The 71,170-nt window shown below is 43.8% G+C and overlaps 3 protein-coding genes across 7 annotated transcripts in view; all 3 read right to left on the bottom strand.

The window, feature by feature from the left end:
* Positions 1-27,744: 27,744 nt before the first annotated feature.
* C1QTNF2 (C1q and TNF related 2) lies at positions 27,745-45,238 on the bottom strand. Its single transcript, XM_069484270.1, has 3 exons — positions 45,233-45,238; positions 32,452-32,704; positions 27,745-28,412 (listed from the first exon to the last, which is right to left on the bottom strand). The coding sequence occupies exons 2-3, from the start codon at positions 32,693-32,695 to the stop codon at positions 27,799-27,801; spliced, it is 858 nt and encodes a 285-aa protein (XP_069340371.1). The 5' UTR covers positions 32,696-32,704; positions 45,233-45,238; the 3' UTR covers positions 27,745-27,798.
* An 11,093-nt stretch (positions 45,239-56,331) lies between these two features.
* On the bottom strand, positions 56,332-62,999 carry FAM200C (family with sequence similarity 200 member C). 3 transcript variants are annotated; one of them, XM_069484269.1, is made up of 2 exons: positions 62,602-62,999; positions 56,332-58,742 (listed from the first exon to the last, which is right to left on the bottom strand). In XM_069484269.1, the coding sequence occupies exon 2, from the start codon at positions 58,691-58,693 to the stop codon at positions 56,909-56,911; it is 1,785 nt and encodes a 594-aa protein (XP_069340370.1). In that variant the 5' UTR covers positions 58,694-58,742; positions 62,602-62,999; the 3' UTR covers positions 56,332-56,908. The 3 variants fall into 3 exon arrangements, 2 of the variants coding, with proteins under 2 accessions (XP_069340370.1, XP_069340369.1); XM_069484268.1 differs by lacking the exon at positions 62,602-62,999 and adding an exon at positions 61,699-61,748 and having other exon boundaries at positions 56,909-58,742; XR_011235112.1 differs by lacking the exon at positions 56,332-58,742 and adding an exon at positions 61,732-61,776 and having other exon boundaries at positions 62,602-62,732.
* A 3,018-nt stretch (positions 63,000-66,017) lies between these two features.
* The window catches only part of SLU7 (SLU7 homolog, splicing factor), a 13,428-nt gene continuing 8,275 nt past the window's right edge, over positions 66,018-71,170 (bottom strand). For all 3 annotated transcript variants that reach the window (XM_069484266.1, XM_069484267.1, XM_069484265.1), the window contains exons 8-16: positions 70,914-71,045; positions 70,574-70,671; positions 70,347-70,414; positions 70,074-70,213; positions 68,977-69,138; positions 67,532-67,636; positions 67,308-67,379; positions 67,079-67,195; positions 66,018-66,425 (exon numbers count right to left, since the gene is read on the bottom strand). In XM_069484266.1, the coding sequence (XP_069340367.1) occupies positions 66,246-66,425; positions 67,079-67,195; positions 67,308-67,379; positions 67,532-67,636; positions 68,977-69,138; positions 70,074-70,213; positions 70,347-70,414; positions 70,574-70,671; positions 70,914-71,045 (1,074 nt within the window). In that variant the 3' untranslated portion in view covers positions 66,018-66,245. The remainder of the gene's footprint in view (positions 66,426-67,078; positions 67,196-67,307; positions 67,380-67,531; positions 67,637-68,976; positions 69,139-70,073; positions 70,214-70,346; positions 70,415-70,573; positions 70,672-70,913; positions 71,046-71,170) is intronic.

Genomic DNA, 71,170 nt, shown 5'->3' with positions numbered 1-71,170 from the left:
AAAGAGTGGCAAACAAACAAATCACAAGAAAATTAGAGAAAAATATAGATGAATTATACAGAGGAGAAGGCCTAGATAGTAGGACACAGGAAGAAACCAAAGGCAAGTATGAGTAGGTATATTTGAATAAATATACAAGACTTAGATACATCAAATGTCATTACCAAAACAGCAAATAACAGATTGGAGAAAATGTTTTTAACAGATGTGACCAAAGGTTGATCTTACAATATAGACCTCTTTTAAATCAATATGTAAAATACTAACATCCTACATGCAGAAATGGACGAAGGACATGAACAGGCATGCCATCAAAGAAGAAATTCATATGGGTAAATATCATTTTTAAAATGCTCATACTCCCTAGCAAACCCATTAAATTTTTTTTAAAATAGTGGGTTACATCTTTGTCAAGAATTTAAAAAAACATAATACACAGGGTTGGCAAATATACAGTGTTGTCGAGTATTAATACCATCTTTCTGAAAGACAACATAAATCAAAAAGTTTAAAAATCTATTATTTGATCCAACTATTCTACCTCTGGAAATTTATTCTAAACAAAATAAGATGATGAGTATAAAGATTTATTTACAAGGGGCTTCATCAAAATGCTTTTTCATTATAGGGAACTATTAGAACAGAGAACTGGTTAAATAATGATTTGGCTCTTAAAAAACATTTTTTAAAAGGCTGCATAATGAACTAATTAAACTACATCCCAATTAAACTACATCTATACACACATAGGAAACAAATTGAACATCGATAAAAATATTAACTATGTAATCAGAGCAGTAGGATTATGAGAAATTTTAATTCACTTTTTTCCTTAGTATATCTGTATTTTCTAAATTTTCTACAAGAAGCATGCATTACTTTCATAGCCAGGAAAAAAAGAGTGAATTTTATTTAAAAATAATCACCTGATATATTTACTAGAGGGGCCTTCCAGCGAACAACTCACAGTGTTGTTGTGTTGTTTTGTTTTTCACAGCAGTCTTATTTCTTTCTCAGTAATATTTCTACCTGGGCACACTGAAAGAAGAAAGGCTTTTATCATTCCCAAGTTTGTAATGACCTTTTCCTAGACTGCTGCTATCAGTTATCAAGTTCTGATATCTGATAAGGGAAGCAGAAACTTTGGGCTTTTCTCCAGGAGCTGTTTTAACGGGATTCTAAACCTGCCCATTCTGCATGCCTTTGTGTATCATTCTCAGGAATTGCTCATTTTCTCAGTATCTCTGAAGAGTAAAAATATATTGCATCAATAAACTGATGGTTTTGGTGAGCAGTCACTGTCCACAGGTACCCTTAACAGAGGAAGGCTTTCTGTGCTAGGCACCAGGAAATACCAAAGCAGCTGGAGTTACTTCTTCCATCAGCGCTATCCCCAGCCAAGCCAAGAAGTATTCATTCATTCATTCAAACACTAAACTTTGAAAGTGGACTTTCTGAAGGTGAAAAATAAACCCAAACTAAACGTGTATTAGGTGCTTACTATGAGTAAATTACCATCCCTCCACCCTCAGCTTCTGAAGCTCACAGGTTGGGAACCACAGATTTAGAGCAAGTGCAATCTACCTATCTTCAACTTCCCCATGTCCAAATGAGGAAAAAAAAAAAAAAAAAAAAAATCCTCTGCCGTTTTCGATCTTCCTTTGAGGACAAATCAGTCTAATATTTCCACCGTAGTATTACTTCATTGACTACTCATCGTACACTAAACTTTCACTCTGTTTTTCATATGATACAAGCTCTCTTATTTGGCAAAATGCACATGTTCTCTTCCTGGTCCCAGGCCTCATTCTCCTCCCCACAGATAACCAGAGTCTTATGTTTGCTTTAGAGATGATCTATACAGTCACCAACGTAGGCATTCACGCCCTTTTTCCTTTTGTACAAGTGGTAGCATACTGTGCACATCTTCCTGTGCCTTGTTTTTTTTCCGCTTGGTTATTTCATGACTTATGTCACCAGCCTTTTGCTGCCATAACCACACTGCAGCAAATATCCTGGGCAGGAGAGTCAGGGATAGAAATTCCTCCAACACACGGCTTTTCAAGGGCGGCTGAGGCGTATACTTTCACTAGAGTTTCCTCGGTCTTAATGGTTTGCATTGCTTCATTTAGGACCAAAAGCATGAAGTCTGGCTCAGTTTATAGGGACAGAAGGAAGGCATCTGTCTTATCAGCACTTTGATCTTTAACCAAAAACCAAGCCAACACCTTTAAACTGTTTCTAGTCATGTGCTCTACTTAGTCAAGAGAACACTTGCCAAATCCTTTATGATCCTTGACTAGAAATTCTTGAGATATAATTCTGCAGATTAGGTCTGAGGATCAGGCAGGAAGAATAAAAAAGGAGCATTTTGCAAACACAACTCAAAACCTAGGACATTTATAAAGCTGGCCCATATTACTTTTTTAAATTAAAAAAAAGGTACAAAAGGAATAAGTGAAAAATAAATCTCCCTCCCACTTGGGGCCAGCTTCGGGCACCGGTGTGAGACCTATGCAGTTACGTAGCACCCTGGGCTCAGAAGGGCCCTGTGTTTGGTTTAATGCTTTGCTGTCACTGTCTTGGAATTCTTAGGAATTTTATCTTTGAACCTGTGTTTTTTAAATGAAGTCCATGGGACGAATAGGTGTCTGCTCTTCCTGTTGCCCCGTTGCATATAGAGTTCCTCATGCCTCATGAGCACAGACTTCCAGTGGACCTACTATGCATGGAATTCAGTGAGAATCAAGAGAGTGAAGGTAAGTGGCGTATGTCTACACGTGGGTATGGGGGGCGGGGGGACACCCACAATCCTGAGAGGCCATGCTTCCCATTTGAACCAGAACTTGCTTTGCACATGGAAAGAAGGTGTTGTCAGTTTCCTAGGGCTGCTGTAACAAAATGCCACAACAGGGTGGCTTGAAACAACAGAAATTCATCCTCTCACAGTCTGGATGCTAGAAGTCTGAAATCAGGGCGTCAGCAAGGCCATGCTCTATCTGAAAACCCTAAGGAAGAATTCTTTTTTGCCTCTTCCTAGTTTCTGGTGATGGCCAGGAATCCTTGTTTTTCCTGGGCTTGTAGCTTCATCACTCCAAGCTCTGCTTCCATCTTCACAAGGCCTTCTTCCCTCTTATCTTCACATAGTCTTCTTATAAGGACACTGTTCATATGGGACTAAGGGCCCACCCTACTCCAGTATGGCCTCATTGCAACTAATGACATCAGCAATGACCCCATTTCTAAAGAAGATCACATTCCAAATAATGTACCGAAGGTTAGGACTTCAACATATCTTTTGGGGTGACACAATTCAACTAATAACAGAAGGCAATAGTATTCTACCAGACGTGAACAACCAAAGAACTCTATCATATAATTTCTTTTTTTTTTTTTTTTTTTTGAGACAGAGTCTCACTCTGTTGCCCAGGCTAGAGTGAGTGCCGTGGCGTCAGCCTAGCTCACAGCAACCTCAAACTCCTGAGCTCAAGCGATCCTCCTGTCTCAGCCTCCCGAGTAGCTGGGACTACAGGCATACGCCACCATGCCCGGCTAATTTTTTCTATATATATTTTTAGCTGTCCATATAATTTCTTTCTATTTTCAGTAGAGATGGGGTCTCGCTCTTGCTCAGGCTGGTCTCGAACTCCTGAGCTCAAACGATCCGCCCACCTCGGCCTCCCAGAGTGCTAGGATTACAGGCGTGAGCCACCGCGCCCGGCCTCTATCATATACTTTCTTACGGGTGCTACTGCCCTGTATCAGACAACCACGTCTCATGCATGACACAGAAGGTAAGGGAAAAATGAGGCAACCCATAGTTCCTTTTCCTTCAGCTCTTCCTTGCTCATCAGTGAGCCAAAGGTAGAGAGCATTGATGGGATGTGCATGAGGATGAAATAAAAGCAAAGTTAGTTTTGTGCAATGTTTTTGCCGTTATGGCAAGAACAAAATATATATGCATGTACAAGCTACAAAATACAAATTGTGCAATTTCACTGATTCTGCATGTGAGTTAAATGTTATTTTTGCATTTAAACGTGGCATTACACAATATAGATGAATGATAACTCAAGCTAATACTTTAAATGTTGAATTTTTTTACTCAGAATATTAAATAGCATAATTTAAAAAAGAAAGAGAAAAAAATCCATGACAAGTTGAGACAGATAGAAAGGAAAGAGAGGGCAAAAAGAAAAAAACTTTATATTTTAGTACCTTTAATAGCATTTTTGCCTGCTTTTTGAAAAAAGGGCCTAGTCTTTTAATTTTGCAGTGGGCTCCATACACTGCATAGCCATCCTTGCTCCCACCCCATCCCAGTTAACTTCCATCCCAGTAGAAGTCCATTTATGTTTCCTTCCAAAGATACTCTATGTGTGCGGTCTGCAACCCTCAGGCTGAGAGGCCCAGTACCGGTCCGTGGCCTGTTAGGAACCAGGCTGTGCATCACCGCCTGAGCTCCACCTCCCCGCTTCCCAATCCATGGAAAAATTGTCTTCCATGAAAGCAGTCCCTGGTGCCAAAAAAGTTGGGGACCACTGTTCTATGCCATATTACTCTGAGCCTGAACGCATCCATGGGAAATTCTTGGAGCAAAATATTTCCCCTTGCTAGTGATATATTTTTGTCAATAAATATGAGAAAATCTACCATTTGTGGAGTATTTAGCATACACCAGGCACTGTGCCACATGTCCAAGCAGTCTCTGGGAGCAGGCTTCCCTAATTCCCAAAGAGTTACCCATCCGCTTTCCTCCGGTTCTCCCACACCCACGTGTGTTTACCTTCACACAGCGTAGGCTCCTTGAAGACAGGGCTGTATCTTTTCGGTCTCAGTATTTCCAGCCCCTAGCACATGGCTGCAGTGAGGGAGGCGGGCGATACAGGCTTGCTGAATGAATAAACAACATACACATGGACAGCAGAGCTAACGAGGCCTGCAGGGATCACCTGGCCTGGACTTCAGCCTCGTTATTGTCCTCATGTTTCAAATGAGACCCGGAAAATTGTGTGACCCTTAGGCCACCTATGGGCCTTGTTGTTTGTATTAGTAAAATGAAGGAACTGCCCTTTCCTTAAAGGACTATTGTGACTATCAAAACAAGAACCATGAGTGGAAGTATAAACTGCTCTCTCCTATTTTTTTGTCTTTCATAATTATAACAAAACATGCTAGAACCTTCCTGCGACATTGCTCTTTAGAGCCACAAGCTCTCTGGAAACTCACTGTGGGACTTGAGTGAGTGGCCTTCCTTCCACGGGCCTCAGTTTCTCCTTCTGTGAAAGGAGGGCATGGGATTAGATCCTGGGGGCTGGGTGAGGACACAAACCCAGGGAAATAAGAGAATCAGGAAGACGTTGTAATCGAAAAGAAAACGTCTCCCAGCCCTCCTGGCCTAACTCCCCCTCCCCTGCCACCTTTGACAGAGACCTGGAGACAGACAAGTGTTTCTCTCTGTGAGGAAAAAGCTGCACAGGTGTGACGGTCAGTGGCCACACCAGCCCAGTGCCCCAGAACGCCGGGGACTAAGGCGAGCCAGAGAGGTCATGCTGCACCCAAGATGGGGGCCCCTTTGCTCCCCCTCAGCTTATTCCAGCTCGGGAATTTGGGCCCTCTATTGCCAGATTGTTTGACTTTTCAAAAGAAAGAAGAAATCAAGATATCTCCTGATTTTTAAATTCTGGCTGTTTTTTGTTTGTTTGTTTGTTTGTTTTTTAAATGCTGTGTGGGCCACACAGCATCGGCCCTCCTGTGGGAGCCGGGAATAGGTGTGCCGCGGAGCCGTCCGGCCTGGCTGACATCCCGTGGGGACAATGGAGCAGGAGGCTAAGAGCCCCCCAGACCGCAGGAGGAGGAAATCAAAGGCAACATTAACTTCAAAGCCCCTGAGCCTGCCAGCCCCATCCTCTGACAGACAATGAACAGGAAGGAGACCGAGACTGGATGGTGAAAGGTGACCAGACAAGCCTGCGGGGGACCCTCACGCCCGGGAGGTCCTAACTGCCAGCAGCAGGGCGCTGCTTTCCTTGGGCCACCTGGACGCTGCAAAGTACCTTCTATGAGGGGCTTCCAGGTGGGCAGAGACCCGAGGATTAGTGTAGCAGCCCCTCAGCTGAGGGCACTGAGGCAGGGGGTGGAGGAGGGTGCTGAGAAATCTATCTTATTAATAAAACTTTTTGATTCCACAAGTACACTCTCCTTGTAACACTACTAAAGGCACGATTGAAATATAATTAAGATTTTGAATAGCCCACCCCTAGCCCAGCAGGTGACCCCCATGATATCGATGTGAAGGTGTCCCTGGCGGGGCACACGGGCAGAGGAGGTTGCAGGCTGCTGCAATAATCCAGCCCAGGGATGGCGGTGGCTCGGGCCAGGGGGATGTGGTGGGGGGAGGGAAGAGGGCTCAGATCCTTGAGCATAGTTTGAAATAAGAGCCTGTAGGATCTGCTGATGGACCAGATGTCGGGTATGACAGGACGAAGGGAATCGGGATGACCCCAAGTTTGAGTTCTGAGCACCTGAAGGGTCAAGTTCCCACCTGCTGAGATGGGGAACCAAATCCTGCCTCCCAGCTGCCCTCCCCACTCTACCCCTCCCTGCCAGCGTCTACCCTGCCTCCCACCAGCTCCGAGTACGACTGCCCCAGCTTCAGTCTTGGCCTTGATTCTTTCTAGTTGATGATCTCAGATAAGTTAGTTAACTCCAGGTTCCTCATTTGCAAAATGGGGATAATAATAGTATTACCTTAATTGGGTTATATGAAGATCATGCCTGGTATGTAGAAGGTGCTGAATAAGTACCAGCCAAAATGACTATTCAATCATTAAGTTGTAATCATATGTTATACATACCTTTGTATCCTGCTACTTCTAAGCTCAAAATGATCTCATGAGTATTTTTCATGAATACCTTAAGGATATCTTTCAAAAATGGCTGCATAATATTCTATCATATAAATAATTCATTTATTTAGTCTTTTATTGTTGAATATTTTAAATTATGACTAAGAGCTATTGGTAAATCTTACATTTCTGGCTTTTCTATGTGTGTTATAAATAACACGGAGATGAAAATCCTAAAAACATACTTTCTTTATGCTTCTCTAATACCCTGAGGATACACTCCTAGAAGTGAAATTGCTGTGATGAAAGGTTTGATGGTTAATTTTGTGTGTCCACTTGACTGGACCATGGGGTGCCCACATATTTGGCCAAACACTGTTCTGGGTGTGTCTGTGATGGTGCTTCTGGAAGAGAGTAACATTTGAATCGGCAGAGTGAAGCCTATTGCCCTCCCTAATGTGGGTGGGCCTCATCCAATCAGTTGAAGGTCTGAAGAGAACAAAAAGGCCAAGGGAATTCTTTTTCTGTCTGATTGCCTTTGAGTTGGGACATTGGTTTTTCCTACTTTTGGACTCAAATTGAAACATCGGCTCTTCCTGGGTCTCGAGCTCCCCAGCATTCAGACTGGAACTATACCACCAGCTCTCCTGGCTCTCAGGCATTAGGACTTGGCTGGAGCTACACCATCATACACCATCCGATCTCCTGGGCCTCCAGCTGGCCAGCTGCAGATCTTGGGACTTGTCAGCCTCCATAACATGTGAACCTATTCCTTATCATCAATCAATCAATCAATCAATCCTCTATTTGTTCTGATTTTCTGGAGAACCCTGACTACTACAAAGGGTACGAAAGACTTCTGAGGCTGGGCATGGTGGCTCATGCCTATAATCCTCTGGGAGGCTGAGGCGGGAGGACTATTTGAGCTCAGGAGTTCAAAACCAGCCTGAGCAAGAGTGAGACCCCATCTCTACAAAAAATAGAAAAATTAGCCAGGCATAGCATAGTGACGTGCACTTGTAGTCCCAGCCATTTGAGTGCCTGAGGCAGGAGAACCTCTTGAGCCAAGGAGTTTGAGGTTGCAGTGAGCTATGATGATGCCACTGCACTCTAGCCTGGAGGGGCAGAGTGAGACTCTGTCTCAAAAAAGAAAAAAAGAAAGAAAAAGACTCCTGAAACAGATTATAAATTGACGTCTAGGAAGCTTGCACCAAAACACATCCCGGTAAAAAACGATGGAATAATAGAAAGAGGACCCTTGCCAAGATTAAGTCAGCATTAAAAAAGAAAAAATACATATTCAATTTTTTCTCAAACTGATTATGAAACTGAATATATTGTTTTAGTTCACATTTATTTGCTCTCCAGCAAGACCAGAGTTTTCTAAATGTGAATATGTGTCATTCGTATTTCTTTTACAAACTGTCCTTTACAGATCTTTCTGTTGGCATATTAGAGTTTTGCTTAAGGGTTAATTAGACATTAAAACTAACAAGCCTTGGTCTGTTGAATTTGTTACACACCATTTTTCCTGCTGTCTTTAAATTTTATGTTGGATTTTTATGACCTACAGGACATGTGTAGTCAAACCTCTTTTTTTCCTTTGTGAGAGTACACACTTCCAAAGAGCTCTGGCATGTGTGCGCATGGGAACCCGGGTTCCAGGCCTGCCTCTGCCCTCGCTTGCTGTGTGGCCCTGGGCCCAGGACGTCTCTCCGATCACAGTTTCCCGGCTGTCAATGGGGGCGGAGTTGGTTAGACCTCTGAGCTTCATCCCAGCTCTGGCAATCTGTGAACTAGAAATCAGGCATGTTGGCTGTGGGCTAAGAGCTTATTTCAAGAAACTGTTGCTGCCTGATACTGCAGCCTCTTCACTGGGCTCCCTGTATTCGATCGCTCCATGCCCCAATCTTCAATGGGCACTGCTCACACCAACCTTCCTGAAAGGCAGTTCTGAGCATCCTGCTCAGGGTCTCCAGTGCAGACCCCAGCCCCCTTATTGCCTGCTGCTCCCTGTGAAAACGAACGTTTGTGGCTCCCCAGATACTTTTGCTCATAGCACTGCCTTTGCTGGGAATGTTCCCATGCCCTAAATTTTACATAAAAAACAAAAACAAAAAACTTACCTAACTTTTAAATCCCAGCTAAGTACCATCTCCTCCATATAGTCGTTAGTAACTATTTCCTGGTCCGGAGGAATTTTTCTCTCTTTTGACATACAGTATTATTCACGTGCCATGTGTCCTATGGTTGTTGATATTTACATCCTGTTTACTGAACAGAAGTGTACAAATCTCTGAGGCCATATGGCAGGGCACTAAATTAGGGCGTGCACGCTGGCAGCCCATACTGTATTTTCAGAATGGGGAAATTTTACATGAAAATCCCTCTTTCCAACTTCTCTTGAAAGATCAGAAGATCTGGCTTATGTTCTTAAAAACAGGGGTCAGCAAATTATAGCCTGTGGGCCAAATATGGCCTGGCCTCTGTTTTTGTAAATAAAGTTTTATTGGAACATAGCCATGCCCATTTGTTTATATATTCTCAGTGACTGCTTTCCTGCTGCAGTAGCAGGGATGAGTAGTTGTGACAGATATGCATAGCCTGGAAAGTCTACTTACTATCTGGCCCTTTACCAAAGAGCTTTATTGATCCTTGCTATCAATATAAGGCACCAACTGTGGAGCATGAGAAGGCTCCCTTTAAATGGAGCATGTGCTCCAAGACCTCCTCCTACCCCAAACCCAGCCAGATGCAAGTATTCATCCTGCCCTCCAAGACCTTTGAACTGCTTGAGTTTTTCATCCCTATTAATCCTCCAAATCACACCCTAATGCAACTTGAAAGCCATTATGCCATATAAGCAAGGCAATCTCTTAAAAAAATATCCAAAAACATCATACTACTAATATTAAATGTGATGGTCAAGTCTGATAATACTCCTCAGTAACTATAGCTACTAATGAAGTAGGTTTTTTAACATTAAAAGCTTTAGGTCTAAGGTCAGATGGGACCAGTCTTGTGCCTACAGTTCCAGAATTTTGGGAGGCCAAAGTGGGAAGATTGCTGGAGGCCAGGAGTTTGAGACCAGCCCAGGCAACACAGCAAGACCTGGTCTTTGTAAACAAAAATAAAAAATATTAGCTGGGCGTGGTTGTACATGCCTGTAGTCCCAGCTACTTGGGTGGCTGAGGATTGCTTGAGCCCAGGAGTTTGAGGCTATAGTGAGCTAGCTATGATGGTGCCACTACGCTCCAGCCTGGGTGACAGAGTGAGACCCCTGTCTCTTAAAAAAAAAATAAATGAAATCAGATGGCCTGGATTCATATTCCAGCTGTGCCATCTATGTGAGCTGGGTGACCCCAGTAAGCAAGACTCTTAGTTTCCTCACCTAGAAATGAGGAGAACAACAATACCTACCCTGGATTGGTGGAAGGATTAAATTCATCCAGCTAATATTTATTGATACCTATTATGTGTCAGGGACCATGCCGGGCTCTTGGGATGTATCAGCGAACAGAAACAACCATGTCTCCACTTATGAAGAGCTTACACTCCAGTGGGGGGATCAGGCAGCACACACCACTGGTGCCTCTTGTGCGGACGCTTGGCCACAGCTGTGGGGGGAAGTTCTGACACCCCTCTGGCTCCAGAGCCTTCTCCAAGGCAGCAATGCAGCTGACACTAGCTGGGCCTTCAGGCAGGCACCACCTGCAAGTGAGGGGATTAATTCCCTAGAGGCAGCCCTCAACCAATGCGGATGGGAGTCAGCAGATAAAGGCTTTGGCCTCCCATCTTTCGGAAGAACAACTCTGGGAGGTACTATGTATACTTCTGTACGTCCTGGTGGGAGAACGCTCCAGAGTACAGGTGAGGCTGGTCACACCCTCACATTGACCTTGCATCTTTCCTGTCTCACTTTCCTTGCTTTTTGGCAACACCTTCCAAATAAACTATCTGCATCCAAATCTTTGTCTCAGTTTCTGCTTTGGGGAAAATCCAAAGTAGAACAAATCACAAACAAACAAACAAACAAAAAACCCCAATAAAATACAAAAGAGTAAATAGCATGCAGAGAATTAAAATGAGCGTGAACAAAGTGAGTGATCAGAGGCCACCTGACAATGGGGCCATGGGAGGCCTCTGCTGAGACCTGAGAGACGGGAAGAACGAACCACGTGCAGAAGAGGGGGCAGAACGCGTAGGGCAGGGGGAACAGCTGGTGCGGAGGTGCAGAGCAGGACTGCGCTTGCCATGTGGAAGAAGAGAAAGGCCAGCAAGCCGCGAATTTAGTGGGTGAGGAAATGGGGTAAAGAGGCCAGATTGGGAGGGCCTTTGCAGTACCCAGGTTTATTGAGTTGGGACTTTATTTCATGCATGAGAAGTCACTGGGAGATTTTAAGCAAAGGAGTAATAGGTATTAATCTGCAGTTTCACCCTGGCTGCAGCACGAGAGTGGGGTAGAGAAGGCAGAGGGATGGAAACAGGACTCCTGGGAAGTGGTGATGGTGTCTTGGATGGAGGGTGTAATAGTGGGGATGAGAGAAGTAGATTTGGAATATGTTTTGTGAAAAATGGCAAACACAATAGTGCCCACTATAGGTCAGCCATTCCTCTAGCATGGAGATATAGTAAATCATTTAATGCTCATGAAATCCCTCAGAGATATGTGCTATTATTAGCCCCATTTTACAGGTGGGAAAACAGAGGCATAGAAAGATTGAGTAACTTACCTAAGGTCAACCAGAGCAGAGATTTGAACCCAGAGAACTCATCTGGCTCCACAGTCAGTGCTGTAACCACTGCACACTCCTGCCTCCCTAGAACCACCCGTCAGACGTGAGGGGAGGAGGAAGCTAGGAGCCAAGCTGGAGTCCCAGAGTACCAGGTGTTAAGATTCACAGCACCCAACCAAAGGGGCCCGGCCAGCCTGAGCTGGCATGATAAGGAGGCCCCCTCTGCTTTAGTCCTACATGGAAAGTCACTTTGAAATGACCAATCCACTCTTAGTTCCCTGTTTCTGCTTTCTTCAGCCTCTTTCTGCCCATGAAACCCACCTCCTCTGCTCAGCTTATGGGAGCCCCTTTCTATTTTGTAGATGGAAAGCTGCCCAATTCGTGAATTGCTAATAAAAGCCAACTTGATCTTTGAAACTTAATTTGTTGATAGTTTGTTCTTTGACATAGGTGTTGCTGTTAGGACCACCCCTCATGCATCCTCACGCCACCACCCTCTGTGCTGTGGCTGAGACCCCATCCCTGCCTCTCCCCAACTGCCACAGCCTCGCCACCGCCGAGAGGCCACATGCCCTCTTCACGCCTGTTACTGTGAGCAGCTCAGGCCCCCCCAGTGCTCCCCCAGACTTGAATCCTCATGCCCTCCACCTTCCTCTCTCCTGAGCCCGTCTCCTGAAACCCACCCTCTGTGTTCTGGACCCTGGGCCTGTCCTCTCGGGGTCCCCTTCATCTTCTCGCTCTCATTCCCAGGCTGCACATTTGAATCACCTCCAGGGCTTAGAGACATCCTGAAGCCCAGGCTCCTCACAAGCCCAGTGAAATAAAATTCCAGATGGTGGGGGCCAGGCACTGGTGTGGTGTTGAAATCCCCCAGGTGTTTCTAATTTGCAACCGGGCTGAGGCACACGGACAGAACAGATCTTGGCTGTCCCCTCCCCGGGCAGCTGGCTGGAGTGGTGGCTGCTCCCTCCCTGCACCCTGGACCTCACCATGTCAACTTCAATGACGAGGGTGATGATGGTCCTAAAAAAGATACATCTACGACAGACCCCTGGAACCTGTGAATGTGACCTTATTTGGAAAAAGGGTCTTTGCAGACATAATCAAAAATCTTGAGATGAGAGGATCACTAAGGTGGGCCCAAAGTTAAATACAAGTGTCCTTATAAGAGACACACAGAGGAGAAACACATAGAAAAGGAGGAGGCAACGTGACCAAGGAGGTGCCAATCGGAGTGTGACAGCCACCAGAAGCTGGAAGGCACAAGGAACAGATTCTCCTCTAGAGCCTTCATGGTGAGCACAGCCCTGCTGGCACTTGGATTTCAGACTTCTGGCTTCCAGAACTGTGAGGGAATCAGTATCTATTGTGTTAAATCATCAAGTTTGTGATAATTTGTTATGGCGCCCCAGAAAACTAATACAGACGTTTAATAGACATCTCCAATTTAACATGGCCCAAAACAAGTTCTTCCTTGACTCCCTTCCTGCTCCCACCCACGGAACCTGTTCCTCCCAGGAGCATCTTTCCCATCTCAGTAAAGGGCAGTTCCAGGCCAGGGGTGGTGGCTCACGCCTGCAGTTCTAGCACTTTGGGAGGCTCAGGTGGGAGGATCGCTTGAGGTCAAGAGTTGGAGACTAGCCTGAGCAAGAGCAAGACCCTGTTTTTACAAAAAATAGAAAAATTAGCCAGGCATTGTGGTGCACCTGTAGTCCCAGCTACTCGGGAGGCTGAGGCAGGAGGATCGCTGGAGCCCAGGAGTTCAAGGTTGCAGTGATGACACCACTGCACTCTAGCCCCAGGCAGTAGAGTGAGACCCTGTCTCAAAAAAAAAAAAAAAAGTTGTGTGTGGGGAATTCCAGCCTTTAAGTTGCTCAAGCCAAAGCCTTGATGTCATCGTTTACCTTCCCCTTTCCATCACACCTCACATCAGCAAGCCCTGTGGGCTCTATCTTCAAAGACAGCCAAGGCTAGACCACTCTGCCCCTCCTACCTGCAACCACCTGGGTCCAAGCCCACATCGTCTCTTGCTTGGATTATTACAGTCTCCCCTCTCCCTGCTTTGTCCTGGCCCCTCACAGTCTGGCCTCAGATAGCAGCTGGGGTGATGCTGTTATAATCTAAGTCAGGCATCATCACACATCTGCTCAAAACCCTCCAGTGTTTCCTGTCCCACCCAGTGTCAGAGCCATGTCCCTACAATGTCCTGTAGGGGCCTACAGGAGCTGGGTGCTCAGAACTTCTCCGATGTCATCGTCTGCTACTCTCCTCCTCCATCACTCAGCACTCGGCCCCCTGAACCGACTATGCTGGTTCCCACCTCAGGGACTTTTCATTGAGAATATTGGGGGTCTGGGGGGGAGCTGGTAGAATTACCGGGCTACATTTTGTGTCATTTGAGAGTTGTAGGCACGAATGTAAAGTGAGACCCAATCAGCACAGTTGTGTTCTCTTTACCATTCAGTTGGGAATAAGTGAGTGGAGAAAGAGGAGGATTGGGTTTGGCTGGACTAAGATCTTGCTAGGGAAGAACGATGAAAGGAGAAGGACAAGGGTATTAAGGCCATTTGTATAAGGGAGTGATTATAATGTTGGACCATGAAATCTCAGCTGAGTAAGAAGGAATTAAGTTGGGTAACGCATGTAAAGCACTTACTACTTACTACTGGCACGTTGTAAAGGCTCAATAGCACGAGCTGTTATTACCACAAGCATTCATTCTAAGTGTACTAGAAGTACTCCTAAACCTAAAAAAGTCCTGGCAAAATCAACTGCTGTACCACACTCTAGCCTAGCACTTGTAATTAAAGCTCAATCCATATAAACAAGAGATGGTTTTGAAGATAGAGCAATAAAATCCAAGACAAGGATAATACTTAAGAAATACACACACACACACACACACACACACACACATATCTTAGGTATAAATAAATAAAAAGTATAATTTTAACTTCATCCCTGCCAGGATGGAATGTCATCATTGCTTTTCAACTATAAGAATCTGTAATGAGCAACATGCAAAAAACATATCCAAACGCATTCTTCAATTTAAATACATAAATATTTACTTACTCCTCCAAATATTGCAGCCTGATAGTACTGTGGCTTTCCCTTAGATGTATGCCTCATTGTGCAAATCTTCACCGACTTGCTTTCCATTATCCATTAATGCTGACACAGAAAGTGTTTTTTCATCTGTTACCCATATCTGCCAAGTCGCAAGCTGTGGTTGACTAATTGGAAACACACAACCAAATGGATCAACTTTATCAGTGTGTTCCAGGTACCCAAGGCCATGGCCCATTTTCCTCAAGCTTCAGTATTATTCAAAGATTTGGCTAAGAAAAAACATTTCATTTTTTAGGTTCATATAAATAGAGATGTTAATAAGGAGAATGTCAAAATCACATGTATTTTAACGATTAAAACGTATCAGCAAAATTCAGGAGCTGGGCCATGGATCAAGAAATCAACAGATGGGAGTTACGGTAGCAGCGCCATCTGCCAAGTCAAGGTCCCGCTAATTTAGGACTGAGACAAACCCTCTGAGACAACACTGCGGTGGAGGGAATTATCGCTACATTTTTGCGCTGAGCACCTGGGTGGACGGAGTTGCCAGTTATTAAAACGAGGGAGCGGGGGCTGGAACAAATGGCCGTGGGTTCAAATCCCTGATTGTTTACTTGTAACTCCAGGAACCTCCGCTGGTTTCATTATCTGTGAGATGGATGTGATAACTCTGAATTTCCTCAATCCTATCATTCCCCCCCATTTTTTTTTTTTTTTTTAACATTTCTGCCATTGAGAATGTGTCCTAAAATTAATCTATTTGAAGGGGCAGTGCTTGTCTTTTAATGGAAAAATTCTCAAATTGAAAGCATTTCTTGGCCGGGCGCGGTGGCTCACGCCTGTAATCCTAGCACTCTGGGAGGCCGAGGCGGGTGGATTGCTCAAGGTCAGGAGTTCGAGACCAGCCTGAGCGAGACCCCGTCTCTACTAAAAATAGAAAGACATTATATGGACAACTAAAAATCTATATAGAAAAAATTAGCCGGGCATAGTGGCGCATGCCTGTAGTCCCAGCTACTCGGGAGGCTGAGGCAGTAGGATCGCTTAAGCCGAGGAGTCTGAGGTTGCTGTGAGCTAAGCTGACGCCACGGCACTCACTCTAGCCCGGGCAACAAAGTGAGACTCTGTCTCAACAAAAAAAAAAAAAAAAAAAAGAAAGCATTTCTTTTACATGGCGTTGATTAAAAATGTAACAAAGCAGATAGGACCCAGCTCATAAGTTTGCTGCAGAGGATTAAGTTGGTTTGAACGAGATGTTGTTTGTAAAGCTTTTAGGAGAGTGTCTGTCTGGCCCCCCCGGGTGAGGGGAGGCAGAAGGAGGGCAGAGGCTGCTGCCTGAGGTTGTCCTACTTCCCAGTCCCGAGTGCTGCTGAGATTTCCATCATCACCTCATCGGAGCTTGGCAGAGAAAGCAGAGGGAAAAACTCCCCCACCCTGCTCTGCACGACTATTTCTTACCTATAATTTATTGTAGCTAGGTTCGGGGATGTGCGTTTCTCTTGAGCTTTTTCCTACCCCACCTCCCTCTTTTGTTAGTCACTGTGAAACCCACGGGAGGACACTGTCGGATCCTGGCCCACCCCGTCAGCATCTCTGCAAGAGGATCTGGAGTTCACACTTATTTCCTGTTGACATATGAGTAATTTATTTAAAACCGTTGTTCAGAACACTCCAGGGGCCTCTGTCAGGTCAGTGGTCCAGAACGCCAGCCATGATGTGCCCCCCCATTATCTCTCTGACCACAGACTCCAGTTATGGTGGCCTCTTGGTTATTCTTGCAGCACACCAGGCACGCTTCCGCTTCCGTCCCAGCGTTGTGCGTTTGACGTTCCCTCTGCCTGAAATGCTCCCTGCCGTCCCCCACACCCTCAGCTATTCTCATCTCACCTTCTAATAGGTCTTTAGTCAAATGTCACCTTTGCATAGCACCTTCCCTCCCCACCCCCTGGAGTTGCAATCCACCCTTAACCAGCCCCCTGTTCTCTCCCCTACTTTGTTTTCTCTCTCTAGCACTTTGACCATTTAACACACTGTTTCGTCTGTTTACCTGGTTTGTTGCCATTCTCTGTATTGGAAAGTAAGTTCCATGAAGGAATCTTTGTCTGTTTTGTTCACTGCTCTGTCTTCGGTGCCCTGAACAGAGCCTGGCACATACAGGTGCTCAGTAAATATTGTTAGATAACATTCGTAGGCGGCTTGAGCCCCTGCGCTAGGCCCAAATGACCAAACCAAAATGAAGTCACTCGTGCTGAGGTTCCATGGCACCAAGCCAAAACTAAGTTGCTTATCTGAGAAATCAGGAGAGAGAAGGAGAGAGAGAATAGCCAAATCCCCAAACAAACCAGTTTGAACCCGCTTGATAAGGAAATCCCCTCTGCTTTAACCTTTACAAGGAAAGCAACTTTGAAACCACCAATCCACTTTTTGTTCCCTGTTTCTGCTTTCCTCAGCCCTTTTCTGCCTAGGAAACAAACTCCTGCTCGGCTCCTTCAAACATTCATTCTATTTTATAGAATATGAGATGTTGTCTCATTCTACAATGGCAAATAAAAGCCAACTGAGATCTTTAAACCAAATTTGTTATCATTTTTGTCCTTTGACTGTATTTCCATAACTAGTCTTTATATATTTAGCATTTCCCTTCAAGTTGGGACTTTGGGCCAAAAGGGATGAATATTTTTTATAGTTCTTCATCTGGGTTGTTGAGTAGATCAACAGTTTGTTCCTTTTTATTGCTTAGTAATATTTCTCAACCATTCCCCCACTGACGGGCATCTGGGTTGTTCCAATTTGGGGCAATTATAAACAAAGCTGCTACAAATAATTGTGTACAGGTTTTTGTGTGAATGAAAGTGTTCATTTTTCTGGGATAAATGCCCAGGAGTATAATTGTGGGTTGTTTGGTAGTTGTGTGTTTAGTTTTTTTAAGAAAGTGCCGAACTGTTTTCCAGAGGGGCTAAACAATTTTATCTCTCCACCAGCAATGTATGAGTGAATCAGTTTCTCTGCATCTTTGCCAGCATTTGGTATTGTCACTATTTTTTATTTTAGCCATTTTGATAGATGTGTAATGATATCATGGATTTAATTTGTATTTCTTTAATGGCTAATGATCTTGAATATCCTTTTATATGTTTTTTATTTGCCATAAGATAGTTGCCATCTATGTATCTTCTTCAGTGAAATGTCTCTTCATATCTTTGTTTAATTGGATTGCTTATTTTTTTACTATGGAGCTTTGAAAGTTCTTTATATGTTCTAGATATTAGTTCTTTATTGGATATGTAGCTTGCAAATATTTTTTCCCACTCTATAGAAGCCTTCTACAGGATGAGATTATCTTCTTATCCTTTTAACAGGATCTTTCACAGATCAAAAGTTTTTAATTTAGATGAAATCCAATTTATCAATTTTTCTTTGTATAGGTCATATTTTGGTGTCAAGTCTAAGAACTCTTTGCCATGTCCTGAATATTTTCTTCTGTTTTTTTTTTTCTGAAAGTTTTATAGTTTAATGTTCTACATGTTAGTCTGTGATACGTTTTGAGCTAATTTTTGTATAAGGTATGAGGTTAACTTGAGGTTAATTTTTTTTTTTTTGGGTTTTGCCTATGGATGTCCACATTGAAGCTTGCATTTTAATAAACTCCTCAGGAACGTCAAGGCCTGAGAACTGCCGGGGAGAGATTCATGGCATTTAGACAGTGATGGTAAATCACCTGGCTCTTGGTGGGGGAAGGGGCAATTTCCATGGTATAAATACAACCCCCATAGCTGATTTCAAGCTACCAATAGGATTCTACTGAACACAGGGCTGGGAAGAGATGTGCAGAGCACAGCATTACATAGTATTTCTATACTTACAGTAGATGTAAATAACCTCAAAAGCACAAATAATACCTGTAATAAAATGAAGTAGGACGTGATGAGTTTTGAGTATTTGTTACCTTTGTTTTTAACAGAATTTAGTTAATTTTAAGTTTGTGTCAAAAATGTTGAAGGTTCTAAGAGTTTCCCTGACTTGAGAGCTAACAAATGAGTCTGTCAGTTTCACGGATGGTGCAGAAGACATGAGACTCCCGGGTCAGAGACAAAGGGCTTTACTACTCATAGCAACAGCAGTAACCAGAGGTCAGCATCGTCTTGCACCGGATCTCTAAGCCCCAGTTCCCATGAGGCGATGCAAAGTGAGCCAGTTGGTACAAGCACATGCAGGGGGAGAATACAGAAGAGAAATAGGAGGAGGATCCTGAACTTTGGGACCCAAATCTGTTCTATACAATTTTTTATAATGCTCCAGAGGTAGACAGTATTTTTCTTATTCTGGACAATAAGCAAACCTGCCCTTTTTTTTTCTAGAGGAAAACACTGCATAAACAAGTCTGGAAAGATAGCCTGGAACAAAGACAGTCAGAGCCTCTCCTCATGAGACCAGCTGAACTGTCAGAGACCCGTGGAGAATTGTCTCCCAGCAGTTTACAGAGTTTAATTTTTATGAATAATAATGGCTATGTTTAACAACCAGCTCATGAAATTCCTGAAAATGTAACAATAGATTCTCAGAAGCTGGTACAAGCTGGTTTGGAGGGGAAAAAAAGGAAGGACAAACAGAGAGAAATCCCTCTGTTGATTTTACCAGCTGGGAGCCCAGAAGGTGGAAAATGATGCCCTGTGGTTGGAGGGAGCTTTTTGATTGTTTCTCAGAATGGTTATGATTATAATGAAAATTATAATAATGACAGTTAAAATTAAAATGACAGCTATTCTTTATTACCTGGCAAGCACAGTTCATGCATTTTTGGACTTTAAATTTAATTTTCACAATGACCTTATGATTAAGGACCCTTAATATCCTCCTTTAATAAATGAGAAAACTTAGGCCACAGAGGTCAAGGGAAAAAGCTGGGGTGGAGAGAACGTTGTCTGGCAAATTGTAGTTCTGAGGAGTTAAGAACTCACAGTCCTGAAAGCAACTTTTCCACTCAAAACTGGTATCAGCTGGCGTTATTTGCATCCCACCTGCCTTCTCTCTGCCTCTCTCTAAAGCAGGGCCCTGTGGTGCAATGGTGGGAAGGGCAGAGGGTGGAGGCTTCTGGTCACTGATGTCCCATGTCACCTTGGGCAGATCAATCCATCTCTGCATCTCTGTTCCCTCATCTGTAAAATGGGCTGACAGTGCTGCTTTGCCAGTCTTGCACAGCTGTCCTGAGAATCAAAGGTGCATCAAAATCATCTAGGATCATTTTGTATGAGTCATAAAATCTCTGGCCCCCCAAATTTGTTCACATTATGAGGTGGGCCACTTGAGGTCACCATGAGCCCTGTCAGATTCTGTGAGTCTATAAATGAGACAATCGCCCCAAAATGGCCTGGAAAAGGCGCAAGCAGCCCAAGAGGTGAGGTATTGTTTTCCGCTCTCCTCTGCCCATCTCTTCCCACAGTTGCGCAGCCACTGGGCTAAGAGAGGGTCAGGTAAGCACTGAGACTTGAGTCTTTGGACTGTAGGAGCGATGGCAGTTCGGGTGGGGCTGGTCTCCCAGGAGGCAGACGAAACATCACCCAGATACCAGAGAGGAGACGTCCAGAAGCAAAGGGCTCAGGCACAGCCTGGCTTCGAGGCCTGCCACTCAGCCTCTTCTCAGAACTGTCTGGGCCCCACCTGCCAAGGGGCCAGGCCTGCGTTCCGGGGCCAGAGGTGCCCCTGGGCCAGCTGGTGCCCACTAGCAGGCTGCTTCATCCTCCAGAGCCGCCGTCTCTTCCCCTAAGAAATGGGGACGGAAGCCCCTCAGAAGGGTTGTGAGTGAGGCTCACATGAAGAGTATTTCTCAACAGAAATTCAGCACCTATCATTAATAATTGTAGCCAGTGTGATTAGCGGCAGAGCTGGGAATAAGGCATTTGACTTTCAAAGCAATACCCTTGTGTGGCCGGGCATGGCGACTCATGTCTGTAATCCTAGGACTCTGGGAGGCCGAGGTGGGAGGATCGTTTGAGGTCAGGGATTTGAGGTTGCAGTGAGCTAGGATGATGCTACTGCATTCTAGCCGGGGCTGACAGAATGAGACTCTTGTCTTCAAAAAAAAAAAAAAAAAAAGCAATCCCCCTCTTCATGATAATAATGTACAGCAACCTCAGCAGCTGGGTATTATTTCACTCCCATGTTACAGATTGGAAAAGTGTAAAATTGAGAGATTGGGTCACTTGCGTAGCGTCACACAGTTGATGTGTGTGGAGCCTGGATTTAAACCTGGCCTACCTGACTGCAGAGTTCTAGCTCATCCTTAACCACGAGTTGTACTGTCTCCTGTGGCACCCACGCTACCCAGGGGGGCAGCAAGCAGGTGGACAAGCATTTGGTGCATTCCTACTGTGCACCAGGCCCCCTGCTAGACTCCAAAGTAGTAAAGGCCCTGCCTCTAGGGGCCTGTATGCATTCTAAAAGGAGGAGATAATATATACACATAAACAAACACACATTTTAAGATGTATTTAATAGAAAGTGCTATAAAGATAATTAAACAGGCTCTGTGCTGAGGAATGAAGGCAGCAAGGAGAGGCAGTGGCTTAGAGGAAGCCACTGAAGGCCACTTGAGGAGGTGGCGTCTGAGCTGAGAACTGCAGGAGGAGGGAGAGGCAGCCACGCAAACGGCTGGAGGAGGGTGTTCCAAGCCCGGGACCAGCAAATGCAAGGGTCTCGAGGGGGCAATGAGCTTGAAAAGTTCAAGCCTGGTGGCTGGAGAGAGGAAGAGGAAGAGGGCATATGTCACAACAGCCCTGAGCAGCAGAACCCCCTAAGAAGCCAACGAGCCACACGGGGCAGGTGTGGGATGTTCTCTCAGGTTTTTTTCACCACTCAGCCCTCAGGCTTGGTCACCTCTGACCTCTGGGGGAACTTCCACAGCTCCTGACACTCTCAAAGGAGTGGATCAGCCCCTGGCCAACAGCTGGCAGCATCCAGCTGTGGCAGCGCCCACTGTGGACCTGCTGGCTTCATTTCTTCTCCTCCCAGCTTGTCTGCAGGCTGGGTCTGGGCCAGACGGAGGATGGCTGGCAGAGCTCGGAGAAGCAGCCTTGAGCACTTGGCTCTCCCAGCCCAGCCATCAGAGCGGACACGTGTTACCGAAGTCCCTCAGGCTCCATCTGTCAGTTCTAGAAATCCAATCACTTTGCGGGAAAGGCTTCAGGCAGCAGAACCGGTGAATCATAAAAGCACAGACTATCTGAGCTGGAAGGGAACTCGGAGATCACCAAGTCCAGCCAGAGAGACAGCTCTCTGCCACAACTGCCCTCCCAAAGGTTCTCCATACTGTAGCCTGTGAGTCTCAGCCTGGCTGTATCACAGCTTCTGTTGGAGTTTCCAAAAATTCCCAATGCCCAGCTGCACCCCAGGCTAATTGCATCAGAATCACTTGGGAGGGGTGGGGGGTGGGAGTAGCAGAATTCAGACTTTTAACACTCCAGCCAGGTGACTCCAATGTGCACCCAAGGTGAGGACCAGGGCTGCGGTCCCTTGCAGCCCCCTGGCTGTCAGGGTGCTGCAGCAATTAGGATGGTGACCTCCGAGGTCAGTAAGACTTGGATTTGAGCTCCTGCTCTGCAACTTCTCCAACCGGGTGACCGCAATCAACTTTCTGAGCCTCTATTTCTTCATCTGGAAAAAGCATGTCATGGTAATATACCTCCCTTATATGTTGTTCTCAAGGCCAAATGTATTAATGCATGAAAAGTACATGGCACAGTGCTTCCTTCCTACCTGGCAAGAACTCAACACATGTCAGCTTTCACTGTTGTTACAGTCCCAAGGTCTAGCATTCTGTTAGAAAGCTCTTCTTTAGGGTAAGTTGAAATGTTCTCCTTACAGCTGTAAGAGTGATCTTCTCAAAACCTACGGCTGCTTATCTCACCCGCCCACTTAAGATCATTGTGTGGTTTTCTGTTATTCTTAAGGTCAAGACAGAAGCCTTTGGTTTGACCTACCAGACTTCATCGTCTGGGCTCTGCCCCTCATGTTCCCATCTTGTACCCTTTCCCCCCATGGCCTCGGGGAGGGGCTTCTTTGATTCCCCCACAAGCCACGCTTTGTCCCAACACAGGGCCTTTGCCTATCACGTGCCTCCCTGGAAGGCCTTCTTCACCCGGCTTCCTCCAGTTGACTCCCACTCACCCTTCAGCTCTCAGCTCTGTTGTCACTCCATCAGGACAAATGCTCACATTGCCATTCCCTGGGCATCATGCCGCAGCTGGCATTTTACATTTATTTGTGCAGTCATTTGTCCAATGTCTGTCGCCTGTGCCAGACTCTATACTCCAGGACAGAGACCACGTCTGTGTGTTGCTGATCCCAGGATCCCTAAAGCCTAACTCAGTGCTTGGCATGTAGTTAAGTTTCAATAAATATTTGTAGAATAAACAAACTGGCCTCAATTGGCCTCTTTTTTTTTTTTTTTAAAGACGGAGTCTCACTGTCACCCCAGGTGACAGTGTAGTGGTGTCATCATAGCTCACAGTAACCTCAAACTCCTGGGCGCAAGTGATCCATCTGCCTCAGCATCCTGAGTAGCTGGGACTACAGGTGCGCACCGCCATGCCTGGCTAATTTTTCTATTTTTAGTAGAGATGGGTTCTCGCTCTTGCTCAGGGCTCAGGCTGGTCTCAAACTCCTGATCCTCCTGATCGCCTCAAGCGATCCTCCGCCTCAGCATCCCAGAGTGCTAGGATTATAGGCATGAGCCACCTCACCTGGCCCCCAATTGACCTCTTGATCAAGTCCACCAGTTGTTTAAGTTCTGCCCTCTATAGCTCCTCAGAGCAGTCGTGCCTTCTAGCCCAGGACCACCCTGCAGGGGTGGGTGGGCACCCTCCAGACTCCCACTCTGCTCTCCCCAAGGCTGAACTGCCATTGCTCCTATGGCAGGTGGCTCTTCCAGACCCTCCACACCCTCCTCTGGACAGATTCAGGTTGTCCGGAGTCGACACTAGGGAAGGAGCAGCTTTTCAAAAGCAGTTTGCCCACACAGTTCTGCCCAGTGGCGGTGTGGCCATGGGGTTGTGCAGGATTAATGCCCTCGTTAGCCGTTCAGCTCCGAGGCCCTTGATCTCCAGGTCGTTAAGCTCACGCATTAAACGGACATCTCACACTGGGAAGTATCCGCTTGAAAACCACTTCGGGTGGGGAGGCACAGGTGCCACAAGTTTACAAGGGCATCAGCAAAGATAAATACTAGATGAAGCTGAGCTTTTCCCTCTTGTTGTGAAATCAGGGCCAATCTGAAGCAAAATTAGGAAGTAGATGAAGAATGTCTAAAAGAAGATAAAAAGCCACTTGCCCAGAGCAAATGGGGCCATTTCTGAGAAATTCTTTTTGGGAATTCACAGAGAGGTTGTCGGGAGCACCCTCAGACCTGCAAGGTCACCTTCAAACTCACCCTCAAAGCTCCATTGTCAGTGCCACATGGGCCTGAGAACAGCTGTGGAAGTGACGCCAGGACACACAAAGTGTCCCACCCCCCACTAAAGGGCAGAATTGGAGTCTTTTCTGTTTTAGTTTTCCCATCAGCGTGGCCCAGGGACTGGCAAATGTGAGGAGCTTGTCCAAAGGCCAGACTCGCAGGCCCCAGGGTGGCAGTTGTCCCCTGGGGAGATTCTGCATTTGAGCGTCTGCACAGGTTGAAGTGGCAGATAGATTCTGACTCCTCACCTGGCTTGGGGACCCGGCTGCATTCCCTGGCCGTGCCATGGCAAGCGCTTAGGAGACGTCTACTGGATTGAAATGAAACCTTCAATGGTCTGGACGAGAGCCTGCTTTGTGGGAGGGATCTAGAAAACAGCGGGCGGAAAGACCAGGGTAGCAGACCTTCCAGCCTCCCTGCCGCAGGACGGAGCTTTGTGTGGTAGACGAGCTCCCTCTAGTGGCAGAAGTGAGGATCACAGGCAGGAGTGAAGAAAAAAGTTTCTACCTACAAGGCGTGGCTGCCGCCTCGTGGTGCAACCTGTACTTGCAGGACTCGCCCTCCCTTGCCTCACTCTACTCCCAGCCCTGCCAGATCTTAACTTTACTTAAAATTTTATATTTTGTTTATCATGATTTTTAGAATTAATTTAAATTTATTTACATATTGTATTAAAATATTATTTATATTGATTACTGAGTTTTTTCGCATCCTCTTAAATTGTGCGTGTGAGGTGAGTGCTTCAATTGCCTCTCGCCCACCTGTGCTCCCAGTCATAGTTCTCATCTAGAAGTCAGCCCAGAAGGTCCCCCCGGATATATGCAGAACATCCCCGTCATTTGCCACGTGAGCCAGGAGGGCCCACGAGGGGCAGGGGCTGGCCTGTTGGGGCCCCGTGGGGCCCTGTTGGGGAACATCTGTGGGGTGCTCCTTGCAATGTAATAATGGGAGCTGCAGACTCCCCAGCTTTCTCCAGACTGGGACGCCTGCCTTTCAAAGTACATCCCGAATGAGAAAAGACTGTTGAATCAAGGGTGGTTTTATTGCACAAAGATGTACCGGGTTCTGCGGTGTTTACAAGTGTGCAGAACTGAAGGCAGGCCCTGGCTGCCGAGGCCCCCTGCAATCAGCCCGCGCTCAGAAGAGGGGCCAGGGCCCCAGTGCATCTGGGAAGGCCCCTGCCTTGGAACACCTTCCTCATTTGGGCCGCCATCCTGCATCCTCCACCTGGAACCTCCAAGTGGCTCCCCGAGAAGGCAGTCACCCTCGGAAGTGTCAGGGGATAAAGTAGCACTCCTCCTTGCCATCAGCTGGCTACCAGGGACCCCTCAACTGCATCATCTGCTTCTGCCCCACCTGCCACAAACCCACCATCTCCAGCAACAGCAACCTTGGACCCCAACCAAGGAAGACAAGACTCCAGCCCTGAGACCTGGAAGATCTCTGCCTCCATCTGCTCCACCCTCCACAAGGGTGCCACGTCTGCCCCCATCATCCCCACTGCCTTCCCTAAGGAGCCCTCGGTAGGTGCCAAGGGGACATGGGTTCAGTCCAGGCCCAGAGTGGCAACCACAGAGCTTTGGGGGCCTGCCCCGCTTGCTCCGGCTGGATTATTACCCAGGCTACAAAGGGTTAAGTTGACTATCTTCAAATACCTATATCCCTGGGAGAAAGAGGAGGAAGTGGCTAAAGGCTCACCTAAAAAAAGAAAAAAAAAAAAAAAAAAAAAAAACAACAAAAAAAAAAAAGAAAGGAAAATAAAAAGGAACTGTATACAGACAAAGGTGCCCCTCAAGCTCGGAAGCTGGCCTCTTCCCACAGGGTGCCTCACAGAGCCCTGACCCCTGCATGGATCCGCTTGGGCCACAAAGCCCATCCTGGGCTTTTTATTTTTAAAATTTTATTTTTGTAGAGGCGGGGTCTTGCTATGTTGCCCAGGCTGGTGTCGAACTCCCAGGCTCAAGCCATCTTCCCCCCTTGGCCTCCCAAGTCTCTGGGATTACAGGTGAGCCACCGGTGCCTGGCTCCTTCCTGAGTTTTTTAGACCCACTTCAATCCCATACCCTTTTGTGGCCCAGTGAGAATAAAGTTACTTTAAATAACCATCATTTTATTTATGGAGGGGGCCACTCCTTCCAGGACCACCCCGTGCAGCACTGCCTGTCCCTGTGGACCACACTGGGGTCAGTCAGAGCAAGCTGAGAGAGAGCTGTGGCTCCAACAGCAAGTGCTCTCAGACAACCGACCTGTGGGGCTCTTAGCACCAGCCACTTTGTACTGTGGTTTCTTCTTCTTCTTTTTTTTTTTTTTAGACAGAGTCTCACTCTGTTCCCCGGCTGGAGTGCTGTGGCATCAGCCTAGCTCACAGCAACCTCAAACTCCTGGGCTTAAGCAATCCTTCTGCCTCAGCCTCCCGAGTTGCTGGGACTACAGGCATGTGCCACTATGCCCAGCTAATTTTTTTCTATATAAATATAATTTTAGCTGTCCAGATCATTTCTTTCTATTTTTAGTAGAGACAGGGTCTCGCTCTTACTCAGACTGGTCTCAAACTCCTGACCTCGAGTGATCCTCCTGCCTCGGCCTCCCAGAGTGCTAGGATTACAGGCGTGAGCCACCATGCCCGGCCTGTACTGTGGCTTCTTATGCCCTCGGATCCCTGCACACTGGAAACACCTGGGCCAGGGGCGAGGTCATGTGTGTGGGATCCATTCCTGCCATCGTAGAGCAACAGTTCTCAGTATCATGCTGCGTCGCATTCACTGAGAAGCAGGCCTGCAAGAGATTTGTAACCAATAAGAAGGTGCTCGAGCCTGTGACCGACTGGACTCGTGCATCGGGCAGATTTGAGATCATCCCTGTATCAAGGCCACGCTCACTCTTGCATTCTGATAAGGCTTCTTGAGTGGAATGAACTCTGCCATGGCCTGTGAGGTTCTGTATTATCTTGCAGCCTCAAGCCTTGTGCCTCCGTTCTCCTTTCTTACCTGGGCCTCTCCCTCTGGCCAAGCTCCTACCTGTGTCAAGGCCTTCGTACATGCAGCTCCCTTGGCCAGGAGACCCCTTCCCCCAGACCTTTCCACCCCCACTTCCAGGCTCAGCTTAAAAAGGAACCTCTTCCTGGTTCCAAATGTCTTAAGGGAGGCTTTGTGGTGGGAGGAGGGGGGGGTGGAAGTAGTTTGTTCTCGATCGATGTGATGATTACAAGGTGTGCACGTAAGTAAAAATTCACTGAGCTGTCCACTTAAAATTTGTAGACTCACGCCCAGAAAGGTGAAATCTAAGAAAAATTTCAACCTCTTTCCTGTCTCCTGTTATTCCTATTACTGTCAACCACGCCATGTTCATTTCCTTCCTGGCATAATAATTACATTCTTTGCTTATTTGTAAATTGTACCTCCCACTAGAATGTAAACCCCATGAGGACAGACATTCTGTCTTGTCCCTTGCTGTATCTTCCAGAGGGTAGCACAGTCCCTGCTAAACAGTAGATACTAAAAATACTTAGTGAATGAAGAGATGGATGGATGGATCAAAAAGCTTGGATTTAATGATGGAGAAAAGAAGAGGCAGAGGAGGTCAGTCTGAGGCTAGAAGTTCCCTCTACCCGCAACCCCCTTACAGTTTAGGGGTCTTGCACCATATGTCCAAGTCCAGAATTTATTCCCTGCTGTGAGGCCCAGCCCCGGCCTGTCTATACCTCATTGGGGTCGTCCTGGTCGGCGTAGATGAGGAACCCCGTGAAGAGGCTGTCGGTCCAGTAAGGGTCATAGAAGAGCCCATTCTGCTCCGAGTAGAAGATCTGTAGCCAGACCTCGTCACCCTGCTTTAGAGCCAGGATGGTGGAGCCCGAGGCCACATCATGGTTGCCGGTGTTGGCATCGAAGGTCCGAATGCGGTACTGGCCGTTGTGCACCAGGCCGATGGCCAAGTGCTTGTTGGCCAGCGTGATGTCGTAGGTGAAGTAGTAGATCCCCGGCACGCTGCAGACGAACTTGCCGCTGGAGGCGTTGTAGTGGCCACCCTCGTTCATCAAGATCTTGTCAAACTTGATGGGCAGCCGCTCCCGCGGGTAGCTCTTGGTCACCGCCACAGAGAAGGCTGACTTGGCGCGACCACTGCCGCAGCTGCAGGGGCCCGGGAGGCCCGGCTCTCCCTTCTTGCCCTTGGGCCCCTTCTTGCCTGGCGTGCCATGCTTCCCGGGGGTACCACTGACCCCCTTGGGGCCTCGGGGGCCAGCCCGCCCAATGGCCCCGGCTTTGCCCTTTGGTCCTGGCTTTCCCCGGTTACCTGTCCGGCCAGGTGGACCTGGAAGACAGAGCAGCTGGTGTTATGGAGGGGCCGCCACAGGCCTAGGCAGAGGCTATGGGCCTTGGCTTTCCATCCTTGGAGCGGGAGCCGGTGGGTAATGGAAAGACCGAGAAGGCTTTGGAGGGAGACACATGGAAGTGAGTGTAAGTCCTGAAGGTGTAACTGGGGCACTTCTCCCATCTGGAACATGGCAATGAGGACACTTACCTTCCAGAGCCACTGTGGATCAGGGCACAGAAAGAATAACAACAAATTCCCACCCTCTCCTCTTCCTGCCTTCTAAGGAAGAGTCTGGCTTGTCTGCCAGATCAATCCTTCTAGGGGCTGTGCTGATAACGGGGTGAGAAGGGAATTGGAAGAAGCCTCTTGATCTCAAAACCATGATCTTAATAAAATCCCTGCCTAGTGCACAAGAACCGTGCCCACATGTACAGGGTTTTATTGGAGCATTGCTTATAATAGCAAAAAATAGGAACAACTAAATGCCCATCCAAAGGGCGTAATTGAAACATTATGGTCCATCCAGACTGTGGAATTCTACACAGGAGTTAAGAAAATGAGGCACATTTATGTGCACTATGTGAAACCTTCTCTGAAATATACTGTTAAGAGGAAAGAACAGGCCGGGCCTGTAATCCTAGCACTCTGGGAGGCCAAGGCCGGTGGATCATTTGAGCTCAGGAGTTCAAGACCAGCCTGAGCAAGAGCGACGAGACCCTGTCTCTACTAAAAAAATAGAAAGAAATGATTTGGACAGCTAAAAATATATACAGAAAAAATTAGCAGGGCATGGTGGTGCATGCCTGTAGTCCCAGCTACTCGGGAGGCTGAGGCAGGAGGATCGTTTGAGCCCAGGAAGTTGAGGTTGCTGTGAGCTAGGCTGACGCCACGGCACCCTAGTCTGGGCAACAGAGTGAGACTCTGTCTCAAAAAAAAAAAAAAAAAAAAAAGGCCGGGCGCGGTGGCTCACGCCTGTAATCCTAGCACTCTGGGAGGCCGAGGTGGGCGGATCGTTTGAGCTCAGGAGTTCGAGACCAGCCTGAGCGAGAGCAAGACCCCATCTCTACCAAAAATAGAAAGAAATTATATGGACAGCTAAAAATATATATAGAAAAAATTAGCCGGGCATAGTGGCGCATGCCTGTAGTCCCAGCTACTCGGGAGGCTGAGACAGGAGGATCGCTTGAGCTCAGGAGTTTGAGGTTGCTGTGAGCTAGGCTGACGCCACGGCACTCACTCTAGCCTGGGCAACAGAGTGAGACTCTGTCTCAAAAAAAAAAAAAAAAAAAAAAAAAAGAGGAACAAACATGTGGCCGAATCTTTTATGTTAAAAGGAATCCACAATGCTAACTATTTCTATACCATTTGAGTGTATAGAAGAGGCTTGGCTTATTGCAAACACCCACTAAATACTAGTTGACATATCTTGCAGAACATTAAAATTTTCACGTAGAATGCCTTTTGGCTTTTAATGCTCATATTTCATAAAATGTACATTTCTCTCAACACAGCTGCTGGCCATCGATTATACAGAAAACATTTAATTTATATCCTTCAACTCAATACATTTTAAACAAAACATATGTGGATAAAGATTTGAGTTCGTTGGACACAAAACAACTGTTTGTGACAACCAACCATATGAACTGGGTGATCAAGGAAGAGTAGCTTTAGCCATTTTACATCCTAACAAGGTACTTTATTTCTTACACGTATGTATGTAGGCATTTCACTGTGTTTTAGAGTTTTGAGTTAAACTGTAATGCATTTAAATTTTTCCTGTTTTACATAATTGGGAAATAGGTTTCCAAATCACATTTTCTCGCTGAACATCTAATTTTTCAGGAACAGATTTCTTATGTTAAGTGCCTGGCAATGGCTGGTATTATTTTACACATATGTAAATACACAGAAAAAGGCCAGGAAGGACACACACCTAGCCAATTAACAGTGGTTACCTCCGGAGGGTGAGGGGAGGGTGAGAACGGGTAGTAATTAAGGAGGCCTTTTGCTTTATTGGTATTGCTTGAATATATTACGATGAGACTGTATTTGTATATTACATGCGTAATTAAAAATAAATAAAAATAATAGGAAAAAATAAAACTAAGAGAGGTCACAAAGCTGTTCTTTGAAAAAAAATGAAAATACAATGTGGGAGAAGGGGCTGAGAGAAGAGGAGGAAGAGAGACAGAATCATTTTGGCTTGGAGTTTTATGGGGGAGACGAATAGATAGGAAAGCTTACCAGAAGTTCTACCATGTATTTGATGAAGTGCTTACTTCTTCATGACTTTTCTGAGAGACTTCAGGAAAAGCTGACTTTACTTTTCTCGACCTCTCTGGAGGTGGACCTGTGTGTGTAGTGGTGGGAGGGTGTTGGACGCTGTCCTGAACTGGTCCCAGGGAGACCTGGCTTTATCTGGGTGACATATGCCAGGACTCTCCAGCTCTCAAGGCTGCCTTCCTTGGCGTGGTGGCTCAATTCTCAGTAGAGACTCAGCGCATGGCAGAAGAGATGACAAAGCAGCCCCCTGCCTACACCCTCTTGATTACGGGGGAAATGTCAACCACAGAGACTCTACTCTCTCCCTCAGGACCCACAAGGCAAAGCTCAGGGGAAACTCTAGCTGGTCCTGCCTGGAGCACGTGCCCAGCCCTGAGTCTACCACTGTGGTCAGGGAACTGGATACCGGGACACCAGTGCCTGGCGCACTGTAAAACCTCCTCAAGTCAAAGCCATTATCATTACCTTTCTAGCTATTTTTCTGGGAAGGAGGTACTTTTAACGGAGTTAGTTCGGTACGGTAGGAAAAGGCCTGGATTTGGAGTCTGCTCTAGCCTGTTACGTGAGCTCAACAATCATTTAGGGGGTAATATTTATTGCATGTCTACTCTAAGCCTGGTGCTTGACATGCTATTTTATTTCACATGCTATTTTATTTCATTTTTACCACAACCCTGTGAGGTTGCTATTATTATCCCCATTTTAGAGATGAGGAAACTGAGGTTTGGAGAGAAGTTAAGTAGTTTGCCAAAATTAGTATCCAGGTTGGTTTCCAAAGTTCAAGTTCTTGCAGCTATGACATTCTGTTCTCAACTTAATTGCTCTGACTGTTTCCTCATCTGTAACATGGACGTAATAAGAATATCTCCTTCACAGGATACTGATGGTTGGATGAGCAACATAGTTAAAAGTGCCCTGCCAATGTTAAAATACCACACAAATAAAAACTACTGTATTTCCCCACCATTTAAAATGTGTATTTGGGGATGCTGCTGACACTGGAAAGTGGTTGGTTGCTGGGGTGACAGTTCAGAGATTTAAAGAATGTCAGAGAGTATCCAATCTATTAGCTGTCTGCCTGGCCTCCCTTCCTTTGGGAAACTGCCCTGTACTATTTCATGTGGCCCCACCGAGGCTGCCAATCACAGTGACCAGCTGCCCTTACCACCCACTCTCACACACGCAGGGGCGGGCCCATGACCCAGTCCTGGCAAACGGTGGTACCACAAAGGGATTGGTCCAGGATACACATGTGGCCATGGAGAATTGGTCATCCTGAGATTTGCTGTGTGGATCAAGCCATGAGGAAGCTTGAGCCCATTAGCTGCCATCTCAGAACTTCCAGCTAGCCTTTGTGAGGAGGAAACCAACACACAGAGGGAAGCAGAGCCCTGACAGTGATATTTGAGCTCCTGGACCCAGCCATTCCTGAAGCTCAGCTCTTGGACTTCTCAGTTTTATGAGCCTATAAATTCCTTTTGGGGCTATAAATTGGGTTTCTGTGACTTGCAACCAAAAGAGTTCTGAATAATGTTTTAGGAGACTCGCCTAAAGTCACTTAGCCAATCGAAGGTACAGCTGGGGCAGGAACACAAGATGCAGTAACCACTGTTCTTTTTGGAATACACTGCTTTGTTTACAAGAAAACAGTAATTTGACTTATAATCAAAGGGATTAATACCAGTTTTAGGAATTTCAGATGCTGTCAGCCCCAGGTGGGAACAGGAGGGGTAGGCTCTGGGCCTCTTACCTTCCTCTCCACTGTCCCCCCGGTCCCCGTCCTGGCCATCCTGACCATCTTTGCCAGGAAAGCCCATTCGTCCCACCATTCCCGAGGGCCCTGGGGCTCCTGGGGGGCCAGGTGGGCCCTGGGGGCCAGGCAGGCTGCAGATGAGTTGAGGGGAGCCTTTCTGGAAGTCCCTGCGAGCGAAGGCGCCAATCAGCGGGTCAGCGGCACAGGGGAGGGCACAGGCCAAGAGCACCCAGGGGATCATGGTGGTGACCTGTGGGAGGCAAGAGAGCTGTGGCAGGTGAGTGTGGCCACCGAGCTGAGCCAGTGGTCGGTCAGAGGGGATGCTGAGGAGGAGGAGGCAGCTGGGATAGACTCAATTGTGTTCTGTCTCTTGCTCTTTCTTGCATCACACACAAATAGCCAGATGGAGTAGCATAATATCTTGAGGACATATCTGGACAATCTGAGTCATATACCCGGAATACACTGTGGAGGGGTCTTGGGGGTGAGGCACCCATCATCAGACCATCATCTTCTGTAGTGGCTGAGATGGACGCAGGACTTATGGCCCAAAGACTGACGGCTGGAAGGAGCTGTGGACGGAGAGAAATGATCCCTGGTTTCATTCAAATAGATGGCACGAAATGAAATGAAAGTCATGCAATTAGCAGGTGACAGGGCTGGGGTCTGAACGAGGCCATCCAGATCCAGAGCCTGTGCCTTCCTGTCCCAGGCCAGACTGTGTGTCCTTGAGGCTGATGGCAGCAATAGCACGATCCCACCAGAGATCAGTGTGCTATGCACTCAGAGATTATCCACTCCCTGTACCTCCCTGTGCATATGCAGAAACTGAGGCCTAGAGCAGAAATAAGCAACTTGTCCAAGATCTCGCAGCAAATTGCTTCTGTCCCTTTGCAATCAACGACCTCTCCCCCAAGAATGAAACCAGGAGGGAGAAGACTCCAGGCATGACTTTCTGCCATGGGGATGAGCTATGAAGTGGTAACTTGGTTTGGGACCTTCGGCAAACCCTTTTCCCTCTCTGGGCCTCAATTTCCCTACCTGAACAACAAGGGGTTGGACTAGACCAGTGGTTCCCAAACTTGAATGTGCATCGGACTCACCTTGAAGGCCCGTTAAAACACAGATTGTTGGGCCCCACTCCCAACTTTTCTGATTCATCAGTTCTTGGGTGGGGCAGGACAATCTGCATTTCTAGGAAGTTTCCAAGTGATGCTGCTGATAGTGGTCTGGGGACCCCACTTTGAGAACCACTGGACTAGATGGTCTCTAAGTTTCCCTGTAGCTCTGATACCAAGCCTTTCAAGCTCCAGTCTGCCCACTCTTTCCAGACGAGAAGCACTGTTGGGCTCACTGTTCCCATTCGGCCTTTGGCTACCTAATCAGAGCCTTTAAGCACTGGGGGACTCCTTGGCAGCTGTGGTGCTGGCGGCAAGGTGGGGACATTGCTCAGGCCTTGGCCTTGGAAGCTCACCTTTCCTTCCTGGGCCCTCGATCTCCTTTCCCTTCAGACCCTGCTTTGCCCCTGGCCCTTGGAGCCTGTTCAGGCTTTGCCCCTGGCTGCTTTCCTTGGAAATAGACCTACATAAAGGAACAGACGTGGACAGAGGTACATATTAGCTGTGAGTATCTAGTCATTTGGAAAGATGGCTGAGTGACGAGTGTAAGAGGATGCTAAAATTGAAAGCCCTACCTGGGCACCGAGACAAATGAAACACTGCACGCCAAATTGAGGGGTCAGGCCCGGGTTCAGAATTCACAAACGAACAGTGTGAGAACCCATCCTCCAGCTCTTGGCACTCACTCTTGTCAGATCAAGAATTTTAAAATGTGACCTATGTCATTGGGTGCAGGAGGGAGAACAGACAGAGAGTCTCAGGCCTGCAGGAAAAAGCTAGAGGAGAGAGACGGGCAAGCTGCCCGGGGGGAAGGGTCTGACTATAGCACCTTCTCACCCTCCCAAGGTAGATGGAAGGTACGAGAGGCCCTGCCAGCTTCTCACTTGGCTGGGGGAGCAGGAGGAAGTCTCACCTTTGAATGAAGATTGAAGTGTGGAATCCTGGAGTGGAGATTGAACCAGGCAGAAGGGGGAGCTCCCCTCACTGGCTAAATTATATGGGGGAAGGGGAGGCAAAAATACAGGTGTAGTTTGATTATATTTCTGGTGTCAGCCTTGCTCAACCTAGATCACATAAATATAGTAATAGCAGAGGTGGCAGGCAGATGAGGCAGGTGCTTTTGCAAAGCCGTGGCCTAGACACTCCCCAGGCCCTCCGACTCGCCATCTCTTTCCCTTGCCTACTTGACGAGAGGCTTGGAAAACTGGTTAGTGTTACCTCACAGCTGCAGCACATCTGGGGCCCCCAGAATAGAAACTGAATTTTTAAAGTACGTTTGAAATAGTTTAGAAAGTTGCAATCTACAAACATTTTGGAGTAGGGAGAGAGGGAGGAAGGGAGTGGGTGGGAGCGAGTCTTTGAGGCGGCTCAGAATCCTGCAAATGGCTAGATGAAGACAGGCAGGAAAGGGCCAGGCAGATGAGAACGGAAGGAGACAGCGGGGAACCATCTGTCGCAGCTGACGCAGTTGACGGTGTCCACGCCCAGCCACACCAGCCCCACAAGAAGGGGGAGGGTTTGCTCTCTGGCCTGTCTGCCCTGCATCAGCCTTTGGACAAAGAGGGGACTCCTCTCTGTGACAGCTGGGTCTGGGCAGGCCTCACTGCCTGGGTGGAGGAGGGGGGTCTGGGACAATTTGGGAAGAAGGATTTTCTGAGCTGGAGCCTGGAGGCTCCTGTAGCCCCAGAGGAGTCCTGGCAGCTTGAGCCAGGAACTGTTTTGGAAATAATGGCGGGGAAACTAGATTCTGGTTCCAAACCTAGAGGGAGGGAGAGGAGAATCTCCTTGCCTCCAGGGTACCTCCAAGAAAAACAAGGCTCCAAATAGCTCTGCTCCCAGCCTGCGCCCCACCCTCACCCACTATACAGTGGTGAGAAAATCTGGGTTGGGGTGCTTAGAGCAGAGCCAAGGCCCCGAGGAATCCAGACAGATTAACTCTTCCAGTGCCTTGAAAATAAATTTAGGCTCACAAACTTGGGGAGGGCTCCCAGGGACCGTCTTCTCCAAGCTCTTCCGTTACAGACAGAGAAAGCGAGGCAGAGCCAAGCCAATTTTATCACACACCTACCACATTCCAAGCTGTGTGTGAAGCTGTTTGCCTGCACTGTTTTATTTGCAGTTTACAATGAACCCCACGAAGGCGGTATACTTATTGTTCCATTTTTCCAGAGGAAGAAACAGATGCTCCAAGATGTGAAGTGATTTACCCAAAGTCGCACCAACAGGGAGCAATGGAGACAGTCTCCAAAAAGCCATGTCTGAGGGTCTCTGAAGACTATGCTTACTCCACTCCACCTTCCTTCCTTCCCCTGCTATTTTATTCCTGTTTCACAGAAGACTCGAAATGCAGAGAAGCTAATTTGCTCATGTTTACACAACTAGTTAGCGGCAGAAGTTATATTTGAACTTGGGTTTGGCCGACCCTGGTACCCAAATGCTTTCCATAATATCAGTATCTCTTTGATTTTTCCTCCCAAATACTCCAAATTATGGAAGAGACCTTGAAGCATATGCCAAAGCCACACACAGCAATAGAGAAACTGCTTTGATATCCTGTAGTTTATTTTACAATTTTATACACACACAAGCGCGTACTACATGACTTCAAAAATGTAAAAGTGATGCTGTTCTCTCTCAGGATGCTTGAGTAAATCGATGCTTGAGGGAAACCTGTCCTTTGAGAAGGCCATACTTGGCGCAGCCAAGGTGATGGGTGGGTGCGGGCAGCCTCCTGGGCCCTGACTCCCCACCGCAAGCCCCTCTGGAGTGTTGATGGGGGCATTGCCAATACCTGAGCCAAAAGCTCGGGGTGTCACTCCCCAAGACCCTCCAGTACCTGCCGGCTGCAAACAGCAAACCTTGGAACCCTTGCCGTGGCCCACAGGGCCCTAAACGACCTGGTTCCTACCTCCACCCCAACCTCAGCTCCCGGGGTCCCTCCACTCCTCTGGCCACCCCCAGGTCAAGCTCCACTCCACCCCAAGGCACCAGCCCCTTGGCCAGTAACCTAGTGGGCTCCACCCTTTTGGTTTGCTGGCTCTGTCTGTTGTGTTTTGGCTTAAATGCCCCTTCCTCCAGGCCCTCCCGACCTGCCCTCTCAGGCATTGCTCCCTTTGATCCTAGCACTTTCTTTATTTCCTGGCCCTTACGACAACTTGCCGGTATTCACTTTATTCCCATTAAAATGTAAGCCCCATAAAAACAGGGACCCCAGTGGGCCACCTGGCTTCAAACTTCCTTGCACACAGTGGGTGTTCAAGAAATATTTGCTTAATTAATGAATGCCTGAGACTTTCACTCTGCCCTGAAGAAAATCTACAGCGAAAACAAGGCAGGGGCTTAAACCCAGAAGGGCACTGACACCCCTTGATTTGCATCAGTTCTCTTTCTTCTCTCAGTTTTTCTAACCAAAACTAGATCTGATCTCTCCTTCCTTTTGACCTCTTAGCGTAGAGGGGCTGTGTCTTTCTCTCTCTGCCCCCTGGGGTGGGGGCTGGCCATGCAGAATACCTTACTATAGTAGATGCTACCTAATGAGTTGTTCAATCGGTCAGGAAAAAAGTATCAGCCCTTCCTCAGCTTTTAAAAAACTATCTTAGTCCCTAAATTATCCTTTCTGGGGGCGGAAAGGTGTGAGTTGAATAGGGAAGGCTTCATTATTAGTCTTCCTGCTGAAGGGAAAAAAATGTTAGTTGGTTAAATCCCAGAAATGGAATCATGAGGTGCTAAACTTGGATGAGTTCTTAAGTCTGGTTTTAATCTACCCAGTCCCTGGGCTTCTCATCTCTCAGTTAAGTAGCTAAACATTCATAAATATACACATGTTCTAGAAAAGCGCTAGGGGCTAAAGTGCTGCAGCCTTCAGCCCACTGTCGGGGAACAGCCTTCCTCCCTGCTCCCTTTCGCTCCTGGCCCACAGGACACTGTCCTCTGGTTGATTCCTGAGGGTCCTTTGCCCAGACTGTGGGGTGGAAGGGCCAGAAGTGGGGACATTGGCCTGTCACTGATTCTGCCAGTAGAAACTCCAGGAACACTTATCTGGGCCTTGAGCAAGGCTTCTAAGCCTGGGTGCCGAACAATCTCCCCTTGCGGATTGGAAGATATAAATTATGCTCAGATAAATTTGACCTGTTTGTTATCATGTTTTGACGCACTGACAGGTAGGGGTGGTGTTTAACACAGTGGTTAAGTGCCATGGGAAACCCAGCTACTTGGTTTCTTCAACTATCCAATGGAGATAGTAGTAAACTTACCTCATAGAGTTTGTGTGAGAAATGAGATAATGCATTCAAAGATTCCAGCCCAGCGTTTGACACTGTAGACACTCCCAGGTTGCAGAGAACTCTGCCTAAAATGCCCCCTCATCCTAGCTTCCTCCCAGAAGCCCTCCCATCGCAGCCGGCCTCATCCTTCAAGTGTCAGGTCTAATACCATCTCCTCAGGGAACCTGCCCAGATCACTTGATCCAAAGCATCCCACACAGCCCTGCATATGCTCTCGTCCCACCCTGCTCTTTGAAAGTACTTGGCCCAATCTGTGATTATGTATTCATTTCTCGACTGGTTATCTGTCTGTCTCTTCCCCTGAATGGAAGGCCCAGGCCCTGCATGTTGCTCTCTGTGGTACCACCGGAGTCTAGCACGGTGCCCGCAGACACGGTAAGTGCTCAGCACAGTTGCTGAACAGCCCTGAATGAAAGGGTCACTCTTAAAATTAATAAAATATCAACAGGATCACAGGGATCGCGATAAACATGAGGATGACAAAGCCACACTTGGCTACTGAGGAAAACCCTATGAGATGACTGGTCTTGGATTCGGAAGACCCAAGTCTCAGTCCTAGTTTTGTAACTCATTGGTCATGTGACTGTGGAAAAGTCATTTCACCTTATCTGGGCCTCCATTTCCTCACCTGTAAAGTGGACATAATAACACTGGCCCAGTCTGCCTTACAGCGTTGTTCTGAGAATCAAATAAGATATCGGATGTGAAAGCAAAACATGATACAAAAGTTAAAGCCTTGTTTAAAACTGTAAGTGCCACCAACTGCGGTCCTGAAGTCCCACCAGGAGCCCCTGGAGTGTTCTGGAGGAGGCCTGATCCTGGGTAGAGGAGGACACCTGAATCCAACCTAGTGGTCGGATTGGTCCTGGAGTTAAAAGGGACAAGGCTGCTGGCTGGAATGAGACAGTGCTTACTTGCAGATGAAGCTTGCTGAAAATCCGCTTTGATGGCAGTGGGAATACTACAATGAAAAACACCCCACACCCGCCCTGAATTCTAGGAAGTAAATTGGAAACAGCTCTCTCCAGCTTCTCTGAAAAGCCAAAGAGGTTGATGGGAGGGGAGAGGGGCTGGCTGCAGCTCCTCACACACTGCTCATGAAATGTCCCCTTTCCAGGGATCTTGAGACTGATGCCCACTTGGAAACTCTCCAGCATCCAGAGTCTAAATACAGAGGATTAAAAGTTGTAGGACCCACTTTCCAGGAGGCCCCAGAAAATATCTGATGTGTTGTTTTCTCTCATTCTTTCCCCCTATTTCTGGCTCAGCCTAGAAAAAGAGACCAAGGACAAATCATGACCTAACGAGGTCTCAGAAGCCAGGGGTTTGTCTCAGCAAGCATTCCTGAAGGCACATAGGAAGTCAGCCTGGGTATTAAAGCTAAGAATTATATCTTCTGACATATACAACCCCAGGCTTTACAACCCAACCATCATGGTGCATGATGTGGTGGGCAGTGGAGCCCATTGCTCTGGGCCCTGGGCTGCTCCACATCTGAGCCCCAGCTGCCTCCCCTGCACAGTGAGGACAAGAGTCAGGCTCTGGGGTGGCTGAGGACAAAGCCATCCAGCTTTGGCCCTGCCCTTGGCTGTTTTCTGCCACGTGGAGACCAAGGAACTGCACTGAGAGAGAAGAATGCAGCTGTTGGGCGAGATGCGAGGGGAAGAGATGGAGGCCTCAGATCCCCGCATCCAGCCTCTCCCGGGGGCCAGGCTCCACGCAGCAGACCAGAGCCTCGGGGGAGTGGGTGTGAGCAGCCCTGTCCAGGAGGAAATGATTCGAGCCATACATGTCGTTTTAAATGGTTTCATTGCCACATTAAAAAAGTAAAATGAAGATGAAATTAATCTTAATGTTATTTAGCCCAATATTGCCCAAATCATGTAATCAATGTAAACTTTATTAATGAGACATTTTACATTCTGTAATTAACACTAAGTCTTTGAAACCCAGTGATGTATTTTAACACTTGCAGCAATTTTCAGTTCAAACTGGTCACATTTCAAGTGCTCAATAGCCACACAGTGGCTACTATATTAGCTCCAGCTTGAGTTCAAATCCCACAAACTAGCTGTAGTAGGACCTTGTACAAGTTACTTCTCCTGTCTTCTTCAGTCTCCTCCTCTTCAAAACAGGGATGGTAATAATAGTACCGACCTTAGAGGGTTATAATGAGGATTAATGTTCCTAGAATAAGGCCTGGAATATGGTCAGAGGTATAAAAGCATTTACTACTATTATTGTATTATATCTTACCCTTCTGAAAATCAAACAAGATAATGGATGTTGAAAAGTGAAACATGATAAAAAAATTTAAGACCTGTTTAAAATTGTAATTATCACTACCTGCAGCTGAACTAACAAAAACAGTTCTGACCTCCCACCCTGAGTCCTGTGGCATTTCAGGCAGTGGCCCCTATGTCTTCTAATCAATCCCCATTTTCACTGAAATTAGTGTGAGCTGTGTTTCTGTCAGTTGCTACCAGAAGAGAGTCCTAGGGAGATCTGACCTTTGCTCCTGCCTGCTGTTCCCGTTCTGAGGAACCTGGCGTGTCCATGCTCCATAATACAAAGACCAGGGGGTCCATGGGACAGTGCTTGGCTCGCCAACTGAGAGGGGCTAAGTGCGATATCATGTGTGCGTCCTTGGTGCCATGCTTTGGCACACGAATACCCAGTGAACAGTGCCCCTTATCATGCTGCCTCTGAGGCCACACACTGGGGATCTGGAGGTGAAAGATGTGGCTGCTGCTCCTGTGGGGCACTATGAGCCCTGTGGCGACCTGGGCACAGTGTAACTATGTGGCTACACTGAGGGCCCAGCCTGGCACCCCTGTGTGACCAGGAGAGAAAACAAGCTTCCCGGCAGCACCTAGAGGTAACAGAATCCAGAACCAGGCAGGTGGCAGGGGAAGAAAATTTTGGGGCTAGATGATCCCTCCAATAGTATAGAAGGGACCATGTTTGAAGATCAAAGAACTGAGGGAGAGGAACAAATTCTGAACTTTGAAGGGGTGGGTGGGGGAGGAAACACTAAGTTTTCTTTGACTTCTCAGGGCAACTTCCATGGAGTCACTTCTGGTCGGTCTCTGATGGGCATTTAGGGTAACCCTAAAGATCTGACGTCTAACGTCTAGCATTAGAGAAGCACAGAGCTGGTTTGGTAGTTAAAAGATGGTTAAGAGTCATTTTCTAGCTGTTTGACTTTGGGCAAGTTATTTAACCTCTCTAGGCCTCAGAGTCCTTGTCTGTTAAATGGGAAAAATAATGTTGTGTGGTCTTATTTGAATCATTTGAATTTGAAATAGCATGATGTAAAAATATTTATTGTTTCACTTTATGTGTAAAATCTGAAATAACCCCAAATCCCCAAATTAAAAGTTGTCACAAACCTTATAAAGCAGTATGAATTGTATTTATGCTATCGCCACATAACAGCACTATCCTAACAGGTAAACAGAAATACCTGCCATCCTTCTGCAGGTGGGTTTTGAATTATACCAATTTTGAATTATTTGAGGTCTTCAGGAACGCTTCCCTGGAGTCACCTGATTGCCCAAACCTGCCTTCTAGAGTATTTGTGAATATTAAGTAAGATAATGCAGTAACCAGCCCAGGGTAAGCACTCAGTAATAGTAGTGTTATTTTGATATTATAATCATTTGTGAGAACAAAGAGAGAGACAATATAACAGGAAAAGGTTGCTACACATGTGTGGCTACACAAACAGACCTGGGTATGCTGTTTCCTCATCTGTAAATGACATATGGTATAATGGTGAGCCTGTGAAGAGTGTAATTGTTAGCTTTGGCATAAACAGCAACGAAGGCCGTTATAATAGCTAATGCTATTTTATATCACAGCATGAATGCAAAGGTGCAGGGTTTCTATAGATATGCTCTACTTTAAACAAGGTTGAAAATTTTGAATTCAGTCATTCAATGATCAGCTTTTTGTTACCATTGCAACGTGCAAGAACTGGCTGAGAGGGAGTAAAGAGTTATGGGACGCAGTCCTGCCACTGAGGAAATTACAGTCTAGACAAGTGGTGAGCAACTGGCTTCTCAAGGGCCTTATTCAGACCATTGATTACATTGTGATTATTGTTTTTTTTTAATTTGAAATTGTTGTCAATGTAAAACTTGGGAGATTTTATGTTAAAATAAAAACTTCCAGCTCTTCTTGAGAACCTGAAGGATCTGGCAATGCTGCGCCTGCATTCTGGCAGGTCACCAACTGCCTGCCCCTTGAGACAGGGTGTTACGGGCTGAATTTTGTCTTCCCAAAAGTCACGTTGAAGTGCCAACCCCTAGAATCTCAGAATGATTGAAAATAGGACCTTTAAGGTCCTTATAGGTTATTAAGGTAAAATGAGTCATACGCGTGGGCCCTAATTCAATATGACTGGTGTCATTATAAGAAGAGATTAGACAGACACACACAGAGGGACAACTATGTGAAGACACAGCAAGAAGACGGCCATCTGCAAACCAAGGCGAGAGGCCTCAGAAGAAAGCAACCTGCCAACACCCTGATCATGGACTTCCGGCCTCCAGAACTGTGAGAAACAAATGTCTATTGTTTCAGCCCCTCAGTCTGTGGTATATATTTTTTTAATTTTTAAAAATATTTTTATATTTTCTAATGTTTTTATTTTAGAGATTATGGGGGTACAAATGCTTTGGTTACATAAATTGCCTTTGCACTGCCTGAGTCAAAGCTACAACTGTGCCCATTCCCCAGACATCACGTACCGCACCCATTAGGTGTGAGTTTACCTATCCCCTCCTCCTCCCTTCTCCCACCTGCCCAACACCCAATGAATGTTACTTCCCTATCTGCACATAAGTTTCGATTGATTAGTATCAAATTAATGGTGAGTACATGTGGTGTTTGTTTTTCCATTCTTGTGGTACTTCACTTAGAAGAATGGGCTCCATGTGGTATTGTTATGGTGGACCAAGCTGACTAAGACACAGAGCCTGCATTCTTCCGTGTCCACAGGTCTCACCACTGCCAAATGTCATACACTCTGTTCACATACATGTCATGTACAACCCCTGTTGGCATCTGAGCTTACAACCCCTAATCTAGAGGAAGAGAGTAATGATTCTCCATGTAAATTGTGTGTTCTTATTTCAAGGCTTTGCTGTTCATATTCCCTTTAATTCTCCTCACAGTTCTAAGAGGCTGCTATGCTACTGTCATCTCCACTTGGCAGATGAGAAAACAGAGCTCAGAAAAGTGAAAAATCATTTTTCTCAGGTCAAAACTGGGGTGGAACCCAGGCCTGATGACTCAGGGCCCAGCACTCATGTCCCCCTACCACGGCCCCTCTGCTAACTGGGTGAGTTACTAACAGGGCAGTGATGTGTGTGTGTATGTATATGTGTGTTATAGAAGTAAGCCATTTATAGAAGTGAACAAATCCAGAGGAGGATTATTTGCTTGAAAAAATATTTGGCATTGAATTCCTTTCCAAAGTAAATCCAGACTAGAACGTGATTAACAGAAATCTGGTTTATGCAGGAGTTTGTCTCATGGAGGCAAAGTAAGGTTGGCAGGCCTTTGACCTGGAAGAGGCAGTGGGGAAGCTGCGAGTACGTAGAGGGACTCCATTACCCCCACAATGAACATTCAGGAGCAGGAAGCATCAGAGACTGAGACTGCAGGAGAGAATGTCCCATCAGCAGGGTCAGTAGCAAGACAGGGAAGAATGGGTGGATTTGCAGAGAAAAAAGTGACTTCTTGGGGAACTTGTTGAATATTTGATGGAGACAGAATAGCTTCAAAGAGATAACCCCAGATTGTGGGGGGCGGGAACTCAATTCACTTGTGTAATGACACACTATGACAATATAAGAACAAAGAAGGTCTGTATATGCAGATATGTAAACATAACCAAGATACACTGCTAAATGAAAAAAGCAAGTTGCAACGTGGAATGTAAAGGATGATTCTTTTAGAGTTATAAAAAGACACATAGAGTATATATATTAATACATATATATGGGGGAGAATTTCTGAAAGGACAAAAAATTTTGTTAAAGGGGCTACCTTTCAGAATTGGGAAGGAGTATGTGGGCTTTTATTTTTCACTTTCCCCTTTTTGAACTGTCTGGATTTCTTATGATGAACATAATTACTTTTATAACATTTAAAACCTTAAATCCTAAGGTTTAAGGATTGGAAGACAGGCAAGGGGGGCTATCCTTGCTAGGGGATAGGGAGAAGTCAGATACTTGGGAAGAAACAAACTCTGCAGTGAACCTGATGTGTCAGAATGAGGCAGCAGTGATGTGCAGAAAAGTGTGGAGGGTCTGAGGAGTTGGCAGTTGAAAGTAGGAGTAATAGATATAATTTCTAGATAATAATAAATTAGAAGGAAATGGTACAGATGGGAGGGCAGAAATAAGGATATGAGAGGACAGATTTGTAACAATACTAACTGAAGCCATATAAGACAGTCATCACTATTGCTGCTGGTTCGGCCTGGCAGAAACACAGGATCTTTGAGAGGTGGCCAGTTTAAGGAAGGGACCCTTGAAGGGTTCTAAGCAAGGCAATTCTGTGGTCAGAGAGCGGAGGAGACTCACACCAAGGTTGTTTAAAAGACTCACAGTGATAGGGGAGAGACCTGGGCTGGGAGACCATGAGGGACCCTTGCAGTAGTTCGGCTGAGAGATGAGGTCCTGGAATGGGGCAGTGGCAGTGGGGATGCAGAAATAAGAACAAAGCATATTCATACGAGGCTTGGAGACAAGCAGTTTGGGGGAGGAGGTAGAGTGCAGAGTTGTGAAGAACCGGGTGCAAATCTCTGCCTGCCTGCCATTCAATACCTTTTGAGCTCAGTATGCCTGTCTGTATAATGTAGTTAATTAAAGAAATGTGAAGAGTAAATGAGGTAATGCACTCAGTAAATGTTAACTATGATTGTTAGCTCGGGTATTGGACTTACCCTTACCAGGGTTCTAGTCCCTTTATCATCAGTTACTAGCTGTGCGACCCTGGGCATGTCCTTAACGCCTCTGAGGCGGGTTCCTGGTTTGTAGATGCGGATAACCTGTTGTCATGAAAACGAAAGAGCGCAAGTAAACTGCTGGCAGGGCTTGGCACGAAGTAGGAGCTCAATAAATGGTAGAGCTACAAGTATCACTATCTTAACGGATAAATCACTGAGCACAGAGCCTCGCACACAAGAAATGTTAATTCATGTTACAATTCATAAGGAACACTGCTCAGCCCGCAATAAGGGGGCGCTCGCTGCACTCCCCCCTTCCGCATTCCCCGCCCCCGCCGCCGCCCCCAGTACTGCGTATCTTCCCCCTCCCCGCGCGCCCTTTCTGTCCAGGCCGGACCGCCCTGCAGGGCACTTACCCTCGCTGCTGCCGGTCACGTCCAGGGTCGTCGCCGCGAGGAAGCTCTCGACAGTGCCCCTGATGCTCCGCGTCCCCGCCTTCCGCAGCGGCTGCAGCCGGGCCAAGCGCCGGCCCCAGGCATAGTTTTCCCATCCCGTCATGGGCGGGAGCGCCCTCCTCCCGGTCACGTGGGCCGGCCCGTAGCGGTTTGGAAAAAACTTAGTGACAACTTGGCTGTGTCGATGCATCTCTCTGTGCGCAGAGCTTGTCAGTGTGTTTGAAGGTTTCGTGCACGAGCGTTCCCCGTGCGTTTGCAAGGGTGTCGGTACATGTGCACGTGAAGAGACATCTGCGCATGTGAGGGTTTATCCCACTGTGAATCTGACAGTGTGTGTGGGCATGGCAGCTTACAAGAGTACACTTCCCTGTGTACTAAATGTGTAAGTTGAGAGGGATTATCGATCCTATGTATGTGTTTAGTTGTGTGTGTGACATTATTGCATTTATCCAGATGTTCATCAGGGCCTGTGTATGCACAGATGCACGCACACGTCCAAGATGGCAGCTTGGAGTGTAACTGAAGTGCACTTCAGTTGCTGGATGTACACCTAGTGGCTAGATATCTGTGTTGGGTACATGTTTAAGTGTGTGTGTGTGTGTGTGTGTGCATAAACACGTATTTGTGTGTATGTGCATGTCTGTGTATCACCTGTAACTGTGCAGTGGCTCATTCTTTTTTTTTTTTTTTTTTGTTTTGAAACAGAGTCTCGCTCTGTTGCCCAGGCTAGAGTGAGTGCCGTGGCGTCCTCCTAGCTCACAGCAACCTCAAACTCCTGGGCTCAAGCAATCCTTCTGCCTCAGCCTCCCGAGTAGCTGGGAACTACAGGCATGTACCACCATGCCCAGCTAATTTTTTCTATATATTTTTAGTTGTCCATATAATTTCTTTCTATTTTTAGTAGAGACGGGGTCTCGCTCTCACTAAGGCTGGTCTCGAACTCCTTAGCTCAAAGGATCCGCCTGCCTCGGCCTCCCAAGTGCTAGGATTACAGGCGTGAGCCACCGCGCCCGGCCAGTGGCTCATTCTGTATGTTGATATGCCTTGTGCCTTGTGTAGATTTTGTCTGGATGTGGGTGCACACACACATAATAGTGTGCACACAGGTAACCCTGTTTCCCAGCCCTCATCTCTCTCCTACTCAGAAGGCAAGGCTTTGCTGGCCTCGCTAACTGTCTAGCACACCCTCAAGTCATTGAGAGAGGTATACCCTATTGGAAGGTCTCAGTTCTCAAGACGAGCACAACAATCCCGTTTAGGTAGTAAGTAGACACTGGAGAAAATGAAAATCATCAGAGGCCTGGCTTTTGCTTCTCCCTGTTCCTTCCACTTTCTTCTACTGGCTGCCCGTATTTCACTTGGCTGCCAGCACATCTGGTTAACAGCTGGTATGAGACACAAGGTTTACAGTCAGAATTTTAATGCAGATATGTATTCAAATTCTAATGCTGGATCCACTGCCTTATACAAGTCAACCTTATGGATGGTGTTTCCTTTTCTGAAAAGTGGGGAGAATAGTATTATCCGTACTATCTTCCCCCCCAAATTTGGGACACTCACCCATAAAGGTGGTTGGTAAGCCACTGAACTATGTAGAGAATTATTACTAATTATTACATAAATACTATTTGAGGATGAAGGTTTGTAGGCTCAACATTCATTCAACAAATATTTAATAAGCATCTACTATGTGTCAGTCCCTGAGCTAGATGCTGAGGATAGACAGAAACCAAATAGGCTTGGTGCCTGCCCTCATGGAACTTAGAGTCAAGTGGAAGTGACACAAGAGGTTACAAGTGAAATGAGTGTTACCGAAGAGAAAAACTTTTGAGTATAAAACTGGGTAGTCAGAGGAAGGCTAGAAGGGTTTCTGCATCTTCACCGGAACCCTAATTGGTACATCATGTTATGAACTGTAAGTGCCATGAAAGTCAGGGAAGGGAGATGAGTGTGGATCAGAACAAGCAGGGAAGAAATCCAGAGAACTGCTGTCTTTCCTCTTTCCATCCTCCTATGCTCAACCCCATTTCAATCCTATCATTGACCTTCAAATTAATTAACCCATGGATTACACATGAAACAACTAAAATGCACCAGGCCCTCTGCTTGACGTTGGGGGTCACAGTGATGAGCAAATAAGGAAGGTCTCTCCCTCCAAAGAGCTTATGAGGAGACAGATGTTAAACTAGCACTCAAATAAACATGCAATTCAAAACTGTGGAAAGAGTTATGAAGAAAAAGATCATCTATGGGAGAGGATGATGGTATGCAGTCTGTGAGAAAACTTTTTCTGATTAAGAATTTTGGATAGATCTCTTTGGTAGGTAACATTTAAGCTGAGTCCCAAAGGATAAAAAGGGGGGAGCCATACAAAGCTGGCAAAGGAGGAGTTAGGAGAAGTGCCAGGCAGAAGAAACAGAGCATATAAAAGCTATGTTAGCCTTTCTAAACATCTTTCTAATGCTCCTCCGTGTAATAATAGTTAGAGGATAAAGCCTAAACTTTGTTGTGGGGGCTGTCTTGTGCATTGCAGGATTTTTAGTAGGGAGCTCTGGCTCCTATCCACTAGGTACTACCTACCAGTAGTAGCTCCCTCCCCTCCAGCTGTGACAATGAAAAATGTCTCCAGACATTGTCAAATGTTTCCAGAGGGACAAAATTGTCCTGTTGCAAACCACTGTGCTATATGTAGCCCTGCTCTGGTCAGGTGGTCTCTTTCTGATTCTCAAGTGCACCTTCAACATTTATGTTTCTGCATCTCCACGTATGTGGTTCCCTCTGATTAGTATCTGCTCTTCTGCCTCTCTACAAAGTCTTACCCATGTCTACTAGAAGCTCAATGCTTTTTCCACTGGGGAACTCTGTTTGGATGACTCTTATGTGTTTTGGGTCATAAGGAAAGAGTGGTCCATCCAAGTGCTCTGCCTGCCCTCTGGCCGCAGGGGCAGAGGTGTGTGAATTACATACTTTCCTTTTCTGCCCAGTTAAGAGTCAAAATGGTGGGTATTAGAACCAAGTGAGCCAATCAATAAATCTTTCCATGTGTTCTCCATGAGTTGTTGCTTTTCTTCTGAATTGTTAACTGCAAAGATATAGTCCTGGGCTGCCAAAAGCTGTATTTTCCTGCCACACGGAAAGAGCCTACTTACGGCACAGAACAATGACATCAATACATAAATAGAAGCAGATTCAAGAAGAACTGAAAGGTGGAGAGAGTGCTATGACTACATTATTAAACCCTTTGTTCAGATCCTTGGGCTAAAACAGTAACATTCTCATATTCTTTTTCTTTCTTTCTTTAAGCTAGTTTGAACTGTTTCTGTCAGTTACCACGGAAAGAGTCTTAATGCAATATACTTCAATTCCTTGTTCAGATCTCTCTTCTTTCCTGAAGTCCTCTCAACACAGAACAGTATGAAGAAAATGCTTTCTCGGAATTCTTAACTAGTGGTTTGCTAGATATCAGCAGCCAATTCTGTGCTTCTCCTCCCAACTCTGAGTTCAGTGAGGTCATGTTGGTAGCTTGAAATCATCACAGTGGGAGTAATTATACCACAGAAATTGGGAAATGCAACTGGGCTCTTTTCCCTTCGCCCCAGCCCCCACTGTTCACCAGCACACCACTGTTAGATTTAGATCCCTTCTCAATTGTACTATCTACTTGGATAGTAATCATGTACTGATTTTTGTCATCTCTTGCTTTTTGAAAACGGTGACATTGGGAGGACAAGTACCCTCTATGCTGCATCTGAATCTTCAGAATCTCAAAAAAGAATAGGTTCTGAGAAATAATCTGGTCCATGGTCCTCATTTCACACACAAAAACAAAGAGGTCCAGAGTCCTTCAGTGACTTGATAGTTGTGGAGCCAAGATGAAGAAAGTTCAAGATCTTTTGACTTACATCCATTATTAAAATGTAGGCTTTGGGGTTGTGGGTTTTTTTTTTTTTTTTTTGCCATTTTTCAACCCTTTCTCCAATTTTAGTACAAAAAATGTTTGAAAACTGCCGATGAATCATTCCAAACAGCTGATGGCCAAGACCCAAGTTGTCAGATGCTTACTTTCAACAAGGGGCTTTGCAGCTGTGAAGTTCTCCAGAGTGAGATCATTCCAGATGGGGTCTCAATAATGTGGCAGTACTGGGGAGACAGCTGGTCATAGGGAAGACTTGCTGCCATTCCACAGACTTCTAAGACAGCAAGGCTGGGGAACTATACTCATTGTTGTAATGTCGTTTGAGGGAAAAGATTAAAATGGCTTAGGTTGAAAGACCACAATGTTAAAGTAAATGTTGGCTGCTCTGTGTATTGTGTCACTTAGAATGAAACAAGATCAACTTCAAATAAAGCTTGCAGATTTATAAAAATTAAAAAAATATATAGCAGTTCTGTTTCCAGGAACTTATTCTGAAAGTGTACATATGGATATTCATTGCAACCTTGTTTAAACCAATAAAAGACTGGAAACCATCTAAAGGACCAGCAATAGGGAACTGATTTAATCAATCAATGCACATACATACATAGAGGCAGAACTCTATGTACTATATGGAATTATCTCCAAGATACATTGTTTAGTGAGAAAAATAAGGGGCAGAACAGTGTGTATATTTTGCTACTATTCAAGTTAAAAAAAAAAAGACAGAAAAGGTGAGGAAAACACACAAACATGCATGAGTATAAAAGCATAATCTATTTCTGGAAGGAAGTAAGAAATTGTAACACATGAAGTTGTCTCTGGAGAGGGGAACTGGAAAACAGTGGTGAGAGGGAGACATATTTTTTCACTGTATGTCTTTTGGAACTATTTGATTTTTAAAACCATGGGAAAATGCGACTTATTCAACATCCCTTCTTGCAATAAAATAAAAAATAAAAGTGTATGCTGAGTTGTAGTTTTTGAAAATTCTTCCTTTGCTCTTACTGGCTGGATCTGGGGATATGGCAGAAAGTTTGGACAGTTAATAACAGTAACCACCTTACAATTATACATTTTCTTTTAAAAAAACATTTAAAATAGTAATTTGCTCCATCTTCCAAATTTGGGACCAGTACTCCCCCCATTACACAGCTGAAGGAATGAGGCACAGTGGCAGGCCATCTTCCTGTTTACACATTGAATGAGGGGCAGAGCTGAGATTACTCAAATCTTGGCACCTATGTGGTGGCAGAGAGCTTCAACAAGCAGAGTAGTTTTCATGGGAAGGAAAAGAAGAACCAGAGAGTTCTGAGAGGCTTTTCTTACCTAAGGCTTCAGGAAAGTTAAAGCCTTGAGACAGCTAGAGTCCCAGTGCAAATGAAATCAGACCAAAATAGACACCACTTACATTCAACGGGAAATGACCCAGAAAAGCTCCAACCGGTTTCCAGATGTAACTTGAAGGGCCTCAGCTGGAGAGACTTCATTTTGGAATCTGATGCAAAAAGCTCTTGATGAGGTTTCTCAACTCAGTGTGTGGATCAGGAATGAACAAACATTTGATTTTAAGAAAATGCCCTGCTAAGAAGGTCTAGAGGCTTCTGCTTTGTAGAATCAAACTTTGAGAAAGTAGCCTATGAATGAGTCTAGAAACAAGCTTTGTCACATTTTGCCAGCATGATTTTGGGAGGGAATATGAGAAACAAAGGATTCATTTCTGCCTTTTGGCTGGGAAGAAAAGTAAAAATCCCAGATTAAGGAAATGAAACATTAAACTGCATAAATGAGATTTAGCTAGTGGCTGGAAAGAGATACTTTGCGTGTTAGCTGTTTTGAAGTAGAAGGAGACTAATTTCTCTAAATCTTGTATTTCAAAAGACTTCTACAGATTTACTTTAAATAACACTCAAAAGACACTTAGCTCTATGTATCTCATCTACTTAATTTACATGCAGTAAATTTAATTTTCCCACAGTAAATTAAAAATCTTAAAGCAAACAAGAATGTGTCTAGTGTGCTAACACTTGTGAAGAAAAAAAAGGTTACACACACACACATTGTATATGCATAACCATCTCTTTAAAAGATACAGAACCTGGTAGCCGTAGCTCCCTCTGGGAAGGAGAACTGTGGAGCTGGGAGATGTAATGGGAGTGACAGCTTTCACTGTATTGTTGCAATTTACCATATGCATGTACTACAGATTAAAAATAAAACACACTCTAAAAAAACCTCAAAGGGAAAAACATACCTTTATAATGGAGAGATCTGGTGGCCATTCTGTTAACCAAGTAAGCAAATCTAGCATTACCAAGGGTGTAACAACCTGACATTATGTACCCACTAACATGTAACCCTTTACCACAAAATTAGTGGCTTAAAACAACATAAATTTATTATCTTACAGTTCTGGAGGTCAGAAGTCCAAAATCAGTCTTATGGTCTAAAGTCAAGGTGTCAGCAGGACTGATTACTTCTGGAAGCTCAAATGGAGAATCCATGTCCTTGCCTTTTCTGACTACTAGAGGCTGCTTGCAATCTTTGGCGGGTGGCTGCTTCTTCCATCTTCAAAGCTAGGACAGTAGCATCTTCAAATCTCTCCCTGATTCCCTGACCTTTGCTTCTGTCTTCACATCTCCTTCTCTGACCCTCCTGCCTCCCTCTGAGAAGGACCATCGTGACTACAATGGGCCCACAGGATAATCTGGGATAATCTCCCCATCTCAAGACCCTTCACTTAATTACATATTCAAAATCCCCCTTGTCACACAAAGTAACATACGTACAAGTTTCAAGGATTAGGACACAGTCATCTTTGGGAGTCCATTTTCTGCCTGCTGCAGGCTCTGACACATGGAGGACAATTAAAGCTCACAACTGTCCTCTCCACACTACTTGGCATGAGGCAGACATTGGCAGTGATGCATAGCCTTATTTTAATGCTATTATAGTGTATCCCTTTCCTGTAATAAACTATACACCTGTTATCTTTGTCATTCTGGGTCTTGTTCTTTAGCAATTGAACTTTTCCACCATTAGTACTGGGCTCCCCATGGCACTGAACCTATGTTTCATCTTACAGGGGAGAAAATTAAGGCTCAGGACTCGTAACAGATGTCCAAAAATCACACAATAAATTTAATCGAGTCATCATTTTTCCCATTACTGACTTAGTAAGAGAAGCTGCGAGAGAATAAAGCCAACAGAGAAGCCAAGAAAAGGGAAAAGATTTCTCATGACATTACTGTAGCCCCTAAATAAAGTTATACCTTTTTTTCCCTTTCATTTATGTGAACTAATGTGTTCCCTTTTTTACTTAAGCCTATTTGTTTCCTGTCATATACAACCAAGAGACTTGCTGGCTTTATTCTCTCACAGCTTCTCTGTATAAGGTAGCAAAATTGACCATTGGAAGTCCAGACACGTCGTGCTAATTTACATGTATAGCATCTTTCCCATTAATTCCAGCAAAAGTATTGGAGTTAACTCTAATTAGCCAAGATGGGGCCATATGGACTTAAGGGGAATTGGGGGGGAAGGAGAGTTCCTCAGAGTAAAATCAGGGTGCTATTACTTTAAAGAAGCAAGTGGGCTGGGTGTAGTGGCTCATGTGGTAATCCCATAATCCCAGCACTTTGGGAGGCTGATGCCAGAGGATTAAGGCCAGGAGTTTGAGACCAAAGATTAGCTGGTCATGGTAGCTCATGACTTGTAGTCCTAGCTACTTGAGAGGCTGAGAGAAGAGGATCACTTGAATCCAGAAGTTTGAGGTTACAGTGAGCTATGATCATGCCATTGTACTCCAGTGTGGGCAACAGAATGTGACCCTGTCTCTAAAAAAAAAAATAAAAAATAAATAAAACTAAGGGAATGAATAAATGAATGTTGAACAGGTCAAAATAAGATGATCAGTCTGCCAGATCTTTTGATTCCCATATGCTGACAGATACAAAGTTTATACAGCTAGTAAGTAGATGAGCCAGAACTCAAATCCATTTCTGAATTACAGTAAGATTTGTAGCAAATTTGTAAAAACAGAAGGAAAATAACCTTAGGTATTATTTTTTTATTTTTAGAAGATAAAGTACAAAATATAATGAATTAGACAATAACCTTATATTGCCCTTCAAGTTAAGGTAGACTTTGAAAGCTTTAAATTTGACTTTTCTAAATGCCTGGTAGACATTAAAGGCAAGCTTACAATATTTTGATACAATCTAGTGCTAAAAAGACTCTATACTATAAATATCTAGAGCCAATTTTTAAAAAAATATAACTCAAGTATTGTTTATTTGGTTTTGATTCCCATAGGATCATGTCTGAAAATGCTGACTAGTTAGTTCACTGACTTCAAGCAGCTTTGGTTGCTTAGAAAAGCGCAGTGGCTCACGCCTGTAATCCTAGCACTCTGGGAGGCTGAAGCTGGAGGATCGTTTGAGGTCAGGAGTTTGAGACCAGCCTGAGTGAAAGTGAGACCCCCATCTCTACTAAAAATAGAAAAAATTAGCCAGGCATGGTGGCATGTACCTGTAGTCCCAGCTGCATGGAGGCTGAGGCAGGAGGACCGCTTGAGCCCAGGAGTTTGAGGTTGCTGTGAGCTAGGCTGATGCCCTGGCACTCTAGCCCAGGCAACAGAGTGAGACTCTGTCTCAGGGAAAAAAAAAAAAAAGCAGCCAGGATGTCAAAAATCCACATGCTCAAGCCACTGTTATATAAAAAGCCTTTTCTATCTTCTCTTTTCCAACCTTGTTTCCCAGTGATTTCTTGCAGTTTGGTAGTTACTGGCTCCACTAGAGTTCTGTCTGCCAATTTTTAGCCAGCAGAGGCTTAGGTGGGACATTTTAAATTTGAGTCACTAATACCTTTCTAGAGATGTTTAAAATCAGGTATTTGGCAAAATCTGTAATGAGAGTTAAGTTTGCTTTCAACCAAACTTGCACATAGAGTGACATCTGCTGGTCATAAAAAATTACCTCTTTTATCCTATCTCAATTCCTTTTCAAAATTTATCAATGACTCTAATTAAATAGTAAAACTATGAGAAAAACAATGATCTCTTCCTTGGGAAAAAAGAAACTAATGTATATGACTTTTTTTTTTTTTTTTTGAGACAGAGTCTCACTCTGTTGCCCAGGCTAGAGTGAGTGCCGTGGCATTAGCCTAGCTCACAGCAACCTCAAACTCCTGAGCTCAAGCGATCCTCCTGTCTCAGCCTCCCGAGTAGCTGGGACTACAGGCATGTGCCACCATGCCCGGCTAATTTTTTCTATATATATTTTTAGCTGTCCATATAATTTCTTTCTATTTTTAGTAGAGATGGGGTCTCGCTCTTGCTCAGGCTGGTCTCGAACTCCTGAGCTCAAACGATCCGCCTACCTCGGCCTCCCAGAGTGCTAGGATTACAGGCGTGAGCCACCGCGCCCGGCCGACTTTTTTTTTTTTTTTTGAAACAGAGTCTCACTCTGTTGCCTGGGCCAGAGTGCTGTGGTGTCAGCCTAGCTCACAGCAATCTCAAACTCCTGGGCTCAAGTGGTCCTCCTGCCTCAGCCTCCAGAGTACTTGGGACTACAGGCGTGCGCCACCTCGCCCAGCTAATTTTTTCTATTTTTAGTAGGGAGGGAGTCTCGCTCTTGCTCAGGCTAGTCTATAACTCCTGACCTCAAGCGATCCTCCCACCTCAGCCTCCCAGAGTGCTAGGATTAAAGGCCTGAGCCACCGCACCCAGCTGGGAGAATTTTAGATGAAAAAAAAAAATCTAAATTTCTTCTTCATTTTAGTGAACACTGCAGTCTCTTTCATTTGATCAGAAGAAAATAAATAGTTGTAGAATCCGAAAATGAATTAAAAACCAACTCGCCATTTCCTTAAAAATGTCCTTTGGGTTTTTGTTTCAGAGCAGTAATTAAGTCTAAGAGAATTCTAATACATTCAATGAAAGAATGGCTATCAGAGGTCATTTTATCCTAGTACTTCTATTTTATTGGTTTCATACATGCCCTTGCACCCATTTCTACAACCTTCCTATTTTTAGAACTGCATACAAACTAAACTTCATACATGCACATCTAGACTTATTCCTGTTACCTTTGGAAATTTTTCCCACTGTTCTTGAGGGGAGAATTTTCCTATTATAACATGAAAAGTTAGAACTTCTATTCTGTTACTACATTTTTAAAGGAAAAAAGGCATGTATTGATATTTACTGATAAAATATAAACTTTGATTTGCAGTACTCAAGCTGCATCTCTAAATTTGGTAGTCGGATTCCATTTCCTGTCATAGTTTTTTTAAATTTTTCAGTACTATAAAAATGTAGTGATCACCCACCTTATAATTAAAACTTTTGGACACACATGATTCTTTCCATGTGATAAATTTCTAGAGGAAAAAAAATCTCAAAGAACCCTGTTATTACTGTGATATAATAAAAAATTGAGAATAGTAGAAGATGAGATGGACATTTTGTAAATTCAATCCTTACTTCTTATCTAGAGGAGTCAATAAATATATAACTTCTAAAGTTGATAAAACTACCATATGTGCTTGGTATGAACATATTACTTAGAGATATGGGTGGAATTACAAGAAGTTAAAGTAGAAATGGTTAAGATAATTGGGCAGGAAGGGGATTCTGGCTTTTCCTTATAGGACTCTCTACAATATTTTTCCCTCCAGCCTTGAGTATGTACTACTTTGATAAAACATTAAAGTTTTAAAATAAAAATGTAAATTTCTTTAAATAAAAGATATTTTGCCAAATTATCATCCAGAAAAAGTGTACTAATTTAGATTCCCATGGGGAATTTCTGATGGCCCTGAATTACTCCAGTGATTTCATGTCAATTTATTTATAATTTAAACTCTAACCCACTCAAAAATTTTGAACTTAGAAAAATGCACGTAGTCCAAGATGTGATATAAATGAGAAGCTTAGAATAAAGAAAAAATAAGTGGAGGAAAAATTAGATGAAGCCAAAGGTTCAAAAATTCCATTGGAATTATCTGGAAAGCTGGTTAAGAATAGAGATCCTTGACCTTATTGCAGACCTGGCAAATCAGAATATCTAGGGTAAGGCTCAAGAATCTTACAGCCTTGATGACCTGGAGTCCTGAAGCAATTCAAAAGAAGACAAACAGTAACTAATACAGTATTAGGATATTTATTAATACCATGGTATTCAGAGCATGGGATCTAGGGGAATGGATATTGTGAGACTAACTCCAAAGAGTACATTTAAAAATAAGTTTTATATAAGCTAGATCATCCTTTTTTCCCATTATATTTCATAATCCTCTTCCGATTTCATTAACCTCCCTATAATAACCCTCACAAATATGGGGAGATTTTGTCATTTTGTCCTTTGACTTCTGGGAGGGTCTTCTCTTTTCTCTTGGCTCAATTCCTAGCCTATTATTAAACCATTTAGTTGGATATTGTAGTGCTTGAGTGTCTTTTTTATTTGACCCATCAACAGGTTAAAAGATACTCAGAATTAGAAAAATCTTATGCATCAACTAGGTAGTCGTACTTAACCTTTTCTGCAGTTTGTGTTCTCATTCTCAAAACACACTTTAACATGCCTCATTAAAAGTTAGAGTTGCTACATTTTTTAAACATAGAATTCAGTATACCATAAATATAAAAGAAAGAATTGTAGCTTAATTTTACAATGATATTAAGAATATATTAAAATTATACATTTAAAAAGTATACCAGCTTACAGTGACTTCTGCTGTAGATGTAGCTTTTGTTCAATGATGTCTGAGAAACGAGGAACTTTTTTTGAAATAGCCACACGAATGTCATCACTCAGATTAAAGCAGCTTCTGGACTTTGTTTTAAAATGTAAAAGTGATGAAAATCCCAACTCACAAAGGTATGTAGTTGCAAATGGTGTAAGTATTTCTAGAGCTGTCTTTGCCAGGTTTGGAAACACCGTGAATTGAGCACACCAAAAATCCTCAAGCTTCATTGTCTCAAATTCCATTAGGATTTGGCCACTAGCTCGTAATTCAGCAAGATCATTTTTCATTAAATAACCATCATTGACAAAATCAAGATTAAAAAGAAACGGATCCAGGATCCATTTACTTGCCTCATCAAGATCTCCAACAGAAAAATATCCATGGAAGAAGTTGCTCAACTGTTGCAGATGCAGTGTTATTTCAGCTGCAATGAATACTCCTTCATTATCTGAAACAATTATTTCTTCAAGAAAAGGAAAGTTGGTAAAATTTTTTTTCTCAATTCGTTTTTGCCAAAATGGAAACTTCCTAACAAAAGCAGATAACTTCTCCCTAGCTGATACTGTGTTCATCCCAGTCCTTTGCATAGAGGCGCTAAGTTCATTTAGGTGTTTGAATAAATCTGCAAGGTATGCTAGATGAATTTTAAATTCTTTATTTTCAAAGACATCAACTAAATTACTGCTTTGGTGGTGAAGAAACTGATTTATTTCTTCATACATTTCAAAAATATGAGCAAGTATTTGGCCTCGGGAAAGCCACCTCATTTCAGTATGGAAAAGGAGGACACTATACTCTACACCAATTTCTTCAAAGAAAGCCTGAAATAGTCGATGATTTGGAGCTCGCCCTTTGATGAAATTTATTATCCTCACCACAGTAAACAGAGCATCCCTCAATTTTGTAGGCAATGTCTTTATGACAAGTGCGTGAGGATTCAACAAACAATGTGTGATCATGATATGAGGTGACTCTTTTTTCACACAGGCAACAAATTCTGAATTTTCTCCTAGCATAGAGGAGGCACCATCAGTACAAACAGAGCCACATACATCAAGGGCTATCTTATGCTTCAAAAAGAAATCTCTGAAGAGATTGAACACATCTGTCCCTTTCACGGTTAACTGCAATGGTTCACAGAACAGGAATTCTTCTATGATCTCTCTTTCTTTTATATATCGGACAAATGCCATTAGCTGACTGCAGTCATCCATGTCCGTTGTCTCAGCAAGCTGAATACCCACTTTAAGAGGACTGGCTTTGATATCTTCTAGAACTTGCTGTAAGATATCCTGGCTCATTTCATCAATTCTAGAATGGATCACATCATCAGATAAGGGTACCTGCTGAAGCTTCTTTTGTGCATCTGGTCCCAAAACTATTTGTGCTATTTCCAATGCACAGGGTTTCACTAATTTCTCAGCTATTGTATGAGGATTCTTCTCCTTGGCGCATAAATATGCAAACTGATATGATGCTTGTAATAAGGCATCCTCATGAGATGCAACTCCAAATGCTTTCAAGGTTTCACTCTGATCAGATGGTGTGGGCATATGCTTCAGGCTATTGAGATCATGCCCAGCTACACCACCATGCTGTCTGTTAAAATGGTCTGACAGTTTTGATGGCCTGAGGTCAGCATTTGAAAATACTGAGTTACACAATACACACTGTGGGCGCTGAGTTCCATCAGCCTCTGTTGTACAGGTGAACCAGTAACGAACATAGTCATCATCCCATTTGCGTTTCTTCGACATGGCACACAAAAATTCTCAGGTAGTACTTCAGAGATGAAACAGAATTTTGCTTTGGGAGTAAAATAACCCACACATTAAAAATCAGTGGCTAACGGGGTTTAAACAAAGCCACATCACCTGCTATCTTGTCATCACATGCTATCCTGTACATGTTAAATATAACCTGCAGTTTGAAGTAAGCCACGACAGGATGACAATACAAGTTAAAGCTAGTAACTCATAGCTAATGCCCTGGAATAAATGAATGCCAGCAAGTTATACATGGGAGATTGAGCTTAGAGAAGTTATAAATACCAGTAAGTCCTTTATTGGTGAACTGCAGTCATGGCTCAATTTGTTTTCCATAATGTATGTTACAAACAAATCTGGTACTTCTTGTATCCCCAGAAAGGGCATCTCACTAACTACTCCCTCCTTCTATTCTGCCCCAAAGACATAGGTACTCTCTCAGTTAAGAACCACCGAATAGGGCCGGGCGCGGTGGCTCACGCCTGTAATCCTAGCACTCTGGGAGGCCAAGGTGGGCGGATCGTTTGAGCTCAGGAGTTCGAGACCAGCCTGAGCAAGAGCGAGACCCCACCTCTACTAAAAATAGAAAGAAATTACATGGACAGCTAAAAATATATATAGAAAAAATTAGCCGGGCATGGTGGCGCATGCCTGTAGTCCCAGCTACTCGGGAGGCTGAGACAGGAGGATCGCTTGAGCTCAGGAGTTTGAGGTTGCTGTGAGCTAGGCTGACGCCACGGCACTCACTCTAGCCTGGGCAACAGAGTGAGACTCTGTCTCAAAAAAAAAAAAAAAGAACCACCGAATAGAGAAAGGAGTGATTCACTAAATACTCTAAGGAAGGGCTGATTTGAACATGGTGATTAGTTCCTTTTTTCATTTTTATTTTTAGAGACAGAATCTCACTATGTTGCCCAGGCTGGAGTGCAGTGGCTCGTTCATAGCTCTCTGCTGCCTCCAACTCCTGGGCTCGTGTGATCCTTCTGCCTCAGCCTCCCGATTAGCTAGGACTACAGGAAGGGGTTTTGCTATGTTGCCCAGGTTGGTCTCAAACTCCTTGGCTCAAGTGATCCTCTCACCTCAGCCTCCCAAAGTGCTGGGATCACAGGCCTGAGCCATTACACCCAGCTAGTTCTTTTTAATAGTTAAGGGTTAAATAGGTCTGTAGAACTATTTGATCTTGAGCAGCTTTGACTGCAACTTAAGCAGAGAATTTCAATCAGGTCTTTAAATCTAATTAAGCCACTTTTGACACAAAGGCAGGCTACAAATTTGGCTCAGAGGTTCCTTGCTGCTAAGTGTAACATACTATCAATCCATGAGTTGTCCATATATAAAAGTGAAATAATTTGCTCAGGAGAAACACAACTATTCCTATTACTGAGACTTCAGAAAAATTCCTCTCATCTGAGAACACCTTTAACTACAATAAGGAATTTCACAATGCTTTTTCATCTAAGTTTTTACCCCTCAGTAAAAGCAGTCAAGAAAAAAAGCCAAAACGATAGAATGAGAATAAGCAGCATTGTTAATGTTGGGTTTAACCCAAAATTAGGATATAGAAGGCAGTGGTTCCCTAGTTTAGTAAACGGAAGAATTATCTGGGTCCCTTGCTAAAATGCAGGTTCCTGGGCCCCACTCTTAGAGATTCTCTTTCTCTAGCTCTGGAGTAGGGGCTTATTCTAAATAAGCATTTTAGGTAATTCTTATGAACAGTAACTAGAACAATGATCTGTAACAAGAGATGCCCATCACAATCACTGGGAACCCCTTTGAAGGTATACATGTCCCTTTGCTATCTTAGAACTAATAAATCATCTTCTCCAGAAGCAGGACAAAGGAATATGAAATAAAAGTTGTCTGGGTGATTCTGAAACACATCCTAGTAGGAAGTCAGATTTAGAGGAATGAAAATATATCCTTCAAGCCAATCCCTAGTTTGCATATATTCCAGGATGTCATTTAAACAGTCCAAATGCTTTAATAGGCATTTAAGTTTTCTGAGTTGATGATGGCCTCCTCTAAAAGTTGAGGACTTAAAAAAGAAAGCCAGGCCTTTTCTCTTTTTCTCTCTCGGTATAATCCACAGGTAAGCTCAAATAGATCTTGGAAAACAATTCTATCTCCCAGATAAATAAGTAATCTCCAAAGTTTCCAAAGTTCCGTGCCACAGAATATGGCTGAAACAATTTAACAGGTACACATTTAAATCCAAATACCCACTTTGACCACAAAAAAAAAAAAAAAAATCACAATAAGTAAGCCAACAGTGGGATGTGGTGGCTCATGCGTATAATCCTAGCTACTCTGGAGGCTGAGGCTGGAGGATCGCTTGAGCCCAAGAGATTCAGACCAGCCCAGGTAATACAGCAAGATCCCTTCTCAAAACAACAACAACAACAACAACAAAAAAAAAAAAACCCCAACAATATCTACTTAAAGCACCAGCTTTCTAGTGGATCTGCCGAGATGAACTAGTTGTAAACCATACTTCTATGTAACTAACAAGTTGGTCTGTCATATGGTTGTTTGCTATGAGCCAGTTAAAAACTGGAGGATGCCTGCCAATCAAAAAAGACCATCTGAAGTTTAAAGAGTTAATCTAAACCTTCATCTCAGGGAATGAGACTATTCATCACTTGTGTCATTAATTAGAACCATTAATTAATGACAATAAAATGACATCACCATAAAAATGTCTACTTTTTTGTATTTTGTTTTGTATATTTATCATGTATATTTGGGGAGGCAGAGGGAATGAAGGAAAAGCTTGGCTTTAGTCTCATTAGAAATCATGACAGGAACTGTTAAAAGAGTTCATTCCTAGCCACCCTAACTATGGTACTCAAGTATATTTTAAGATTTACAATTTACCTATTTGAACAAAAGAATTCTTAGGAAAACCCATTTACAGTATTTACAGTATTATTCTCCATCCCACTCAAAAAGGGAGAATAGATAGCAAGAATTTTCAAGATCCTCAAAGATGAACTTACCGCCCAACAGGCTTTCTTGTGTTTTAGAACCTCACAATTTTCACTTGCTCCTTTGTGGTATTTAGGAATTACAATATCCTAAAAAATGTAAACATCAAAAAAGCATCATCATAACAAGGAATTACTGTTAATTTGAACAGGTGTCATAATGGTATTGTGGTTGTGTTTTTAAAAAACCATCCTTTGTTAGAAATACGGACTTAATTATTTACAAGTGAAATGATGTCTGGGGTTTCCTCTGAAATATTGTACTTCAGCACACACACAAAGTGGGGTGGAGATAAAAGATGGGCTGAAAGTTGGTAACTGTTGAAGCTGGACGACAGGTACACATCATCACACCATTCTTACTATTTTAATGCAGGCTGGAAATTTTCCACAATAAAAAGATAAAATGCATTATTTTAAGACAGATATCATTCATTTCAAGAATGATTCTTCTGAGAGCTCTTAAGATGTTGAATGGAAGACCTGATACATAACAAAGTAGAATGTTTTTGCAAGTGTATGAAGTAAGGGTAGAGATGAAAAAGTATCACAACTGAGAGAAAAATCAGTTAAAAGTGAACATCCATGTAACAGAAATATTCAGGGAATGCTAAAATACATACATTCCAGCAGTGAAAACACCAAAGTTGAGATGCAAACCTAAAACTCCAAAGCAAACGCAATTCAGCTTATATCTAGCCACTGCCTATGCAAGTTCATGGTCGGCGCTGGCGTTTGGGGGGCAGAGGATTTAACCATCACGCTTTATAGTTAAAATCAAGTCAGGAGAAGGGGGGGCGGGAGTGTGGCAGCTCCGCAGACGCCGCAGAGGCAAACGCCTGGGATCGTGGCTTGGTCACTTACAGGCTGGGACCTTTGCAAGCCTCAGTCCTTCAAAGGAGTAACAGTACCTACCTTACAGGGTTGTTGGGAGGTTTAATTATGAGAATGCATGCAAAGAACACGCAGCTCTTAACTGATAGGGCCTGACGGTGTTACTGTTAAGGACGGAGATTTTTAAAGCCGGCCGGGCGAGCGAAGGGCGCCAGCCGCGAGGGAAAAAAGACGCCGCTCGGTCTCCGCCTGCCCGTCTCCGAGGCTGAGGCGCAGGCCCAAGGGATGCCCAGGCTTCCTTTAGGCGCCCGTTTCAGGTTCCAGTTCTGCCCTCCGCTCAGCCTCTGGCCATCGGAACCAGTCCAGGCGGGGGTTCCTCAGGTCGGACCCCCCCAGCAGGAACCTGCGGAGCGCGGGGAAACAGCAAGACGCGTAACCACCTCCACCTCCGCCAGGCCAGACTTCCATCCGGGTTCTCCCGGCTGCTTCCCGCCGGCAGGCTAGGCGAGGCATCTCCCCACACGCAGGCGCAGTAGCAACAGGCTGAGGGGGCCGGAGGGCATGCGCACTGGGTCTCCCCAATTTTTTAGAATTAAGTGGAGCTGGAAACTTTTTGTTTATTGTGTCCACCAGAAAGGATGAACCGTAGAATTTCAGGAAGGGAAGGCACTGTAAAGCTAATATAGCTTTTTTAAACATTCATAGCACTGGATATAAAATTTTTTATTGTGTCAGGCTTTGAGCTTGGAGATGATAAAACTCTGACAATTACCACGTTCCGTGTGGAATTAATGAGGAAAGAGAGAAGGAAGCTCATTGTATTTCCAAATTAAACATTTAAGCAAACAGGACAGGTTTTAACTATTAAGATATTCAAAATTGAGGGTAAGCTCCCATAGCTTGTGTCCTGTGGCCCATGCAGTTGGCTCCTCCTACCCATAAATTAGAGCATGTGGATGAATTCCCTAAGACTCATCATCCATCTTAGAGAAAAGATTTTTTTTTATTAAAAAAATTTTAACCAAATGATTTTAAAGTAACAAGCCCATATTAGGGAGGTTTTAGAGAAAAATCACAAAGTAGGAAACTAGAAAAACATTGTTGAAAGAAACAAACTCAAATATAGCCTTCTCTCTTATTTTGGGGGTATTTTCTTCCAGAATTCTTATAAAGATTTATTTCTTTTTGTATAGTGAAACTTGTTAGAAGCATTTCACAAAGACTGCTGTGTGGGGGGACAGTGTAGGAGGCGTCAAAGAATGTGGGACAAATGCATCATTGTCAAGTGTTGGGGTGAGCCTGTTAAACATTGAAGGTCTCCGTAAGGTTTCTGTTGATGGAAGAAACTGCAAACAAACAAACAAACAAACAAACAAAAAAAAAAAACAGCCTTCCTGGGCCAGTGCTGGTGGCTCACGCCCATAATCTCAACACTTTGGGAGGCTGAGGCGGGAGGATTGCTTGAGGCCAGGAGTTGAAGAACAACCTGGACAAAATATGAGGCCCCCCTCTGCTCCCAATCTCTACAAAAAATTTAAAAATTAGCTGGGTGTGGTGGTGTGTGTCTGCAGCCACAGCAACTTGAGAGGCTGGCAGGAGGTGGGGCAGGGAATCCCTTGAGCCCAGGAGTTTGAGGTTACAATGAGCTATGATTAGGCCACTACACTCCAGCCTGGGAGACAGAGCAAGACCTTGTTTCTTAAAAAAACAAGGCAAAAAAACAACAAAAAACCCCACAAAACCCACACCAGACTTCCTAGCCCAGAAAATAGGGCTTTAAATGCTAGAGAAAGGGGTAGGCTTCAGAATCAGACTCTTGGGTCCAACACGTTTAACTGTTTGGACTTGAGCAAATTACTTGGCATTGTTAATTCCATGAACTTACTGTAGAACAGGGAGATCATCTGTTAGGCACCTCATGAAGTTCTTTTGAGGAGGGAACAGGAAAATCACAGTATATAGTTCCAAAACCCAAAAGGCAGTTACTGAGATAATAAAATCAAAGCTCATATCTGAATAATGTTCTAGGTGTTACCCTTTTTCCAAAACGAAACAGCAGACAAAATTCTTCTGAAAATCAGAGTAGACTGGGCCTCACTAAGAGGGAACAGAGGCCCAGAAAGGTTAGGGCATGTTTTCTGAGTTAAAGGATGCTTAAATTTTCTAATACAGACTCACAGATGCTGATCCAGTTTCCCTGCCAGTCTTATAACCCACTTTTCTGCCAAATATTACAAATAATGCTACAAATCACTCACAGTTAAGTATCATCATTTATATATCTTTAATAAAAGATAAAATACAAAATAGACACACTGTCAGACTTTATGTTGAACCATCCTGTTAAGGTAGGAATATTGAGAACAATTTTTTGTATCCTTAAAGATCTATTTGCATTGCTGTTTTAAATTCATACTAGTTTAAATATAAACACCATATATATCCATAGTACTCAAGTACCATATATATCCACAGTACGCAATTTTACTCAGTTACTCTAATACCACCACTATTTCTGAGATGCTGACTTAAACTAGTATCCTGCAGGTGGTTTTTGGTAGCTTAGAAAAGCCAGTGAGTTGCTAAAAGTCAATGTACTCATGTCAGAGTTTTTTTTTTAATTTTTATTTATAATAAATTCTTCATTGGACATGTCAGAGGTTTTTAACAGGCTGTTGTCACTGATTCCTTCCTGTCAGTATTATCTTCACAATGTTCTTAGAAAAGACTTGGGGATCATTACAATCACAGTTACTAATATCCCTGGAAGCTATTCTTACAATTCTTTGAAGGAGCCAACTGCAAGTTTTGCTTTTTAGAAATTTTGCAAAGTGACAGCTGCTGGCTATAAAGATTAGGATATTCTACAGTTTTAAAAAAATCTAATATTCATGATTGCTACACAAAGGCAACCATAATCAAAACAACAAATAGTATCATAAACCATATCCTCTATGATAAAGAAAAGGATTTCTATGTCTAAAGGCTTATGTCCAGAATGCCAAAAGATCTAGTACTATTCAGTCAATAATTGACCTAATGATGAAAAAAGTTATTTCATTCAAAGACATTTAGTTTTAAGCATAAGGTACAAGGAAATGTATTAAAAATCAAAATTTTATAACCAAGTGAAAAAGTTTTTTTAATGCACAGATTTACATGGGGAATAAAGATATTTACATGTTATACAGATTTCCTTTCAGTGACTCAAAGCCCAAGGTAGAGTAATTTTTTTTTAACTTCAGACCAGGAAAACCTTAGAAGGCAAAAACAAATGATTATAAAATAAATGTAATTATAGTTACTAGTAATTAAAACAAAATGAGGCCCTGGTTTTCAGAAAGAGTAATCTGCCTTCAAAACGTGTGCTAATACGAGATAAAAGGAGACAAAAATTGAAGAAATAAAGTTTGAGGCTTAATAACCTCAAACTGTGACACTCTTGATACGTAGAGAGCCAAGGCCTCTTTCCACTCTTGATACGTAGAGAGCCAAGGCCTCTTTCCACGTCACTAATCCAAAGTTGGAAGCAAAATCTTAATCCACACTTAATGTACCTCCTCTTTGTTTTTCTTCTTTGTTTCTTCAGTGTGGAAAGGAATGAATTTACTATGAGATTTCTAAAAGATTTATTAAAGTTAGGGAGCAAGAAGATCATCAGCAAGAAGCCAAAAAGAACGTATTAGCTGCATCTATCTTGGGTGATTATCTTCTATGACTAGTAACTACTGTCCAAGGAATGAGGCCATGGGGTCATCTGGTCTCTGACGTTTCATTCTATAGGCCTCCATTTCTTCTTCCGTGGGTTCCCGAGTTTCATATATGCTATTGTAAGGCCGCTTCCTCTCATCAATCTGCATGATCTCCTTCACGTGAAGAAGACGGGCCTCCTCTGCATTCAGTGCCTGCAGTGAGAGGAAAAAAATGAGTATCACAGCTCTACATCAGATCTCTTTTCTTCAAAAGTGGCAGAGTACCACAAGACACCACTGAATATGAATTGCTGTATCAAAAACCTAGATTGCCTGAAAGAGCTCAGGAGTCGGCCTTTCCACTGTCAAGCTGTAACTAATTACTATTTGGCTCATATATTTTCAGAGAGCACAAAACATTCTATGACATTTTTAGTCAATGTTAAAGAAATTTTATTTAATAACAAAAACTAAAGGAGGTTCATTTTACTGACACAAGCCCACAACTGATGCTTCTGGTAGAGACTGCAATTCTGACTTTTCCCCAAAGGACTTGCTAAAACTTACAAATTATGGAGCCTGAAGGGAATTCTTCCTGGGCAACATGTCAATTACTCTAAAACAGTTTTACAAAGAGCATATTTTTTTCTGTTCATTAGTGATACTTATAAAATACTCCAAGAAGAAGGCAATACCTAGACCTGCAAAATCTCTGTTAATATGGCCTGGGCAAATCAACCAGACTCTGGACTCTTTTCATCATTTTTAAAATGAGTTTGGAGATAGGACTAGATCATTTCCTAAGGTCCTTACAAATAAAGAATACTGCTATTTGTCATTTTTACTATTTAGACTTCACAAAGTACCTTTTTCAATTTTTCATGTTTCTTTTCTTCATCATCACTATCTGAATTGCTCTTTCGATGCTTCCTCTTTTTCTTTTTCTTCTTCTTTTTCTCCTCTTTTAGTTTTTCCTGATGCAGCTGACAGGGAAGATTGAAATACAGTGTTATTAATGTGAAAACAAAGCTACAGTGCCAGTTTTGAAGTTCTCCCTCCAGGTCTTAAAAATTCAAGACAAATGAATAGACTTACCTCCATGAGGGTTTGAGGCTTTTTTATAGATTCTTCCCCAGTTATGTCATTTATAATACTTTCTTCTGAATTCTGTGGGAAAATAATATGTAATTTGAGTGTCACAGTTACCAATCATCTAAGAAAAAGTTAAAATTTGAAACATGAGGAAATATGATTTATACAGTTTGACTTGGGAGCTTTGGTTGTTTTACACTTTTAAGAACCAAAGGACAATTACTTACAATAATCTCCTTCCCAGCTTCTCCAGTGCAATAGGAATACTTGAAAAAAGAGTGACAGCATTTGTATCCCCATCGGCCTTCTTTCCAGTAAGATCCCCAGATATGCTACAGAGAGAGAGAAATTACTTAAAAAGGAACCTAAAATTTGGAACTTTCATATACTGTTGATAAGAGCATAAAATAATACAGCCCTTTTAAAGGTAATTTGGGAGAAAAATTATGGGGATTCAAGCACTGGTTAACAGGAAGAGGGTGGCCCAACCTCAAGTATAAGAAGCAGGCATTGCAGTTAAAAGGTCTTAAATTCCGTTCCCCAAAGCCTATGAAAACATTTAGGATATTTGACTTCTCTTCAAAAATTATGGAGCGGGAAATTCTGAGCCCATATTCCCACTTAGCAAAAATTGGCTATTGCTGAATAGTAGATGCCCCTGTTAGACAGGGTTTGTGTTCTCCAGTTTGTACAGTCTGCCTGGCTCACTTTACTCATATACGATCACTGGCCTGAATCCTATAGCTAGTTAGGTTTTTTTACCCCCAACTTAGACAATTATAATTTGGTTACTTTAAGACAACAGCAAATGCCAATATATGCTTTATGATGTAATGCAACATAAAAGGTACCGTATCACCCATTAAGTATTCTTGTCAAAATATTTAACTTATATCAATCAAGTCTTTAGACCTGAATTCCTATTTATAGGACATATGGAGGATAGAAGAATAAGTTATATACTACTACTAGGAAACAGTCAAATACAAAATATGAGACAGTTTACAACATAATGGCCTGATCTGTTAAATGGTCACTGTCATGAAAATGGGGAGATACACTCTAGAAGACAGACATAATAACAAAATGATGATCAAAATAAACTTCAAAGGGATTCTGACTAAAACAAATAAAAAGGCTTTTGAAGGTATTTGTGTGTATATTTTGGAAAATATGATTTAGGACTAGATATTAGCTGATATTAAGGAATTATTCTTAGAGATTACTTGTTTAAAAAAAAGCAATTAGTGTTAATTTTCCAAAGTGCAATAATGGTAATGTGGTTACATAGGAGAATAGCCTTATTTTTAGGAGATATGTGATAAAATGTTTATGGATGAAATATGGTATCTGTAATCTCCAAATGTTTTAGTCAAAAATATATAAATATGTATATATATGTATATGTGTATATATATCAGCACGCACACATACATACACACTTAGACAAAGCACACATGGCACTATGTTAACAATTTTTGAACCTTAGTGGTGGGTATATAGGCGAGCATAGTAATATCCTTTCAAATTTTTCCTATTTTTGGTAAAATTCCATGAAACAAAATTAAAATGTTTTAAAGATAGCAATAGTTAGGTAATGAAGTTGTAATACAAAAATACAATACAGAGCAAAGCTAACAAGGGCACAAAATGGTTCCAGTTTAGCACATACTGTGTGATTGTGGATCTTCACATCCTCCTCATACTTAGAGCAGGCAACAGCCCGCTCCTGTCCTTTGATGACCGTCCCATGCCTTGAGTATTCCACGTAGTCTTCAGTCTGGGCTAAAAGCAACTCAGGTGGAGGGGCATCCAAATGTTCTTGGCCACCATACTAAAAGGATATTGAACATTATTCAATATATTTTACAACAAAGATTTGCATTTAAATCTCTACAAAAGTATTTACTTCTAATCAGAAAGAAAAGGGAACATTCTTTATTGGGCTTTGTTATAGAAAGCACAATGGAATGAAAAAACACCAAATTTTCATAGGCAAATGATGTCTCAGTTGCTATTCATTTGTTGAGTGTGGTAGGTTACAGGATGGCCATAAAAAATAAATTAATTAATAAAATAAAAAGATGGCCATAAATTCCTTTTATCTTTGAATACATGCCCTTTTGTCACATTGCTGCTCCTCTCATCCCTTGAATCTAGGCTTGGCCATGTTACTTGCTTTGGCCAATGGCAAGATGGTAAATGTGATGCAAACAAAGGCACTTATGTACTGTGGCATACTTTTATTGCTACTCTCTGGAGCCATGAGAATGCCAAGTAAAAATGCTGGGTTAGCCTGCCAGGGAATAAGAGATCACGTGGGGTGGAGATGAGCTGTCCCAGATGAGGTCCCCTTAGGACAATTGACCTGCTAACTGCTAAATACCAGAGTGAGGACATCCAGCCTCAGCTGGGCAAGCCCAGACCAGGAGACCCAGCTGACATATAGAACTGTGAAAAATAACAAATGTTTATTTTAAACTACTAAGATTGAGGTGGTGCATTTTGCTGCAAATGCTAACTGATAGGAAATGTATACCAACTATGATAATCAAAGGCAAGGACTATTCTTCACCGATTAAGAGGGGCTCCCTTAACTTCTTTTGATATGAAGGAAAAGAAAAAAAGAAAGAAAAGTAAATAAAAGAAAAGAGAGAGAAAAAAAGAGAGAGGCTCTCTTTGTATTGTATTCCAAATGCAAATAATGCTCATTAACTTGTAAGTTCTCTTTAAGAAAAGTTCTTCTTTAGCATTTTGGGTCAAAATTACCTTTTCCAGGATGCTTTCTTTCTGCTGTTCTTTGAAGTCTTCTTTTTTTACTTTGAAGGACTTATACAACAGCTCTAGCTTTGTAGGATCTGCCTGTAGATGCACTTCAGATCCCTTGTCATAGGCTTCCCAAGCAAACACTAGAGTAATTCAAAACATCTTAATGAGTTGCCAACTATATTATTGCACGCTTCTTGAAAACAAGCTTTAGAAAACAATCCCCAACTTCTTATGAGCTAATATAAAATATCCTGACACAAAGCAAACACTTACACTGTGTCTGGGCCATTGAAATCGTGTCTCCTGTGTACCTAACGAAGTTATCTCCAGCATAACTCACTCTGTAAATATAAATTTAAAAAAAATTATTTCAGAGATTGATTTAAGGAAAACTAATTTGTGAAACTGAATCTGAATTAAAATGAACACCATCTACAGTTGGGTCAGAAAAAAATTAACTTCCCTCATCTTGAAATCTGTAAATTTAACTTGATACTTACTCATCAGGATTCTTTCCGGCATTGGCATAAGGATTCTCTCTCATCGCTCTAGTTTTTGGATCATAGTAGGCAGAATTTGGATCTAAATTCCTTAAGTACTACAAGAAAAAACATTTAAAGAATGAATTAATGTTTACTCACAGTGAAAAAGATCTCAGAAGACTAGTAGAGGAGTTGAACACGATCAATTAAATGTGTGTGCATTTTGGGGTACAGGTGAAGAGACAAGCCAGAATGATACCTTATCCTGGAATGACTCTGACTATATTATCCATAGATAAAATTTAGGCTGGGAAGACAAATATTTTTCAAATGTGTATGTTAAGTTGGCAAAACTTACTTTTGCAATATCTTCTCGAATCCTAAGATTCCGTACAGTAATTCGTCTCTTAGAGTCAAAATTCTGTCCAGGCATGTCAATATCATCTGCATATTTATCTTCATCCTCATCTTCACTATTATGATCTTTTTCCTGAGAGAAGGAGAGGGAAAAAATATTAAGAAAAAGAGAGAGAAGAATCTAGTTTTTATTTTCCTTTCCTTTCCTTTCCTGTCACTTGTGTTCTTTAAAAGATATTATTAATTATTATTATTATT

This window comes from Eulemur rufifrons, chromosome 10 (genome assembly GCF_041146395.1).
Source record: "Eulemur rufifrons isolate Redbay chromosome 10, OSU_ERuf_1, whole genome shotgun sequence".
NCBI classification, from domain to species: domain Eukaryota; kingdom Metazoa; phylum Chordata; class Mammalia; order Primates; family Lemuridae; genus Eulemur; species Eulemur rufifrons.
This window is presented reverse-complemented; position numbering and strand designations above follow the sequence as displayed.

Coding starts and splice junctions, on each gene's coding strand:
- FAM200C (XM_069484269.1), bottom strand. CDS start 58,693: ATGTCGAAGAAACGCAAATGGGATGATGACTATGTTCGTTACTGGTTC.
- C1QTNF2 (XM_069484270.1), bottom strand. CDS start 32,695: ATGATCCCCTGGGTGCTCTTGGCCTGTGCCCTCCCCTGTGCCGCTGAC. Junction 28,413..32,451: donor GGGGGACAGTGGAGAGGAAG/GTAAGAGGCCCA, acceptor TCTGTCTTCCAG/GTCCACCTGGCCGGACAGGT.